Source organism: Neovison vison, chromosome 2, assembly GCF_020171115.1.
Source record: "Neovison vison isolate M4711 chromosome 2, ASM_NN_V1, whole genome shotgun sequence".
Taxonomy (NCBI): Eukaryota; Metazoa; Chordata; class Mammalia; order Carnivora; family Mustelidae; genus Neogale; species Neogale vison.
Genome location: NC_058092.1, coordinates 227,927,059 through 227,995,519, shown reverse-complemented (window position 1 = coordinate 227,995,519; position 68,461 = coordinate 227,927,059). Strand labels below are relative to the sequence as shown.

The 68,461-nt window shown below is 39.9% G+C and overlaps 1 protein-coding gene across 2 annotated transcripts; it reads left to right on the top strand.

Moving 5' to 3' along the window:
- Positions 1-16,187: 16,187 nt before the first annotated feature.
- Positions 16,188-48,374, top strand: FAM204A (family with sequence similarity 204 member A). 2 transcript variants are annotated; one of them, XM_044240612.1, is made up of 8 exons: positions 16,188-16,423; positions 21,526-21,767; positions 22,282-22,369; positions 22,503-22,533; positions 22,719-22,818; positions 33,767-33,856; positions 47,756-47,862; positions 48,142-48,374. In XM_044240612.1, the coding sequence occupies exons 1-8, from the start codon at positions 16,351-16,353 to the stop codon at positions 48,191-48,193; spliced, it is 783 nt and encodes a 260-aa protein (XP_044096547.1). In that variant the 5' UTR covers positions 16,188-16,350; the 3' UTR covers positions 48,194-48,374. The 2 variants fall into 2 exon arrangements, with proteins under 2 accessions (XP_044096547.1, XP_044096548.1); XM_044240613.1 differs by lacking the exon at positions 16,188-16,423 and adding an exon at positions 16,446-16,943.
- Positions 48,375-68,461: the final 20,087 nt, after the last annotated feature.

The following is a 68,461-nucleotide window of genomic DNA, read 5'->3' as shown; positions in this document are numbered from 1 at the left end:
TATTATGGAAGAATTAGAAAGTGTAAACCAAAAGAATAAAAATCGCCCATGCACCTACCCATGGTCCCACCACTCGGTGCCAACCACAGCTAGCGTCCATGTCTATTTTTATAGATGAATTTAATATTTATGTACCCTCAAGTTGGCAACAAAACCACTAGTCTCTTCGCGTTTTCTCTTCAACCCATTCCAATCAGAGGTTCTAGGCCATTTGCCTCTGTCTCTGACTTAACCCATTTTAAGAATGTTATTTGCTGTCTTCCTGTGAAGTTAAGTGGTTCCTAGAGTTTCAGGTGCTGAACCCTCTGCCTCCTCCACCCCTTTTCCCTCAAAAAACCTTCAAGCAAGTTCTCATCCGCCTTTAGCTCTCAGGTGCGGTTGGTGATTACCACCTTCCAAAAGAGCCATCCATGAGCAGTACAACAAGGCACAGGGTGTCAGGCACCGTCTGAAGTTGGTTCTTGTGCCAGATGGCGCCATATTTTGTAGGCATGAGTGTCCTATTGGTATGGGTACGGTCCCTCAGTCATGGCTGCCTTTGCGCTTGAGCCTCATGGCGGTTGAGGAAACTGGTACTGTTATTCCTGTTTCACAGATGAGAGTATCTAAGGTCCAAGAGGTGAAGCAATCTGCCTGTGAGAAAACAATTAGTGCCCAGGTCTATGTGACTTCAGAGCAAAGTGAGCTGCCTTTCCATTCTTACCCTTAATTGTCCCCAGTGGCCCTGGGACTTAGGGTGCCTGGTGTGTTTTCAGTATCTCTCCTTAAAGACAGAGTATTTCCAAAGGTAAGTCTTTGGAAGTCTTTTTGGTTAGAAATTCAGAGCTTCATACATTACTTTATTTTGAGCTTCCTTAATTATTGATTACCTCGAGAGGACTATTTACATAAAGCAAATAGAGTGTTTTGCTTCAGGGGAGTTTATGAGTCTCCCTTTTATGGTATCCTCTGCTTAAAAGTCAAAACAACTGCCTGAGGATGAGATATTTTTAGTCCATGGTCAAGAAAATACTCACAGGTTAACTTAATTCAATATCACACCTGGATATAGCATAGTTAGATCTGAACCTTCCTCATTCTGTTTGCTCTTCTCTTTTTGCCACTGGGTCACTCACAGCATCATGCACCCAAGCAGTTAAGATGGCGAATCACATATGACGTTCGGTGTGGGAGGAGCATCCACCTAGAAGAACGATGTGACGTGTCACTTAAAATTGTGAAACCATCTCATGAATGCTAGATTGGGCAGCCTGCCCCTGACCTGAGTTAGTGTTTGGCCGAACCAGATGGACTGATCCTAACATCTCATCTCACACTAAGCGTCATATGTTCTTTAGTTAATAAAACACAAATGCACTAAAAAACAAAACAAAACAAAAACCCAAAAAACAAAAAACTAAAAAAAAAACCCCAAACCCCAAATGCACTTTAACTCAGCATCTTCTTTGGAACAGTGTATTCACCTGATTGTCTCATCCCATTTGTGAATCACAAAGGTGAGTCTGGCTTTAGCAAGACCAAGCCCGGGAAAACGTGAAGTAGGCAAAGTTGGTGTCCTGTGCCTCCACCTTCCCCAAGAGCGTCTCCTCCCACTCCCGTCCCCCTGGCCCTATCCTTTTCTCCTGTGGCCTGCTGGTCTCCTTTTCCCTACCGAAGCCACCTGTCCTGATACCAGCTCGTCCTTCAGTCACAAAGCAGTGCGGTTAATTAATAAAACTTCCTGTATTTTCACTTCCAAGATTATCTTCATCTTGAGGGGGACAAATCCTGGCAAAAATATTCAGAGACCAGGTAAACATTCCCAAGGACCATCAAATAATGTGACTTAGATCAAAGTTCTTGGTGATTAGGGATATTTTACTCATAGACTTGTTGAATGCCACATGGAAGATCTGCTTCCTTTCCGGGTCCAAGTGACAACTTACTCTCTTTTGGGGAATAGTGTACTCATACACAAAACCAGGGTAACAAATCTCTCTCATACGATCGCTGTGATGACTTAATTAGTTGGTATGAGTAAAAGTGGTTGGCATGGCGCCGGCATTTAGGAAGTACTCTATTCATTTTGTGGATACTCTTCACCCCTTTCTCTTCCTCCTCCTCATCTTCCTGGTGGAGGCAGTGTGGCAGAAAAGAAAACACAGAGAAGAGGTTGGAAATGAGACGATCCTGGGCTCAGATCTGGATTCTGCTATGTGATAGTGGGCCCATTACATTTCAGAAGCTAAATTTCCTTTCGTATAAAATAGGGATTATACAAGTATCTCATCTTGTTATATTAAGTGAGAGAATGCATATGCGGTGCTTAACAAGGTGTTCTGTTGACACACGTTAATGAATTATTGTTGTTGATGCTAATAAAGGCAAAAGACATCCCTATATATGAAGTCAACAGCACAGTTTTCTAAGTATTAAATTGCCTCTTATAGTCTCTTCAGTAAATATGGTGGCAGCTTGTTTGCACTTAAATAGTAAGAGTTTCCAGGTTTATGAACCATAAATACCATCTCCGTTATGTGAATATTTTCCCACTATCCAAAACAAATAAACAACAGCAAAAAAACAAAACAAAACAAAACAAAACACCAAAACAACCTCACTAGTATTATCTGGAGAAAGTATTCCAATGAAATACTAAGCAGGTGCTAAGTGAGTAGGTTGTTATTATGAAGAAAGCTTTAATATATTGGAAAGTATGAAGTCTATGTTAACAAGACTTCAACAAACAAAAAAGTAGAAAAAAGAAAATATAGAAATTTTGTTTGAAGCAAAATTGTGGAGAAAGTTCCTTGAGTTACTTCTTAACTAAAACATTGAAAACTTTGCATCCAATGTCATTTCTAAGCAGCTGATACCACTTGCTGAAACTCCTGCCAAAGAAAGCCCCACTACTTTCCCTGTGAGGGAATTCCTGCCTCCTATAACTTGTTATGCCAGTTTTTCTATGCCTCTCAGGACACATTCTTCAAACAATCAAAGGGATACTGAAACAGCTATATTCAAAGGAAAATCAATTTAAATTTTATATGACAAATTTTCACAATGCTACATATAATTGCAGTGCGAGGATAAAAATATAAAAGTAGTGACAGGTTCAGAATAAAACAATTAGAAGGAACAGAGAGAGGGCTTCTCTCTTGAGCATCTAGTACAAGTGTAAAGAGGAAAAGGTCCCAGGTTGAAATTGACCAGTTTATAACTGCTTGCTTTCATATAAAAATCTAAAAAACCCCACTCAACCAATTCCCACATATATAAGAATAATAGTAGATAAATAAATAAATAAATAAATAAATAAATTTAAAAGATTATTTTATTTCCCCCTGTTGGGGGAAAAATTAGTTCAAAAATTATTTTTTGTCTGGGCATCTTTAAAGTTCTATTATCACTTATAATTATGTTAAAATATAATATGTCAGATAATTGCTTTTATATAAGCAACAAGGAACCCAAAGCATGTACCGTACTGACATAATAACCGTCATCTACAATCTGGTTCTGGCTGTTTCCATTAAACTCCCTGAGTTTCACTTCTTTCTTGCATAAAATCTGTTGCCAAATCCTATATGCTTGTAATGTCTTTTTCATATTTTTCCTAAAACAGAAAACATGGTTTTTTGTTTCCAGGTTCAGCTGTTGTCAGTACTTGTCACCTAGGTCATTGTGCGGCCTGGTCACTGGCTTCCCCATGACAGCCTGAACACCTCCACCAGCCCATCTCCACGGTTTGATCTTTACTCAACTTTCCCATTTTTTTTCCAGTGATGATGAAACAGGCTGAGGTTTAAGAACTTTAAGACATTGAAACTAGTCACTTGTATCTTTGTGACTGCAAAATCCCAAGTCTTACTCTTAAATCATGTTACTCTTCCCTGAGCATAACCCACATTTCCCTAAAGTTAATTTCCCTATGAGATACACCTATTAAATTCTATACACCCTCCTAAGATGAGCTGGTGGTATCCTTCCTTTACCAAGAAACTCACCTGCCATACCTATCTGATTTCAATGTCTCCTACTTATTGCAATAGAACACTTTGTTCTAATCTCAAAATAGCACTTACCATTGTCTGCTTTATATTAAGGTTATTTAACATCTGTCTGTCTCCCCACTAGCTTTTGGATTCTTGGATGGCAGGGACCATGTCTTATCTGTCTTATGCAATTATCCTTCCCTTTTATCCTAAAACAGTCAGTATTTCCCACATTGCTTTGCATCTAATAGATATTAAATCAGTGTTGGATAAATTAAATTAAAACTCCATTTTAAAATAGAAGAAAGTTGGGTTCTGTGTTTTTGAAAGAAATTTCAATGTTTTCTTTCAGTTCCAATGGCAATTTTTATGAAAAAATAGCTATTATTAACTAAGTGTTCCTCTATAGAAGAATTTTTCTCAATAAGAATATATTTTGTATACGTTTTGAATGTATTCTGTATAGGTAGGGAAAAACTTACACTACGTTTACTCATTATTCATCTTCTAAATATTTACCAAGGACCCAGGGTATAAAACTGTAAGGCATGCAATAGTTGAGTGGTGACAGGTATATAGTATTAGTCCTTGATCTTAAAGACTATAACCTGAAATGAATAAACTTTAACAACAACAGGAAGAGTCCATGAAAAAGGCAAGGATGTTTAAGAACACTTGCACTTATCTGAATCAGAAATGCTTCCACATCCAGTCATGGCCAAGTAAGCTCTGTCAGACCAATCTATCCACTGATAATAACTTGAGACTCTGGAAGAAGCAAGGTAACTTCTTGAAGACATAGAGAGTGAATGAAAGCAGTCATACTGCAGAGATTGATTACTTGGAAGAAAAAGATTTCAGGAGAAGTTTAAGTTTGTTTTACAACTCTTATCCTGAGGGCAAGCCATAGTCAACACTGTGTAGAAAGTTTAGATATTGAACAGAAATCTGATCTTATTGAGGAAAGGATTTGGGCTGATGACAGCTACTAGAAAGTAAAAGGGAATCTTGAAAAGAGATAGAGAAGGTGAGCCTAAATTCTACTTATAAGCTATACCAAAATCTCTGGATGACCTTGAACTATGCAAGTGAAAGTTCAGACTCTAAGCAGCCCAGCTAACCTAAAATAAGTGAGTTTGTATTTGGGCTTCCACCTAGCACGGGGAGACAGAGCTTTTACTCTGAGCTCAGCCAGGAAACTCCCTGTTTAAAAAAAAATGGTGTTCTTTGGAGACACATAATATAATCTAGAGTTCCTACAAAGTTTCTATCATTCATAATTTCCACAATGAAATCTGAAATTCCTTATTATAAAAAGAAACAGGAAAACATGAGCCATTTCAAGAGAAAAGAAAATCAGTGCAAACTAATCCTGGGATGACCCATGTTTGAATAAAGATAGAAGAATTTTAAAATAGTTATGCTGAAGGTTGAAAAGGAAAATATAGTGAATGAAAACATGGGAAGCATCAGTCAAGAAATAAATAAGAATTTTGGAACTCAAAAATAAAATACACAAAATGAAAAATGTGCTGTGTCTTAACAACAGCATGGATACGACTTACAAGAGAATCAAATGACCTGAAGATACACCATTACAAATGATATAATCTGAAGAACAAGAAAAAAAATTGTAATAAGTGATCAGAGACTCAGTGCCCTGTAATAAAAAAAGGAGGAGTGGAATGAGAGAATGGATGAGAAAAGACTATTTGAAGAAATAATGGCTCAAAACTCCCCAAATTTGGTTAAAGATATAAATTTTCTGGTTCAAGAAGTTCAGACAGCTCCAAGCAAAATATGCAAACTATAAACTGCAGGTCTGGAAATATTATAGTCAAACTGTTGAAAACCAAAGATAAAGAGACAATCTTGCAAGCAGCTGAGAAGAGTGACACATTTCATATGGGGTAAGTTGATGGATGTCTAATCTCTCATCAGAAACAACAGAAACTAGGGCACCTGGGTGGCTCAGTGGGCTAAGCCTCTGCCTTTGGCTCAGGTCATGATCTCAGGGTCCTGGGATTGAGCCCCACATTGGGCTGTCTGCTCAGTGAGGAGTCTGCTTCTTCCTCTCTCTCTGCCTATTTGTGATCTCTCTTTGTGTGTCAAATAAGATCTTTAAAAAAAAGAAGCTAAAAGCAGTTAAACTTTTTTTTAAATAATGAAAAAAAATCAGCAAAAAGTATCCTTTAAAACTGAAAATGAATTCTACATCCACCTAGCATGTATAAAACTTTGGAAAGAGCATCATTCATACCATAAAAAAAAAGAAAGTGCTAAGGAGACTAAGTTTTCAGGGCAAACAAATAGCTGGAGATCCAAGGAATGACAGAACCCATTAAGGAGAGGTGAGCACAAGCTCACTTGAATAAGGAACAGAGAAAAGCACTGATGTAAGGGACAAAGGAAATGTGGAACAAATAGAACATAACTAAAAAGATAGTAGATTTTAATGTGACCATGTGGATAATTACATTAAATATAAATACTCCAATTGCAGTGAAAAGAAAGATTGTAGGATAAATATGAAAGACCCAAGTATATATTGTCTACAAGAAGCAGACTTTAAATGTAAATGCCTCAATGTTTTAAGAATAAAATAATAGTAAAGGATGCCATGAAAATACTACTAAAAAAAAGAGGGGCTGTATAAATAACAAAGTAGTCTTCATAATGAAGAATTTTGCCAAGAATAAGGATAGCTGTTACATAATGACAAAGAGATCAAGTGACAAAGAAGTCAGAAAAACTTAAATATATATACACCTAAAACTAGCTTCAAATACTATAAGCAAATTGATATAAATGAAAGGAGATACAGACATATGCAAATTAATAGCTGGAGAAGTCAGCATTCCTCTTTGATAATCAATTGAACAAGTAGACAGAAAATCAGTAAAGAAGCAGAAAACCTAAATATCACTATCTACTAACTTGATCTAATTAACATTTATGGAACAGCCCACACAATGGTAAAATCCACATTCTTTTCAAGTGTATGATCAAAATTTAAAATTGCATTTCTATTTAATAGAAATTAACAGTTGGAAATTGCAATTAGAAACAGCACCATGTACAATATAGCACAAACACTGTGAAATACTTGGGCAAAATCAGAAATATGTACATGACTTACAGGCTGAAAATAACAAAATATGAGAGAAATTTAAGAAAACGTAAAGAAGTCGGAGATAAATTGCTCATGGGTTTGAAAACTCAGTAATGTTAGGATGTCAGTTCTCTCAAAATTGATCTAGAAATTCACTGCATTCCTGATCAAAACCTCAGCAGTATATATATATTTTTAATAGCAACTGAAAAACTAATTCTAAGATGTGTATGAAAAAGCAAGGGACTAGAATAGCCAAAACAATTTTGGGGAAAAAAAAGAATATGGTTGGAAGACTCATATTACCCAACTTCAAAACTCGCTGTAAAACTACTGTTATTAAGAGAGTATGTTATTAGAAAAAGTATATACACATAGACCAAAGGGACAGAATTGAGGGTCCAGAACATAGATGTACATAAAGGTGATCAATTTGGTTTTCAAAAAAAGTGAAAAGAGAATTCAGTGGATGAAGTAGTTTCAGCAAATTGCCCCCACATCAACCTTGATTTATAATTTGGACCATACACATAATTAACTGAAAATTAATTAACTTAAAATACACAGGTCTAAAATCTAAAACTACAAGTCCATAGAATAAAACAGAGGGAAAGTATCTTTGTGATCTTGGGTAAGGCAAATATTTCTTAGACATAACACAAAAAGCATAAACCATGAAAGAACATATCAACAAAATGAACTATATTAAAATTGAAAACTTTTGCTCTTTAAAAGACACTATTAGGAAAATAAAAAGTCACAGACATCACTATTATTAGGAAAATTAAAATTAATACCACAATGAGAATCCACTATACACCTATTAGAGTGGCTAAATTCTGTTCACTGTCCCTGATAAGAATGTGGAAGAGCTGGAACTTCTATATGTCACTGATGGGAATGAGCAATGGTACAACCACTATGGAAAACAACTGGCCATTTCTTATACAGTTAAACTTAATCTTACCGTACAACCCAGCAATCCCACTCCCAGGTATTGACTCATGAGAAACAAAAAACTTTGTTGGGGCACCTGGGTGGCTCAATGGGTTAAAGCCTCTGCTTAGGTTAGGTCATGATCCCAGGGTCCTGGGATCAAGCCCCAAATCAGGCTCTCTGCTTCCTCCTCTCTCTCTCTGCCTGCCTCTCTGCCTACTTGTGATCTCTGTCTGTCAAATAAATAAATAAATCTTTAAAAAAGCTTTGTTCACACAAGAACCTATATGTGAATGTTTTAGCATCTTTGTTTATACCTCATAATTGCTAAGGAGGAAAAACAATCCAAATATCCCTCACCTGGTGAATGGATTTTAAAAAATACATTATAGCTACAGAATGGAACACTACTCAGCAGTACAAAGGACCAACGTGCTGATGCATTCAAGATGAATGATCCTCACATTCATAATGGTACATGAAATAGAAGAGACAAAATTCTACATGCTATTTGGTTTCATGTACATGACTTCATTCTAGAAAAGGCAAAACTAGGAGGACAGAAAACATCTCAGTGGTTCCAGGAGCGAGGGTGGAAGGGTGGTTTCCTGCTAAAGGGCGTAAGAGAACTTGGAGTGATGGTAGTATTCTCCATATTGTTTGTGGCAGTGGTTACATGATTATATGTAGTCTCACAGATCATGCACTATCAGGGGTGAATATTATTGTATGTAAATTCTACCTTCATGAATCGGACTTAAAAAAAAAAAAAGGAATGGACAGGGCACCTGGGTTCCACAGTCAATTAAGCATTCAGCTCTTGGTTTTGGCTTGACTTTGGTCTCAAGAGTCATGAGATAGAGCCCCGAGTACTGCTCCGTGCTCAGTGGGGAGTCTGCTTGAGATTCTCTCTCTTCCTCCCCACTGAGGGCAATCTTTCTCTAAAATAAATAAATCTTAAAATATAATGGAGGTGAAATAAAGATATTCTCAGAAAAAAGAAAACTAAGACAATCCAGGGCCAGCAAAACTACAGTATAAGATATACTGAAAGAAATTCTTTAGAATAAAGGTAAAGGAAAGCAGATTAAACTCAGGACCACAGGATGAGATTAGGAACATTGGAAATAGTAAATATGTGGGGAAATGTAAATGACTATTTTTTTGCTCTTTATTCTTTTATTTTTTAATTAAAAAAAATTTTTTTAAAGATTTTATTTATTTATTTAACAGACCGAGATCGCAAGTAGGCAGAGAGGCAGGCGGGGTCGGTGGGGAGGGGGAAGCAGACTCCCTGCTGAGCAGAGAGCCCGATTTGGGCCTCGATCCCAGGACCCTGGGATCATGACCTGAGCCGAAGGCAGAGGCTTAACTCACTGAGCCACCCAGGCACCCCTGCTTTTATTCTTTTAAAACACATATGTTGTTCAAAGCAAAACAAAACACTGTATTGCGGGATTTTCAATACATGTAGATTTAATGAATGTGACAACATTAAAGATATGTCAAGAACAGTAAATGAGCGTCCAGTTTCAAGGTTCCTCCAATTTACATGAACTGTTAAAATATTAACCTTAACTAATCTGTGAAATGTTAAAGGTAAATACTGTAACTCTTATAGTAGCCACTAAAATATAAGACAAAGAGGTAAACATAAAAAGCCAATATATAAATGAAAGTGAAATTCTGGAAAGGATGTAGGAAGTGAGCTGGAGAGAGGGAAGATGGTCCTCTAGGGATGCACAATGCAAGGTCTGTGGGGCTGAGTACCAGATTTGGTTGGATCACTGAGAGCATGCCTATTATTCGAGACTATGGAGTGGAATGTGCTTTTTCTAACTGGAATAAGATAGGTACACTCAAATTTTAAATCAAAGTTTAAAAATCGAAAACACTTCAAAACAATTTCCAAGATAGAACCTTGCAAGATTGTATGAGGCAGATCATTCAGGATGACCTCAGTTTAGCAAATACATAGTTGCAAGTAGTTATTTCTAAAGAATTATAGGAAACTCAGAATCGTTATTTCATTGGAGACAGTATCCTAAATGCCAATTAGATTCCCAGGCCTTAGTAATGCCACATTGCAATAAAATCAGACAAAATATTTAAATTATAATGCTAAATAAGAAATGACTCTTCCTTACTCTGGTGGAAACTTTGTAAGGCATTCTAAAGAGTTCTTTTAAACACATTCAGGTGAGATGCTAGTTCTTTATTTAGTGATTTCACTTTAAACTTACAGCTTTCTTTTTCTTTGCAAGCACAGCATCATCTCGTGCTTGGCAGCTGGGATTGGTGTGGTGGGAAGTGGTGTTTAATAGGTCACAAAAAAGATGATGGAGAGCAAGACACCAACGTTACTGGGCTAAAACTGGAAAGAGATTTCTAGGTGGTGTACCTGTATCTGTGAAGAGGAGATTAGTTGACATGGGATATCCAGACTCTGAACTGTAAGGATCAAAGGAGAAGCAGAAATCACTTTTTACATTCTCTCTGCGCCAAGCAGAAAATGTGTTGGGTTGCTCTGGAAGCAGACCACTAGGAGGCCACCTAAACGACCATTATGTTCCTGGAACAGCTTTGTATTCTTTCTTTTTTTAAGATTTTATTTTTTTATGTTTAGAGTTACTCTTAAGAATGAGTCGAGGATGTGAGGCTGTAGGTGGAAAAGAAACAAAGTGGCATACAACAGGTTGTTTGTGGGGGTTATTTGAAAGACTGATTTAATTAAAATTGTTTGTGGGAGTTCATAGTTCACAGTAAAGGAGGGGTCCCTGAAGGTTGGGTTAAATTTATAAAACTGAATGCAGAATATAAATTTTGGAAAGCAGGGAGCCAAAATAAGGTCAAAAGCACACAAGTAAGAATGAAAGGAAATGAACGAATGAATGAATGAATGAATGAGGAAGATACTAGACTTGATGCTCGATATGCCCCCAGCCTCTATGACCATTGCCTTTGTCCAGACTCTGACCACTTATTCCATCATTGTCTTCCAACTGCGTGCCTTTCATGTTGGCTCAACTACCTCCAAAATCATCTTTCCTATTCACAAGACTGTCATATTAATTTCCCTGGGGAATCTGCATCATCATATCCTTGGCCCGAATTCTCTAATTCCCTCACTGTATTCAGGCAGAACCTGTCTGTTTGCATGACAGAACGCTCCCAGAACACCAACCGGGTGTTATGTTTTACCTAAACCACAGCTTTCTTGCCCCTCTGCATTGGTTCACGTGATTTTCCTATGTCACCTTCCCCATCTCTCTTCATTGCATGTATTGACATTTTCGTTTCTGTCATCCACCCATCCTCTCCACAAACATTTACTGACCACTTACTACTTGACAAGGATTGTGCCTTCAACAGAACTCACAATCTATCTGTATAGACTGACCTATGACAACTAATTGTATCTTGATGGAATAAAGCCCTAGTTGTGCTATGTATCAAGTATTATGAAGACATAGAGAAGAAAAGCATGAACTTCACGAGTCAGGGAAGGTTTAACTTAAGAGGTAACATTTGATCTTTTTTTGAAGGATCAGAAGATGTTCCACATGTATGAAAGAGAAACAGTGGCATGTGAGTGGCACAGTTGGTTAAGCGTCCAACTCTTGGTTTTGGCTCAGGTCTTGATCCCAGGGTCATGAGATCAAGCCCCACGTCAGGTTCCATGCTTAGCACAGAGTCTGATTAAGACTCTTTCCCTCTCCCTCTCCCCCTCCCCACTATGGTCTTGGTCTCTCTCTCTCTCTCTCTGTCTGTCTCAAACAAACAAACAAATAAATAAATCTTTAAAAAGAAAGCTATCCCAGTCAGAGGAAATAGCCTGTGTTGAATCCCACTTAGCTTATGTTTCCATTCTATAGGATTTCTATAGTTTCTACTTATATCATGCACCTCACAATTTTAGTACTTATGGTGTAAAATGTATAATTTATAATCACATTAGCTGTCTCAGACTACAAACTTCTTGACCAGCAAGTTCGTGTACTTCATTTGCATTCTCCTTGAACCCTAGCAGGATTCAAGGTTATCATTGGGCACGTAATATGGCCCACAAAGATGGTGTCAGATTAATCTGGTAATCTGTCAACGCTTATGGATTCCTTACATTTTTTTGTGCATATGTTCTAACAGAACTTTATTAAGACACTAAAATTTGGATTTCATGTGTTTTTCATCAGTAATGGACTATTTTTCTTTTGATTTTTAAAAGACTTATTTTTTTTTTTAGAGCAGTTTTAGGTTCACAGCAAAACTGAGGGAAGGTACAGAGATTCTTTCACATGTTCATTGTCCCCACACCTGCACAGCCTTCCCCGTGATCCATTTCGAGTGGTACATTTGTCACAGCTGATAAACCTACATTGACACTTCATCATCCCCTGAAGTCGATACTTTACATTATAATTCACTCTTGGTGTTGCATACTCCAAGAGTTTGCACAAATGCATAGTGATATGTACCTATTATTATGGCATCAGACAGTAAATTTTCATTGCCCTAAAAATCCTCTGTGCTCTGCCCGTTCAGTCCTCCTCCCCCAAACACACACACACACACACACACACACACACACACACAGACACACTCACTCCTTAGTTTTTATGTGTAAGGGAAGGAAACTAGTATTTATTGCAGCAAACTGCTGACTGCATGCTAGATTCTGTGTTAAAAGCTTTATACATATACCTTCATTTACATTAATCATGCAGTGGGCTGTTTTTGGAAGATGAAGGTGTTCTGGAAAGGTAGATGAACATAGACCTCAATGTAACAAACCGGATGTGATTGAAGAGGATTCCTCTAATGGGATTTGATCACTTGCTATGTACTAAGGGGGATGAAAAGTGGAGATACATTTTGCTCCTGAAGCCTCTCTTTTCATAAACTCTCACCAAGTACGCATCCTACTTGGTAGCAACAATATCTGTACTTTTCTGACTGTGCTAAGCTGGGCTTCATTGGGAACTTCACCTTAAAAGGAGCAGTGTTGACCATGAAAAGAGCATGAGCTTCAGAGTCTGGTGAAACTTCCCACCTGGTTTTCCATGTTATGAGCTGTGTCACACTAGGTAAGTTTCTTAAATTCTTGAAGACTTAATTTCCTTGTCTGTAAAATGGATACAATAGTAACTACCTCATGAAATGATACGATATCTGTTGCAAAATACACAGCATACAGAAGTGCTCTAAAAGCCTCTCTTCCTATGTACAATCTATTGGAACTGAAGAAGTTGAAAGTGCCAGACGTGACAATAGGATGTAATAAAGGATGTTTGGCAACATCCTTTATTACAGAAATTTTGTTTCCTCAAATGTCAACTCTTGCTGATGTCATAGTGTTAGTTGTTCAACTTACCCTTGGAAGGCCAGCACTGTTTATAGATGGTTCAGTTTGTAAACTTAGAAAGCAAATCCAGGGGGAGAAATTGTCACACATTTCCAGAAATTCAAAACTCCCTTTTTTCTATCCTTTTGCATTGTCACTAGACTACTTTTTCTACAATGCAGAACATGATGCATTTTGTACAGGCGGAAATTAATTATTCTCTTTCTCAGTTTCAGCAAGAAGGACATTTATTATATGTTCCACGAAGTCATAGTCAGTTTTCCAAACTGAGAAATATTTAAGGGATTTCATTATATTTGGGGAAGTTTTCATCAATCAGAGACTTAACAGCTACCAAGAAAGACCTCCAAAATTAATCTTTTATAACATGAGTGTGACTTGTAATCTCCACACTAAGAAAAAACATTACTGAATATAGGGGGAAACTCTTCATAAACTATAACATTTCTTGGCAAAGAAAAACTGCTTTATGATTTTTAAGATATGTTTGAGAATTTAAATGAAATGTACATGTTTGAAATTAGTGCCAGATGCAACAATTCAAGCCCAATTCACTAGCTGCATCACATTTACTGTGATTTAGTAAAAAGGATTCAATAATTCTATGTTTCATAGAAATCTCACAAATACAAGTATTTCATTCACAAAATGCATGGTTTGGCAGGTTTCCAGGGCAGGAATTTGCTGGAGGAGAGGTAAATTTATTGATTAAAATAAATCAAATGACTGACATTTCCCCAGAAAACTGGCAAAACAATGGTATTCAGAGACTGGAGGTCTTACAACCAGAACCAGAAGAAAAGTTTGAGCTATTTACGTTTATTTACATTTATTACAGGAATCCAATAATATGATAGAATAAACAATCAGATATTTGAGAATTCTCAAATTTTAAAATACATATTTTTGGAGTAGGACTTTCCAAACTTTTTTTAAAAAAGATTTTTTTATTTATTTGACAGAGATCACAAGTAGTCAGAGAGGCAGGCAGAGAGGGATGGAGAAGCAGGCTCCCTGCCAAGCAGAGAGCCTGATGCGGGACTAGATCTCAGGACCCTGGGATCATGACCTGAGCTGAAGGCAGAGGCTTTAACCCACTAAGCCACCCAGGCGCCCTTTCCAAAACTTTTAATATGAAACCTGGTGTTTATGGGTCTTGGGATTAATTATATTTCTCCTCTGTCCTTTGTACATTTGTATGTGCTGAATAATGAGTACTCTGACAGACTATGTGCAGAAACAGTTCTTAAACAGGTCAACATCCCTTCCCTTCTACCCTGTGTCTCAATTCTTCCCCCTCTGTGCTCTCTTCCTCCGCTCTGGTCACACTTCCACCAATAGCATTTGTTATGAACCAAATGTTTATTGTACCCCCAAATTGCTTTGTTAAAACTCTAACTCCCCATTGTGGCTACATTTGGACACGGGCCCTATGAGGAATTAATTAAAGTTATATGAGGTCATCAGGGTGGGGCCCTGATCCTCTAGGATTAGTGTCCTTATAAGACGAGGCACCACATAGCTTTCTCCTATGCACATGTTCTTTCTCTGCAAACACAACAGGAAGGGATCCTGTGAGCACACAGCAGGATTGCTGCCTACAAGCCAAGAGAACAGGGTCCTGAATGAAACTTGTCAGCACCTTGATCTTAGAGTTTCCAATCTTTAGAACTGTGTGAAATTAATTTCTATTGTTTAAGCCACCCAGTATTTTGTTATGGTAGCATGAGCAGATTAAGACAGTAATGAAGAGGCCCAAATGCATTAACCATAGCAGCACTTTTACTCACATCCTTTCTTTAACTGCCTGACTTGTTAAAGATTTGGATTGGGGAAAAATGCTATTTGAGACCTGGACACAGTTGGCCAGGAGACTTTCACACAGATCCTGAAGTCACTCAATCTGCTTCTATTGTAGAATCAGAGAAGGTCAGCAGGAGAAGGACTTGTGTGACCTGATCTTGTCAGTTCGGGTTTTATTATGATTCTGAGATTACAGAAATCTATGCCATAAACCTGGCATATCCCTCTGGGAGACCCTGGGGGTGAGGTAATGGATAGTTACCTAATAAGCTTAAACATCTGTTTACACTAAATCATGATATATTAGAGTGCAGTGCAAAAATTCTTACACATTTTCAGAACGCTTCAAAGAAAGGCTTTATAATGTTAACAACAGTAACAAGTAGCTAAGACTAAAATTACTATAGGCAAGATGATGTGTTAAGGACTCTATGTGTATTTTCTTTTATCATCCTCACGAGGATAGGAAAGTGGTGTTATCATTATTACAGAGCACTATTTCGGAAAGTGGAAACATTTCTAAAATCGCCCACACTCTTATCACTATTACATTATTCTGCTTTGTATTCTTCATAGCACTTTTTTTCTCTTTTGTTCCCTTATTCCCTATGCTCCCCCAAACCCCTCCTCGGGGCCCGAACCAGTGGCTGTCACGGAAAAGGGGCTCAATAAGCTTTTAGTCAAGGCCACACATCTGATCAGTGTAGCAGATGGTAAGCACCAGGAGAGCAGGAGTCGGGACTGTTCTCCGCTAAGCAGAGGCTGGCAGGGTGCCTGCTCCATAAATATGTACAGAAGGAAAAGAGGAAGGAAGGAAAGGAGGGAGGGAGGGAGGGAAGAGGGAGGGAGGGGTATAAGGCTGAAGGAATGGAAATATTCCCTTAAGAGCCTAAAGAGCATCTACAGCGAACCTCCCGCCTAGGAGGAATGAACTCAGTTCAAGGTCTAAGCCAGCAGTTTCCTCATTCCCAAAACCAGCGAGAAGCGGGGAATGGGGAAAAGAACAAAGCCTTTAAAAACGTCCAGAAGAAAGGGGGAAACAGTGAGAGAAAAGAAGCAGAAAGAACGAATCCGGCGCTACAAACAGATCTGAAAGCGGAGCTAAGCGCGGTCGGTTGCCATGACGACCCTGGGGCCAGAACGGCCCCCGTCTATTGGCTGAGATGCCGGAGCCAATGGGAAGGCGCGGTGTTGGCGGGGTCTTAAGATGGCGGCCGAGCGGCCGGCTCCTGACGGGTGAGTACCGCTGATAGCCGGGCTGCTTCCCGGCCGCCCCGACCTCCGACTTGGCGGGTTCGGGAGGGCCGGGTGCGGGGAGCCAGTGAGCAGGTGTGGGCGGCCTCACGGCCGAGCCGGCAGAACCCCCGGCTAGGCCCACGGAAGCATTCATAGGGCTGGTCTCTCTCTGCTTCGCTTGGAAGGGACGTAGAGCCTTCCCGAAGCCTGTTGGTGGGAGAGGGGTTCTCCGTCCCACCCCGGCCAGAGAGAGAGGGTGAAGAGGCTTTCGACTGGGGAAACAGCCTCCGGTTTACAAGTGCTGTAGCCCGGGGAAGAGCTGCAGTTACGGGGAGTGTCAGCGGGCAAGACGTCCTGCACCCGAATCTGCGGCGCTTAGTTCTGTGCCCGGGACGGGATGCTTCCCGCTGGGGGATCGGAGTGTGGCCCTGCGGCCGGCGAGCCTGCCGAGTTCCGGGTCGTGCCGCAGGCGGGAAGCGGTGTACCTTTCTAGAGCCACCCTCTTGCAGTCTTGAACCCTGTAAGTATTCTCGCGGCGGCATCCGCCTTAAAGTGAGCCTCGAAATGTTATTGGTTAAGCGGAAATCTTTCCGTGCAGGGCCTTGGGACGTGTTTTCGAGGCCCTGACCGAACACTGTCTTTTATCGGAACGTATGCATACATACAAACTCCTGCCAAGTAAATCGTTTGGGTAATCAGACTGGGAGCTTAATTCGAAGTCAGGCCTCTGATTCAGTTTATCTTTTTGAGAAAAGACAACATTTCATGAATGGGACTTTTACATGAAGGTTGATACATGCTTAAAAGTATTTTAGTTAGGTAATTCCGAGTCATGGAAACTGATTATTGTGTGAATTATTTAACATGATGGTGGGTGGGTGGTGGTTTATGGTTATTATACAGGTTGGGATTAAATTCAGATCAGACAAAATTCAGGTTTCTGTGATTATTCTAATTGAATACAAAATATGAGAAGACAGCTTCGTATGGTGAAAATGGAGTTGAAATTCTGGAATAGTAGTGACAGGAGGCATTTACCCATTAAACTGCTCAGATTGGGTTTTGGTTGTAAGCAGTCGCCTGATCTTCCAGAAAATGGTACATTATTACCCAATGTCATTTTTATGTATACATTTAGTATAGGATCTTACGTAAGTTTCTGCTTTTAAAGAGTAAGACAGTTTTTTTTCTGAAGCAAAATTTTAACAAAATTAGAGGCTAGAGTCATTCTTTAGACCCACTCTCAAGTCTTTGTCTCCAAGAATATATTACTACTTAAATTGCATCCTCTAAAAGTTAATAAGTTGATGCCCTAGAGTTCTGTTTTTGTAAAATAAGTGGATCACAATGCCTTAGGCAAGTCAGTTTCCTCACCTGTATAAGGGGTTTAGATAATAATTTCTAGTGGAAGGGTGGTTGTAGGGATTAACGGTAAAAGAAGTCCTGTCATCTTGTTTATATGTGACATTGTGTATATGCCAGATACATCATTGACTTGCTTTGTTTTTCTTTCTGGTTCTGTTTCTGTGTAACTGGGGTCTCCTTGGCTTTCTCTAGAGCATCTTTCAGGTGTTTTGTCTGACATGCAGTCTGACTGAAAACTAGAAATCTTGGCTGTGGTAGCGGGGTTGAGGAGAGAACCTTATCCTCTGGGGTTTTGGGGTTTAACCAGTATTGAATCTGACTGGTACATCACATCTCTTGAGAATGGCTGAATAATTTTCACATTTAAAGGGTAATTTGGAATGATTTGCTTTAGAATAAAGGCATAGGGTAAGAGACATTTCAGAGAATTAGAGAATCATCTTTAAGAGCAGCCAAAACAAGTGAACACGAGGCCTAACCTAGTACCAGTTGGTACCATAGTACAGTTGGAAATGTAAGAGTGACATGTATATACTGTGAATTCAAAGTGTTTTCAAACGTGAGCCCAAAGCAAGTCACAAAGCAGCCTCTCCATATTGGCTGATTTACAGTTGAGCTGCTGCTCACGTGGGCAGCTCCACTTTGCAGTCTTCTCGGTGAGTTATCTGTGTTTATCGGTGACCATGGGGTTGCCCTCGTGTGTATATGTGTGTGTGTGTGTGTGTGTGTGTGTGTTTGCAGTCACAGGAGAATGGCACGCCACTTGAATGATGTTCAGGGATTGAGTTCAGACGTGTTATTTGAATTTTGCCTTACTTTATGGATTTGGATGTAGAATCTACTTTCTAAAATTTATTTTAGTTCTTCATTTTTCCATGGGCACACACAAGAAATTATCATATTAGCCAGTGTCATATTGAAAACAGTACTTCATGCCACAGCAACAAGAGCTAAAAATAGATGATTTTGAGAAGGTCCAAAATGTGATAAAAAATGCTTGAAAGCTGATGGGGACAGGTGACTCCAGGGCACCCGAGAGTGTTCCTCAGGGTGAGACTCATGTGGGTGCCCAGAGCACAGACACACCCTGTAGGGATGCTGGAGCAGTGTGGAGCAGCAGAACTGTGCGCATCAGAGAGGCACATGCCTTTCACTAGCAGCCACAACGGAAGTCTGGGCCAAGTGGTACTTGGCTGCTGATGGACAGATACTTGCCATGTGTGTAGAATGCCGGTTCCCTTAGATATTTTTGCCTGTCTTCATGTCTTAAAGAGAACCTGGCACACAGTGGCCATTCACAGGCTGCTATGGACAGGGAAAAGAAACTGGTTTCAAACATAGAACCCCAATTTTGCTAAGAATGCTGAATCTGAAATGTGTTACTATCCTTAAGTTCTAAAATGGATAATGAGCCTAAAGATTTATTATTTGTCAGTGGCAAAGTCATGTTGAAGCTTATTATCATTCCCCCCTCCATCTACTCCTCAGAACAGTAAAAATATTTTTATTGATGGCATAACATTCGTTTTTGAATATTGGCATATTTCACATGATGTCTTTTGTGCTAACAAAGTATCTGAAGTTTACCCATTCCAACTATTAAAATCCTCAGTCTAGGTTTAGGCATGGATCCAGGTTTTATGGGGCTTGAAGCTTATATTATTTTGGGTCTCCTCTTTAAGAAAAGGAATACAGATGCTAAATAGAAATTGGGTATAATGCTTTGGAAAGACCTGTGCAAAAGAGGAGCCTTGACACTTCGACTCCATTGTCTTCCTGAATCTGGTTTTATTGCTCCATTCAGAAAACCAGACTCCAATATTTTTTTATAGAAACTTATGTTAGACTTTGGAAATCAGGGAGGTAAATGATTTGCATCAATTGCTAAGTGAATGCACCTCAACCTTAGAAACTTCAAAACTACCTTGTGAATGCTGCCACCCAAAACAGAAATTATAAAAATATGATACATGGCCACAGAAATACTAATAGCAAAAAGAGCTTGGCATTGATCAAGCCCCTAGAACCTTCTAAACATTGTGGTGAGTGTTTTCATAGCTTATCTCATTTAATTCTCAGAATAGCCCTGTACGCAATATAATTATCCTTGTATTACAGCAGAAAAAACCTGAGGGTCAGAGGTGGTAAAAATGATTTCCGCATACTGCTAGTATATGATAGGGTCAGGATTACAACTGAAGCAGGTAGATGTCAGAGCCCTTCTTAAAAAGCCAAAAGAGTATTTTGATGAGGTGGTTTTAGAGGGCTAACAACTCAGGAGGCTGGGATCCATACTGCCAAAAGTAAGATCTGATTCTTCGGACCTGGGAGGAGATCCTTAACCGGTATCTGGAATCCATTATTCAGATTAATGGAAAATCCCGTGATGCCTTTGTCTCAGAGACAATGGTGGTGGTTTTCTCATTAGGTTAACCACAATAGGGAGCAGAAAAGTCGGCAAAAATTTCCATCCTTGCATTTTGTTCCTTCAGGTAAATCATGAGCAGGCAGTATAACTGACTTCTCTTATTTACGCATCTTTTGAATGAAGCAATACATATGCCATGTGATTAATATTGAAAATGTACTCCGTTATTATTTTAGCAAATGATTATAACTCCCAATTTTAAAGGTCATTTTTGACAAACTTAACAGTAGTTAATATTCCCTCTACCAATGGGCCAGATAGCTAATGATAAATATTATCCTGAACTTGAACTTTAGTTTCCTAAACACGATATTGTTACTCAAAAAAGCTGTATGTTTTTGTTAAATTGTTAGGATTAACATTTAATTCTCCATTTGGTATTTTAGCAGTCACTTGTAAAATTTAAAACTAGGACATTCTTTTTACCACCATGCTTTCCTCAAACTACTTACATAGCCTAAAAATTTTCCTTTGCATAATTGTTTTCGTACTCCTTTGGCAGTAAGTCCCCTGAAAGTTCATTTCAATACCAGTGAAACATCTGACTTTGTTTTCTTTTTTGATTACGATAGCCTGAAATATAATATTATAAATCTTGAATTGTGTGACGTATATATTGTTAGGTTCTTAAAGCAATGAATGCTTTTACCAAATTTACTTTTTTTAGACAAAATTATCTATATATATTAGAGAATCCAGGTCCTATTTTCTTTAAGTCATTCATCTGTAAGTTTGTCTTGTAACAAATTAACTACTTTGTACTCTTTAAAACATCTTATACAAGCAAATTTTTTTATTTAATTATTTTTATTGACATATATTATTTGCCCCCAGGGGTACAAGTCTGTGAATCATCAGGCTTACACATTTCCCACTCACCATAACACATTCCCTCCCCAATGTCCATAACCCCACCACCCTCTCTCTACCCGCCCCAGCCCCCAGCAACCCTCAGTTTGTTTTGTGAGATTAAGAGTCTCTTATGGTTTGTCTCCCTCCTGATCCCATCTTTTTCATTTTTTCCTTCCCTGTCCCCCAGGAACAGGGGACAAATTCTTCCTATCAGAAAGCCTCTCAAATTCTTCATATCAGAAAGATCATATGATAATTGTCTTTCTCTGATTGACTTATTTCGTACAAGCAAATATTTTAATTCTTTTAATATGGAGGGTACATGTGATTTTAGATTAAAAGAAAAAAGTCTAGATGGACTGTTCCCGAACCGTTGGGATAATTACTACACTCTTGGGGTTTTAAATTCCTTTCCATGTCCACTTTGTATGTCTAAATTCATCTTTTTTCTCTTCAGAAGAAAAGATGTGGAGTGGGCTGCTACCTCCTGGCCTAAATGAAAGTGATGTTGAGTTGAATTCTGAAGATGAAGCCCCATTAGAGAACTCTGGACTTAACTTGCAGGAAGATAAAGAAGATGGGACCATTACAAAAACAGAGATCTCAGATTTCCAAACTGATGGACCAAAACCTGGGGCAGAGGCAAATGTAAATGCGTACAAAGAGTGCCCCTCTGGAATTCCCTTAAATATGTGGCATGTAGGTTTTCTCTGATGTGTTCTTATTAAAGCCTGTGCATGTGTGTTTGTGCATGCTCCTGTCTCTGCCAGGGTCAGAGTGCTGCCTGTACTTGGGAGGTAGGGAAGATTGACTCAGAATACTCTGGGTTTGTGGGCACTCAGATACTTACTCTCATCTTGGTGGTGTGTTTTATAAAAAAAGGAAGTAAAACATTTAATACGATTAGCTACTTTGCTCAACATAATACATGAGCTTCTGTTTTAATTTGATCTCTTTGTCATCTGTATGAATCATTGAAATTTACTCTCAGCTAATCAGATTGACTTATGTCAAAATAAATGAAGATAAAAGGTCAGGTTGTCAAAGAATCTTGGAAAATAGGTTATCAAGAAGAACTGAACTACTTTTGTTAAATTTGTATTTTTATAAATGCTAGAATATATTTTTATCACATGTTTGTAATTTTTGAATATATGCTTTGCTTCAAAATATATTTACTACTTTTTCGCTTTTTTTTTTAACTTTTATATAGAAATTTCAAGAATTGCATAAAAAACATGCTGAACAGAAAACCTCAACTTCAGGATTCAGAAGGAAGAAAAGGAAACGCTCCAGGAAAGGTGTTTTGTTTTCATTTAATTTTCAGTATTGATAATGTTAAATTGTGAATGATTGAGCTCAACAGTTTTTAATAAACATTAATTTTGAAATAAATGAATATTCAGGTATTGACACTTTGTGAATTCTTTTCAGGTAAATTGAAGAATGAGGAAGAGACTCATAGGTAGGTTCTATGAATGAATAGGTAAAATATCTACTTATTCTATTATTATCTATTCTAGATAATATTGTAAAACTTGTACCAGTAGTTGAACTTCTTACCTCTTAAACATAAGAACTAGTTTTTGTGATTTAGAATTGTAGTAACCAATTAAAAACACTAAAAATAAGTTATTGTCTGTCTTGCAGTGAACAGACCTCAAGTGAAACCCAGTGGAAGGAGCTTACTCAGTATTTTGGAATCAATGATAGGTTTGACCCCCCTGTTAAAAAGAAAAAAGTTGACAAGGTAAGCTCTTTTTTTATTGCATCTTATATTAGCCAGTAGAAAATGGTTGTGGTTAGCCTTGCCTAAGGTATTTTCCTCATTAATTAATTCAGTGAAAAAGTTAAAATGCCTACTGTACACGAAACAAGATATTAAGTAATAAAGTAAATATAAAGTTACAAATCATTAAAAAAAAATGGTGTTAAGGATTTAAACAGGATGTTGCGAAGACATTTAAATGGAGGTTCCGCTTTAGTTTAGGTGGTCAGGGAGGACCTTTCTTGGAAGATGCCACTTCAGTGAGACCTGAAGGATGGGAAGGAAGCATCTATATACATATGCTTCCTCCTATACGCTCGTGTAGAGGTACTAACCTGGGTAAATAAAGGTCCTGGGGAAAATGAGTCATCACGGAACATTTGAGTAACTGTAAGAATATCAGCTTGGCTGGATGGGGTCAATGAGGAGAGTGGCCCAGCACGGGTTCGGAGAGGCAGGCAGCCAGGGACCAAACTGTGAAAGCCCTGAAGGGGAAGAATAAGGAACTGGGTTTTAGTTACAATGTAGCTGAGAGTCTGAGGTTTAAGTAGCTGAGGTTTTAAGTTAAGGGAGTGATATGATCGAAGTTATGTTTGTAAAGATTGCTCTTGTGTAGAGAAAGGGCCAAAAAACAGAGGCAGCAAAAGTAGACAAGAAGAGACTCTTCTAGGCACGAGAGGATGGTGGCTTGAGCAGGAATGGTGCTCCTGAAGATGGAGAAAAGTGGGTGGATTTGGGGTCTCCTCTAGAAGGAGCATGGACAAGGGGCACCTGGGTGGCTCAGTGGGTTAAGCCTCTGCCTTCAGCTCGGGTCATGATCTCGGGGTTCTGAGATCGAGTCCCGCATCGGGCTCTCTGCTCGGCAGGGAGCCTGCTTCCTCTCTCTCTTTCTCTGCTTGCCTCTCTGCCTACTTGTGATCTCTGTCAAATAAATAAAATCTTTAAAAAAAAAAAATAGAAGGAGCATGGACAGTATTTACCTCTGATGCTTTGTGAAGTGGTGGAGAGGAAGTGGGGCGTAAGGAGAGGAAGAGAACCATTCCAGTTTTACCTTCAGCAGTGCTGTGAATAGTGATGCTAGGTACAAAATAGGAAGGCTGGGTGGGGAGAGGGGTGGATAGGGCCTGTCCCAAGTTCACTGGGGCTTGAATGATATCAGTGGGCAGGAGTAGAGAGATGGTTGGTAAAAATGAGACAGGAACTCAGGAGAATCTGAGCTGGAGATCCACATTTGGACGTCATCAGTCTATTGATGATGTGAACACTTAGTAGAGTCTTGAATGCATGAGTGACTTACATATTCACATCAGGGAGTGTGGACTCCAGGAGCATGAAAATTGAGCACTGAATGATAGGGCTAGAGATTCAGGGGCCTGCCTTATTGAAGCCCAAGTATATTGTATCCTGCCTGTGTAGACAGATTCCTTCTTCATGGATCATTTCTGTAGATTTGTAGACTACTGTGGATACATAGAGACCATTCTGATCAATATTTCTTATGAAACAAACCTCAGATATTAAACCCATCATCGGGTGGTACTGCATCATTGAGGGTGTATGCATGAAGGAACTGACAGTAGAATTTTGCATGTGAACCTTTTGATTCCAGTTTTGCTAAGAATTTTTGTCATTTAGTCCCCAGAACCCTGGGGAATTGGAACCAACACCACTTCCTTTTCTTCCTTTCTTTCTTTCTTCTTTTTTTTTCTTTTTAAAGATTTCTTTATTCATTAGAGAGAAAGAGAGTGCATGCATGCATGTGAGGGGAGGGGTAGAGGGAGAGAATCTCAAGCAGACTCCCCCTGAGTCAGGAGCCCGATGTGGGGTTCAATCTCAGGACCCTGAGATCATGACCCGAGTTGGAAATCAAGACAAACCCTTAACTGACTGAGCAATGTCTGTTTTACAAATGTTCAAGCAGGTGCAAAAACGCTTACATTCTTACAAAGAAAGATCGCTGGTAGAGGTGACAGTAAAACCCGGGCTTTATGACCTCATGCTCCGTTCTCTAGCTTCACTGCAGAAGAACTGGTCCGTGCTTCAAAATGCAGTTACTCTGCTCTTGACCCCTGTGAGTCTGGTGGGTGGGGAGGAGGGATCTTGTGAGAAGGATACTCTGGACTGCGTAAGCCTGTTCTAACGCATGAGGGAGGAGGCCATGGCTGATGCGAGTGGGCTGGTCTCCAGCCGTCCTGCTGTACAGTCCCCACTGCTGACTACGTCGTTGTTTTGAAGGAAGGAATGCTAAGTATTGGTTCTAATAGGAAAGTATTTTTAAGTTTACTCATGAATTAGGTGGTTTTTGATCTTCCCTTATTTATAGTATTTGTTATATTTTCTCAGAAGTCTTGACTTCAGAATGTCTAAACTATTCCTTAGTGAAGCTGTAAACCATTCCAAAAAGTAAAAAATTAATGATTTTTTTACAGTTTCTCGAAATTAGAATTTTATTGTTATCCTACATATAGGAAATTGTACCTTCTTGATCCTGCCTAGGTATGGCTAACTCTTACTCATTGTCTAGAATTTGAGATTTGCATAGAGTTATCTTAATAAAGGCTAGGATGACTTGGGTGAATTCTTTTAAGCAACTCGGTTTTATGAACTAATGTTCTGTTTCACATTATATGTTAGATGGACTCTAGGAAAAGAAATTTAAGTCAAACATCATCTTAAAAAACAAGATTTCTGTTTAAGGGAAGTCCCCTCTAAATCCTTTTGTGATCACTCATTAATCTATTTGATGAGTTTGGATTTTCTTAATGACTGAGCCACCCCGAGTTGGATTTTCTGAACAGTAGACATTCCTCTGTATGAATGACAGCTAAGAAAGTCACAGCATTTTTCTAGACAAGGAAACTGGCATTGGCCAGGCTTGCCTCTGCCCAAGATTTTGCCAGCACGAACCATTCTATTAAAAAATGCAAGCATGAAAGGAAGAGAAGGATTTAATGGGCCAAATGATGTCCTATTCTCTTGATAGTTCAGCATGAGTGTGCGCCCGCAGGTTTGTGCCCCTCCTTTGGATTGGGATCACTGTCTCCCTGTTTTACTTGCGCCCCTTTTGCTGTCATGTTAAAATCTACTGTGAATCCAACAGAGTAAATAGACATTAAGGAATGTCCACATTGGAGGCACCAAGATAAAAGCTAAGAATAAATGTAAGTCTAGCCGATAATAGCTGCTGCTGAAGAAGTACAGAGAGGATCATGAAAATCTGTGGTGCAGTTTGGACAAAGCCCACATGGATTTCTAGCCCATTATTTTATTTCACAGGAGCAGAGGCTCGTCTCCTACCATATCTGAAAGAGCCCTTTTATTCTGTATCTCACTCAGTCCTCAAGAATGGAAAAACAAAACTTCTTCGTCTTGTGTCTATTGTGCAGTCCTCCCCCACCATGTTTTCTTTCTTGCTTGCTTTGCTTGCTTCCTTTCTTCCTTTCTTTGGAACCCTGCCAAGCTGAAACTTGCTCATCCAAGGATGTGTATTTACAACAGTGCTGTCACCTGCTTTCCTCACAATACAGAGAGGATTGTTTGTTTTTTTAAAATGTAATTTCTTAATATGCAAAGCTGTTCTAAAGTGTTCTTTGTATTAATTACAGCTTTAATACTGTTTCTATAGTACTGGGACTTAATAATAATTCTGTAATAATAATAATTATTATGAATCTATGTAGGAATATCTTATCTTATCTTACAAATTTAACTCATTAATTTCATCAAAAATATCTCAAGTATTCTTTAGTTGAATCAGTTTGATTCGTCAGCAGTCACTATTGAAGTAGTTTTATATATACTTAATGTATACTTTTTGGCATGAAAAACCGGACTTAAATTTTAATAATTTTAAGAGTGATTGTGCAATATCTCTGATAATTTTTTTAGTTGTTTATGAGAAGAAACTTGAATTGTATAGTGTAGCTTTTTTCAAATTTTTTTTTTTTTTTGTAGGATGCTTTTTCTAACCAAAATTTTACTTGAAACTCCAAAACACAGATGAGATAAAAGGCTGACTGCCCGTGTAGGGGTTGGTGGGGGAGGGATGTAGGGTAGTGGTCTGGAGGAGGCAGAAGTGGTGGTGTGAAGGGGAGGGTTGGAGTGGTTCCATGACCATTCCCCTGGTGTCAGTTACACAATTACAAAGCATTATCTTTTTTTTTTTAATATTTTATTTATTTATTTGACAGAGAGAGAGATCACAAGTAGGCAGAGTGTCAGGTAGAGAGAGAGAGGGAAGCAGGCTCCCCGCTGAGCAGAGAGCCCTATGTGGGACTCGATCCTAGGACCCTGAGATCATGACCTGAGCTGAAGGCAGAGGCTTAACTCACTGAGCCACCCAGGTGCCCCCAAAGCATTATCTTAAATGATTCAGATCATTTAAGTAGGTATGATTTATACATAAAGGTAACACCACTAATTCTTAGTTCTTTATTTTCCTTCCTTCTTTATGGAGAGATTGCCTAATTTTTTTTCTCCCTTAGATATTAGTTTTAATTAGACACAGCAAACTTCAGTGGATAGTTCATTTGTATTAAGCTTTAAACATTGAATATATTATCCAAATATTTAGTAGCAACATTTCTCTAGAAATATATCATACAGTTTGTCCGGAGGTGTTCTAATCGTATGTTGAAACAGATCCCGCATGTGCACATATGGGTGGTTGGTCCTTCATGTTAAACCTCATACCCATACATTTCTTTGATATTTGTCTTCCTGAGATCTGCAACAAAACTGTTAATTAGAGGTTATTTATGGCCTTGTGGGAACCTGTTAGATACTGGCCTAGGATGTTTTTCCACCTGTGGCCGAAATGCTGTCTCTAAATTTGTTTGCCTGTATTGAAGTGCATGTATCTTAAGCTAAGTTCTGATGCCTGACAAGAGGCACCTGAGAAGCATACCGAGGCCCCGCAGAGTATCATCAGTCCCACTTCTGTGCTATGAGAGACATCAGAGATAATTCCAGTAAAGGTACTCTTGGGTACCACTTAATATTTTTTAAGACTTAATAATCGGACCTTACTTCATGAGACTACTTTCTGACTCAGAGTTGAATTCTTGGTTCTTACGCTTGGGGCTGAGGCCTTGATGAGTAATGAGGAGATCTGTAGCTGTATGGAGCTAGACCGCCTGTTGGTTTTAATGGTATCCTGATATTTAGATAAAATAATATGAACAGCTTATTTATCGAATGATTCTATATTCTAAAGTTTTGCTCAGCATTTTGCATCTGTTTCCTCTGACCCTTACCATAAACTTGCAGAGGATGTGGTATTACTCTCTCTTCGCAGGTGAGGTAACTATAAGCTGTAGAGGTCTAGGAATCACCAAGTTTCTCGGCCATTAAGTAGAGGAGCTGGAATTTGAACCCCTGGGTCTGACCTTACCAGCCATATTCTTTGTAAACCGTTGTTATGGTCTTAAGATGATGGAAATGTTTTACCTTAAGATATTTTTTTTACTAATGTTAGTATTTTGAGTGTATTTACAATGTTAGTATCTTTTTAGATGGAACCAGAAATTTTTCAGAGCCAAAAGGAAGTATTATATTTACTTAAATATATTGTCCAAAAAAAAAAAAGAAAGAAAAAGGGGAAAAGGGAGAGAAAAATGAAGTTTTATCTATTGAAATTTTGTTGAATTAAAAAAAAAAAACTTTTGGGGCGCCTGGGTGGCTCAGTGGGTTAAGCCGCTGCCTTCGGCTCAGGTCATGATCTCAGAGTCCTGGGATCGAGTCCCACATCGGGCTCTCTGCTCAGCAGGGAGCCTGCTTCCTCCTCTCTCTGTGCCTGTCTCTCTGCCTGCTTCTGATCTCTCTCTGTCAAGTAAATAAATTAAAAAAAAAAAAAAAAACTTTTAAAAGAGCTGAAAACAAAATTGAACATGTAAGTGCAATTTTATTTCTAGGAGAGAATTTTGGTTATCATGCCTGTCGTGTCATTTTTTTTTTGAAGGAAACCGAGGCTTTGCTCTTCCTTCGAGGAAATCTCATTGGCCGGGAGCCATGACCACCACTCCTGACCACCGCTTCTGTTCCAGTGCTCTTTCTGCTATATCATGCCAGGGCTCTGAATGGCTGGGGGAATGGGAGTTGGTTGATGGTGAAGAGATAGATGTGTAATTTTAGCTGACTTCTTTTTAAGTGAAAATTTATACTTCTAAGCTCAGCAGTTCATATAAGTTTCTAGAAGAGGGGAGTATTTTTGGTTTCTACCTTTGTGACATTAACTATAAGCAGTGGCTCCATGATAACCAAAGGGAACTTAGCAAGTTGATGCAGCAAAATGACTTGATAAGCAGACCCCTGGTTTATTCAGGGTATTGGTGGTAAAAATAGAGTGGGTTCCTTTTTACTCACTCATCTGATTACTCTAGGTCCTAGACTAAAGGAGTACAGCACCCAGGTCTAACTAATCTTAGGAAACCTACATAATTGGAGGGAAACATACAAAGCTATTATGTGGAATCAGCTGGACAGGCTCAAGAATGGATGACATTAGGGACCAGGTTGCTGAAATGAGAGGTTGGGATAGATGAAGTCTGGGTTGATTTAACTGGCTCGTCCAGAATTTGTGGTGCAGGGAAAATTGAAGTTTGCTGTTAGTATTTTATTTTCATATATATTTGAGGAGATAACTAATATTCTGTGCATGAAGGAGAGCCATTTATTCTCATTTCTTAAATAAGATATTTTATTTCTATTGTAAACACAAATAATAAAATTCTAGAGACAGGGACTGTGCTAGGGCTCTGGGAGTCCAAGACGAAGAAGATATTCTCCATGCCCTCAAAGAAATGCATATGCCAGTAGTGGGAAAGATTTATACATCAAGAAGTTTAAGAAAATGTGGCTCTTGTTTAGTCATAGGGGTACTATTACCCCAATATTACTGTTGTAGAATTCTCCTGAGAACTTGTCAAAACAGTGGCTAGGTCACGAATGGTTCTCATTTGGGTGGGATCCTTTCAGTATTAATGCCATGGATTACTGCACTGTGACCGTTAACTCAGTAACAGAAGCTGACTGAGTGCCTCTCAGTCAGGTTAGGTGCTTGAACAGGTCTGTGCTTGGTGAGCCTCGAACCTGGGAGGGGAGAGAGACCCATGGGTGCTAATGAGAGTCATGGAGTGCAGTGACAGACAGCATGGGGAGAGCCGTGCTCGTGGCACTTAGGTACTGGGCATGGGGCAGAATAAAGCAGGGTCTGTGGGTGTGTACTGGTGAGTGAACCTACAGAGGTAGGAAGGTAACATTTGACATGGGACGTACAAGGATGGTTAAGATTTTTCCAGTAGAAACAAATCAGATGCATAGGGGACAGTAAGAGAATGGTAGATGTGACCAGAGATTGGCAAGTAGAGCATTACCCAAGATGGGACTGAGAAAGCATTATGGGAACCTATTGTGAAGGCATTTTGGTGCAATTCAAAAGGAATAAAGAAGTGATCTTGTTTTCAAGCTGGCTAGTGACATGGTATCTCTACTTTAGAAAGACAGAAAACTAATTTGGAGAAGACTGTCATCTTCCCTACAGGAGATGATGAGACCTTGAACAAGCCCAGGAAGGAAACACGAGACATCCTACAAAAAGAGTTAAAATAGGAGCAAAGGATTGGAGGCATTGAAGACCACTAAGGATTCTGTCTGGGGTGACTAAATGGGTTGTCAGCTCTGAAGGGGAAGCAGGGCAGTAAGTGATGAGCTTGTTTTAGGCATAACAAGAAGTTAGAGACCCTGTCTTTGCAAGCCTTCAATATGAAGATAACTAGCAAGTAGCTGGCGATATAGATCTTGGAATAGCTGAGATATTTTGAATTAGAGATCTGTAAAGCAGCTTATAAGAAGTAATTGAAGCCCTAGGACTACGTACATTACTGAGAAGAAGGAAGAGGAAGATGTTAAAGTAGTAGAAACAAGTGGTTGGGAGTAGCCAAAACAAGGTAACATGTGGAAGGAAGTTAAAGGTATTGCTTAGGTCAGTGGTTCTCAAACTTTGGCCTGGTTAGCGTCAGTGAGTTGCTGGACCCCAGCCCCAGTTTCTGATTCAGAGCATTTGTATTTCTGACAAGTGCCCAGTAGTGCTGATGCTGCTGGTCCAGACTTCAACTTGGAGAACTCCTGGCTTAGAGTTAGAAAAGATTAATCATGGGCGGCAGGCCAGAGAAGGTTAGGAGAATCCAGGGAGGGACTGAAGGACTCTGAGAATGAATACAGTGGTCCCAGGGCAGGGTTACAAATGAAGACAATGAAGGTTCTCTGGCTATGAAACTTGGGATAAGTCAAAGGACAGAACCTTGAGTTCAGAGAGAATTCCAGATTGTAAAGCTTTGGAATTAGAGCTTTCAGGTGATGTCTATTGCCTGGCCCAGAGCAAGCCTTTTCAAAGAATTGGTCCTTCAAGAGATACAGAGCTTGTATCTGAATATAGCTCAGTGTACTACTTCCTGATTTGAGAAAGACTTGTTGTCCTTCTCCCTTTAAAAAAAAAAAAAAAAAAATCAAAGCTGAGTATAGTCGTGTAGTTGATTTGCATTCTGGCACAAGCTCAGTTCATAGACCGACACCATTCACAGACCTGAAGAGGTACACAGACCCACCACACTTGGAGTGTCACTGGCCTGGAGTATGGACTGTGGGGTGGGGTATTAGTTCGAGGTCCCTGAGGATGAAGGATGTTGGAAAAGTGAGTCCAGGATGTTTTTTGGATGGTGAGAAGAGTTCTTCAGAAATACAAAAAAGAATTTCTGTGTTTTGTTTTTTTTTTAAAGATTTTATTTATTTGAGAGAGAGTGAGCAGGAGAGAAAGCACAAACTGGGGGTAGGGCAGTGGGAGAGGGAGAAGCAGACTCCCTGCTTAGTGGGGAGCCTAATCTGGGGCTCGATCCCAGGACCCTGGGATCATGACCTGACCAGAGGGCCGATGCTTAACTGGCTGAGCCACACGTGTGCCCCCAAAAAGGAATTTCTGGACACTGGTGATCATAGGGCCAGAATGGGAAAAGGACAGGAGAGCCACCTGGCCTAGGATCAGAGACTAAGGCCTACTGAGTGATGGTCTTAAGCTACAGCTGGGAGCAAGGATTATAAATTTGTCATCCTATCAACACCTTAGGTAGGGTGAGGGATTGTGAGAAGGGATGATCTTCATTCAACTAGTGATAACCTTACTGGTCTGTGTTCTATCTTTTTAAGCAGATTATGTGTGGGCATTTTTTTTTCTTTTCAAATTTTCTTTTAAATTCTAATTAGTTAACATAGTGTGTAATATTGATTTCCGGAGTAGAATTTAGTGATCCATCACTTACGTATAACACCCAGTGCTCATCATAACAAGTGCCCTCCTTAAGACCCATCCCCCATCTAGCCCCTCCCCCACCTACCTCCCCTCCATCAACCCTCAGTTGGTTCTCTACCTTTAAGAGTCTTTTATTGTTTGTTTCCCTCTTTCTCCCCACCCCCTGCCTCATTTGTTCATCTGGTTTGTTTTTTAAAGATTTATTTACTTGAGGAGGGGGAGAGTGTGAGTGAGCAGGGGGTGGTGGGAGAGAATCCTAAGCAAATTCCCTGCCCGGTGAGAAGCCTGTTGTGGGGCTTGATCTTAAGACCCCCAAGATCATGACCTGAGTGGAAATCCAGAGTTGGATGCTCAACTGACTGCACTACCCAGGTGCTCCTCGTGTGTTTTGTTTCTTAAATTCCACATACGAATGAAATCTTATGGTATTTGTCTTTCTCTGATTTATTTTCCTCAACATAGTACACTGTAGCTCCATCCACATCATTGCAAATGGCAAAATTTCATTCTTTCTGATGGCTGACTAGTATTCCGTGTGTGTGTGTAAATTGGCATTTTTAAGTCTTGTTTCCACAGAGGCTGCACGGAACAAAATTTCACTTAGTTGATGGGTGTAATCAAGCAGTATACTGACAGGCAGAGGCATTCCTGGCGTCCCTTTTACTAGATGAGAGAGAAATTAGGAACTAAAAACATGAAGGACACACTGGCTAAGCCATTGTTAGGGCAGAATTTTCTTGTGGGAACCATACATTAGACTATTTTAAATATTTTTTTATTTTAAATGGTAACTATTTCCACAAGCTAACCTCAATTATTTAAGTCTAAGCTTCTTTCCATAAATGTATGATGAATCCTACCTGGTGTGTTTGGTAATCACATGAAAATATTAATTATGATTTCCTAAAGCATCTTCACCTAGTAAATAAAAACATTTCCAAAAAAAAAAAAACATTTCCATAAGAAAATAAAACTTGTTCTCTTATGTAGCATTATTCTCCTATTTAATATCTAACTTAATACCCATCGTCAAAGACTAGAGGGGCTTTTGAAGGAAGTCTTCAAGCTACAGGAAGGGGCAGTAGAGAGAAGAGGCAGAGGAAAATGGTGGTCGAGAGCACAGGCTCTGGGCAGACCCATATTCATGCAATGGCCTTACCACTTACAGATTCTGACCTTGGCCACGTTAGTGAGTCTGAGGCCTCAGTCTTCTCATGTTCAAAAACAGGGTAACAGTATTTTGTGAAGTTGTTTGAAAGATAAATGAGCTTTCTTACAGTTACAAGTCGGGGTCTACTACATAATAAGCATGATATCATTTTAACTGTTGTTATCATTAACATTATATTGTTATCAAGGGAAAGCGTAGTCCTTGAAGTCACAGAAGTCTGTATTGGCATCTCCTTTTTCGTAGTTCAGGAAATTATCTGGCCTTGAATAAGCCATTAGGTATCTCTGCGTAGCCTTCTCATCAGTAAATGGAAGTGGTACCAACTACCACAGGGGTCATCATGAACATTAAATGATCTAAGTATGTAACGTGTTCGGTGTAGCCCTGTGACATAGTCTTTGCCAGCAAATATTTGCCTTTTTTCCTGCTTTTAAGCTTTAGATTTCTTTACTTTCTAGTCGGGCCTTGAAAAGAGCATAGACCAGGCTGTGGAAGAGTGGAACATCGAGAAGGCTGAGGAACTCAGCAACCAGCTAGCTACTCGAGAGGTGAGTCAATTGTAGTATTTCCAAATTTTCTAAAATGAATGTACGTTCTTTTTGTGACCATGAGTTTCATATTCAGATATTTTCTTAGCTTTGTTTGCTTGTTTATTTTTTAAGTAGACTCCATGCTTAGTGTGGAGCCCAGTGTGGGGCTTGAACCTCATGACTCTGAGATAAGACCCGAGTTGAGATCAAGAGTCGGATGTTCAACCAACCGAGTCACCTAGGTGCCCCTCAAATATTTGATTTTAGATTTTCCTTTCTGTCCATTTTCTTTCCTCTTATGCTGCCATTTATTTTGAAATGCTGGGTTTTTATTTTTGTCTTTAATGTTTTAAAATTATTCTGGTCTAAAACTTACGGTGGAAATAATCCATGATTGATATTCAGCCCTAGATTTCACCTAGTTCAGAGAGTTTTTGCCAGTTATGATTAAAAGACTAGCTTTTTTTTTTCATTTGCATCTTTAATTCGCTTTAACTCTCCCCAAAGGCAGCTGTGTGTTCTAATGTCATATCTCAAAGTTTTCCTCGCCCTCACTTCCCCAAGTGCCTTCTCGCTGCACATTCTAAACTTTTCCCCAACCCTAAATAATTTTCAGCTTTTTAAAACTTATAGTCTAGAATATAAAACTAATAAATATATTGAATATTCTTTTTCCAAATATAAAGAACCTTCCAGAAGGTTCTCACTTGCACCTTTCATGGGAGATATTTCTACATTCGCTGCTGGATGTCACTAGGCAAAGTCACACATTGAGTAAAGAGCTCATTTCAGCATATGTTGTGTTGTTGTTAATGTGTTTTGTGATTCTTTTTTGTCCTTTTTAGGGAAAGAGTTCTACCATAGCTTTCTTTTTTAGTGTATCCCTATGTTCTTCACCTTGCTCTTAAACTACACTCCCTGGGGTTTAATTACCTGGAGAGCACCATCAGTCACCTGTGCAAATGGCTGGCCACGTGCCCTGTTCTTTCTTACTCACCTCCAGGTGAGCATTTGTTTTAAACCAAGACTAATGACAAACTTAACTATTTTAGTAAATTCTTCTGTGGAAGAACCATTTTGCTGTTCTATCTGCTAGTGACAAAAACCACTGTTGATTGCTGTTTGTTGGTTTGTTTCCTATTTTTGGGTGCTGGCCATAAGTATCTTGTAAGGTATATGTTTTTATGTAGGGAAATAAAGAAGTTCAGAAGTGGGGCTTCAGCATTCAGAAGTCATCTTTTTTCCCACAAACCTTTAAGATTGGGGAGAGTTAAAGCGAATTAAAGATGCAAATGGAAAAAAAAAAGCTAGTCTTTTAATCATACCTGGCAATAACTCTCTTAAACCTTTAAGAAGTTGATACTTCTGTTTGTAACATGTCTATGTATTTGTGCTTATTTATTAAATGGCTAATCTTCAGGAAATTATGAAGCTTGGAGCTTGAGTTTAGGACTTAGGCAAGAAGCAGCATAAATGGCAGTTAGGGGACCTTTCAAAAAGTGACATTTTAAAAAATTATTGTTTACTTTTTCCTTGTAAGAGTCATTCTTCCCTTTCCAGCTTATATTTCTTGTGCTTCGATATTTGCTCTCTTTTAAAGGAGCCATATTTTGATTTTATTGATTATAACATTCATTGGATATAATAGCATTTTATCACTCTGTTTTCAAATGGAATGATTTAGGCATTACATGTTTTTAAAGATTTATTTATTTTAGCAAGAAAGAGCGCACATGTGTTCAGGTGTGCAAACACGGAGTGAGGGAGGGGGCAGAGGAAGAGGGAGAAAGAATCTTAAGCAGACCCTAAGATCATGACCTGAGCCTTAACTGAGTCGGACACTTAATGACTGTGCCATCCATGCACCCCTGTTACATCTTGATCAAATAAAATTTGATAGTATGTTGAATGGTACCACAACCCCCATAGGATTTAAGTGTCATTTGGCAGTTACTGTAGTGGCTTCTTTAGCTTGGTATATACCTGGCACTTACCTCTAAACATCAGCTTTGTGTTAAAGACCATCTTTAAAGTTCTGTTCAACAGTAGAGCACTTAATGTTTGTTGGTACTATTTTGGTACTATTTTGGTTCTATGGAAATTATTTTTCCATAGAACTGTTGTTAGAGGTAGTAGTTAAGTTTCTTGGGTAGCCTGCAAGTATATACAGTATAGCAAATTGTATCATTAGATCTCATCTTCAAATTTTTGGGAGTTGACCCTGAAATGTCAGAGAAGGATGGGGAGGGACATGCTTTGGAGCTTGGAAGAGAGTCCAGTGGGAAGGGTAGATATGGCTGCAGGGATGGGGAGGAGTGGGCACAGTAGGACGTATGATGGAGGGAGTGGCTGAAGGCATTGGTAGGCTTTCAGAATCTGAAAGGCACATAGGGCAGCAACACCAGTCATTAGTCTTGGTCACATCTAAATAGGCAGGTGTGGAAGCTGTTGGCAGCTTTCTCTGGATATCCACCTTATTTGGGTGAGAAGCAAAACTTTCTGGAGAACCGGTCCTTAAAGGCACCACATAGGTCCATGTTGTGCCACATGTTTGAGCAGGTGTCTCTTGAATCCCTTTAAATATTGTGGGTATTTGTGACTGCTCTCCAGCAAATGCTGTACCATTAGCATGTGGCTGATCTTGGGATGACTGTGTAGTTCCAGTAAAGCTAAGGATAGAAGCATAGTAAAACCAGCAAGGTCTTAGGGTTTGGCCTCCTGATTGTTTTCAGAAACACTGTAGACTTCTTCGTCTTCACCTCTCCCTCATGGATCACAGGACTCAACAAACTGATGTCCCCATGTCATTGTTTGTCCATTCTTCCTTTTGGAAGACCTGAGAGTTGTGTATTTTGTAATCTCTACCAAATAACAGGCTGACTGTGACTCAGCCAGAGGCTCGAGGTCTGTAAGTTTTCTCAGATCTTGGCTTAGTAACAAGAAGGAATAAAGCAAAGCCTAGTCTGCAGCATTAAAATGTGGGCTCCACATGACCCAGGCATGGCTGGCTGTTATTCTTTTTGTCTTTTTCTGTTGGTTCTCACCCCCATCTGAGGCAAGGGGAATTCAGAGAGAAGCATTTACTTTACTGCAGGTCCTGTGTGTTTTCTAGGTAAAGTTAGTAATGCTGAAATTTTAAGAGTTGCTTACATTTGACTTTTTTAAAAAAAAGTTTTATATTGAAATAATTTTGGACTTTCAGAAAGTTGCAAAGATTTTCTTTTTACCTTCACCTAGGTACCCAAGATGTTAACATTTAATATTTTCTTTGTCATTCATTCCAACTTATATACCTCATTTAGATTTGCCAAATGTCTCACTGATTTCCTTCATAGAGGAAAGGATAGTTTCTTTTTCCAGATCTAGGACATTTCATTTTGTTGTTACGTCTCTTTATTTTTCTTCAATCTGGAAAGTTCTTCAGTCTGTCTTTACTTCTCAGCACGGTAGCATTTTTGAGCAATAGAGGCTAATTATTTTGTAGAATGCCTTTCAGTTCTGGTTTGTCTGCTATTTCCTCATGCATTTTTGGCAGGAATATCACAGAAATGATGCTGTGTTCTTCTCAATGCAAGATATCAGGAGGCACATGATTTCTGTTTGCCCCATTTATTGATGATGTTACTTTGAGCTTTTGATTAAGGCCAGGTTTCTCCACATTATAATGTTACTGTTTTCCCATATGTAGTTAATAAGTATCTCCTGGAGAGATGGGAGATAATTTGAGACTATATTATACCTTACCTACTAGTTTTAGCATCGACTGCTGATTCTTTTCCTGTTTGGGACAGTTACTGTGGTGGTGGTTGCCAAACTAGATTTTTAAAACATCATTGGATTGTACTTTTCACCTTTACCTGGCAAAGCAGACCTAAAATTTATCTTAAATGAGATATTGAATTATGTAATCTTTTACGTATTTATTAAATCTTGCAGTAAAACCTGGACAGTTGAGAACTGGATATAGTTTTTTTAAATGAGGCACTGGGAGGGGATGGGGTCACCCTGGCCTTGTGCTCAGTAGCAGCTGCATGTAAGTCCCTCCTTAGCTGCTTCGTCAGGGATCACGCGTGAGCTTTCCTTCCTCTGCCGTTGGAAGCTGCATGTCAGAATGTACAGAAGTAGCTCCTGTACCAGCCCTCAGAGATGAGTGTTTTCTTTCAGGATATTAGGTTTCTTTTTTTGTGTTTGGTTTTGTTATACTGCTGTTGTAGAAATGAGAATTGCATAGCACTGACTAGGTATTTTTTATTTTAAGAGTGTTATTTCCTATTACCTTTGTGATAAATGAGGTTGCTTCAGAAATAAAGGATATTTCCATCACTTGCAAGTATAGTAAACCTTTTTCTCAAGTGTTTTGTTTTTTTTTTTTTAACTTCCATACAAATATAATGCCTGATTCTAGTAAAATAAATTAAACTTACTTAGTGTGGGCTTAAAGAATTCTGTTTGGGACAAAAAATAAAATGTATTCTATTCTTTTCCTTATGTAAATGGCAAAACATTTGGAAAGTGTTTGCTGTTCAGACACAGACTTCGGAAAGACACCGATGCTGTGTTCATTAAACACCCGTGAAGAATAACTAAAGTAATCAAGATGGAATTCTTGAATAAAGAGTTTAGTTTGAGATTTAATTTTTTCTATTTATCCCCTTGGTGCCAATCACCGTGGCTATGAGAGATGGGATTTTGAGAAGTAAGTAATTGTGAGTTTGGGGCAGAAACCCTTTATGAATTAACTGTATAAGTGCATGGTAGGTGTCCTTTTGGAAATCAGGTATATTGGTTTTTAATCAGTTCCGTTTTCTTTTTTCAAGAAGCAGTGACTGGGACCTGCTGATAAAGCCTTTGCTCAGAGGCACAGATCCCAGAGTTCTTAAAGCCTTTTCCAACCATAATAAGTGAAACTAATTTTTGATGTTTACCATTTTTAAGCCTGTGAAACCAATAGGGCAGCATCAGTATTGAAAAAAAGGAAGCCAAAAGTAGGACTGTGCCTGCGAATGGGCCTTGAAAATTGTTCCTCAAAAAACAAAAACAAAAACAACGGTATGCCGTTTGTCCATGCGCTAGCATTGTGGCAGAGCAAATACGTATTTTCCAGAATCACATTCCCTTAAATTAACGATCACATCAAGGATGCATATTTTCTGGTTTGAGGGGACAGCTCAAATTTGTATGTTTGAAGCCTAGATTCTGCTGACATCTTTGGTTTTTGTCATGTAGTAATATAGTTGCCTTGGGACTGTCCCTCCTGTTGATTAAAACTTCTTTGTCATTAACAGTCTTGGAGGAGAGATAGTGGAATAATATACTTGGCTTTGTGTCAAAATGATGAAACTGTTCTGGTTTTTAAAAAAAAGTTGTTTTTAAAAAAATATATCAGTTTTACATGCGCACAGAATATCTGAGCATATTTGTGGCTTGTTAACCTAAGGCCTGGATTGGAAGTACATTGCATTCATTGATAGTGATCCTTAAAAATTCCATCCTTTGGTACTGGTCTTTCATGACATATTTTCTTTTTTATAATCCAGATTATACCAGTTAATAGAAGTGAGTAGAAACATATATTTTAAAATTAAGTGCTAAAGCCTAGATTTAATTAAGTAGGCAACACTTAGGTTGAATGTCACATTTTGGGAAGAGAATTTTCTCTGCCTGCTGTAGGTAAATGAGACCCCCTTGGTTTGGCAGCAGTGAGTTTCTGCCATGGAATGGATCCCGTCTCTGCTATCTAGATAGATTGCTTAGGTTGATTTCATTTATAACTGTACAGTGTCAGAGTAGAAATGAATGAGAAAGAGAGGTTGTCTGTGAATTTTGTTTGAACTTTGTATAGCTAAAAGTCCTTAAAAATCACTTTTTCTGTAAATGACTCCAGTAGGATAGTGTTTGGCACCGAAACATAGGTAAAGTTCATAATGTTGAAATATGGGAAGTTTGTTAATATTTAAGTAACAAAGATGGGAATGGCTTTTAAAAAAAGAAAAACACTAATGTTTGAATTGAGTCGTGTTCTTTTTTAGTTAAATAAACAGAATGCTCTCTAATTTGGGGAGATCATTAATTTGTAGCCTGAGCTCTGTTTCTAGAGCAATTTCCTAAAAAAATCTAAAGGCATTCTCATCGAAGAGGGGCAGATATACATTGGAGGAGATCGTTGCTGCATTTTAGGTTCCCGTCTAAGAAGGGGTCCTTTCTCAGAGATGCTGTGAATGCTCCTGCAATCGCTGTCGCGTTCAGAATTTTTCCAGTGCGCTGCATTGTTTGGCTTTAGTTTCTCTGAGAGGACTCTGACTACAGTTCACTCTTTTCATCTTGGTTTTAGTTTTATGTTGATGTACATGTGGTGCTGTCTTAATGGAATAAGAACTTGAATCGCCCCACTCTCCCCAGATAATGCGGTTTTGGCAGATATACCTGTCAGAGTACCTGGAACATTATCATGCGTAGCATTCAGAATTGATGTATTTGTTTAAATTGTTGAAATAAAGATTCTGTCAAACTTGGTAAGTTTAAAGTTACTTTTTGTCAGTGCTATTTTCAAAGCTCTAATTGTTTGCATTACATACAAAAAAAAAAAAAGCTGAATTGAAAAATATATTACAATGAAGCAAATCTTGACATTCTGAGCTCTTTTAGGCTATAATCCAGAGAGCAAAATTATTTTCTTTTCATTTTCGTGAATACTTTTTTTGGGTAGAAATATCTCAACAACCATGTTTCCAAAGGTAAAACAGTTCATTCAGATATGAAACTGAATGTACATTCCAATTAGCTATTGTAAGAATTTATCATTGGAATGTGGGACTCTAAGAAAGATGGTACATACTCTGTTTTCTTAATTATTGTAATCTCTTACCACGAAAGATTGGGTACCAAATATAATGTGTTAAATATTATATATATAGAGAGAGAGACAGACTCTAAAATATCCATTTCAAGGAAGGATATTATTTTTGTTGCTAATACCAGAAGGTGTAGGTGAAAAATACATTATTTCATACAAAATCATCTAAATGTCTGCCAAGTATTTTTTGTGTCTGTCTTTGAAATGTTGCTGCCCTGCCTTCTGTCCTTTACTTTTTCTTTGGGTTTCTTTTTGTTTGTCTCCCATTTCCAGTTAGGAGAGTTTAGGACCATTTTCTTTGTGGTGTGTTTCCCTAATACGCAGCGGAAAGGCATCTAGGACACTGGGGAGAGAAAAGCCCTCTCGGAACGGCCTTCTGCTGGCCGCGGTGTGCTCAGCCACCTGGGGAGGCTGGGCCTTCTCTGCTGTGGGGGGCTGTGTGTCTGGTAAGGATCATCTAGAACTGACTGACTTTCATTAACTTTGGTCATTTCTCAGTGGTTTCTTAATTTAAGTGTTCTTCTGTCTATCATTCCATACTCTGAGCATAGTCTGGGGGGCTTTTTAAATGGTGATTTTAATTCTTTGAAGCCTTGTTCTTCTTAGTTCTTAGAAGTAATTTCAGTAATTTCATATAGATGAACAGTTAGCGGACTATATGGGAAATAAGCTGTGCCTGTCCTGGTAAGGGAAGGTCTAGCTGTTTAAATTCCTTTACATTGAGTTTAAAGATATATTCACTCCCATAAAAAATTGTGTATAGCCTTGAAGTTGGAGCATATTAATATAAGAAAAATAAAAATGGGGCCGAGTGATAGGTTTTCCTCTCAGGTTTTTAGGTGTGCCTGCTTAGATCTCCTTGCGTTGAGGATGTCTTCTTTTAACCTTTTCTGTATGATTGGGTGATCACCTAGAATGATGTTCCTTATGCTCTCTTTTAATTATGTTTATCAGTGCTTTAACAAATCTTAAGAAAAGATTTCAGATGTTACAAGTCTAATTAAAGAGACAGACAAAGCACAGTTTATACTGTAGATTTTTTCTGCAGTTCAATTAATCAGCATGTTTTCTCTTTTAATTAAAACCATTTTAGTAAATTAAAGCCCACAGCAAAACACATATATAATTTGTTTGTAATTAGCTCTTAATTGGTGGTAGTTGAAGCTTAGCACCCTTGGTTTCTTTCTTCATGATTGCCATTTTATTAGCAGCCAGTCATTAATTAATCTTTTTCTAATTAGCTTATAAAACTGTTGATGGCACATTATTGTAAATGTGATTTTAAGTTCAAAGCTTGTTAATAAGCTTTCTTACTTAGAAGAACAGAGATAAAGAAATTGCTGAAAACAGTACTACAGTTCTTTAAAAAAAAAACTGTCTTTCTTATGGGGACTGTGTAAAGCATCTAACAGCTTATGGTTAATTTTTTAATGCTTTTTTTCCCTTATGAATGGGATAAGTTGCTTGAATATAAATGTCTATATCCAGGAGTAATTTCAACAGTATAACATCTTTTCGCCCTCCTTTGGATTACTGTAATCTACATATAATTTGAAGCCTTAATAGTCATCATTAAAACAGGTGTTATATAAACTATTTCACTGTGAAATCAAAGTTGAGTTGAGGAAGCAAAGTATATCTTCTTTACACCTCATGGACCAAACACATACTATTTCTATAAATTGCAGATGAATCATATATGAGTGTATATATGTGTACACACGCACTCACGGTATATATGATATGGCTATATATCAATATCTTTGTGATGTGTTTGAAAAATAGAATTTGATGGGTTATGCTTGGAAGTATAAAAACTACTTGGCTTTAACTCCTAGACAGTTGAGGGTATAAAAATAAGTAATAGGTGTTTCTACAATTGAACACATACAGATAGGTGTAGCACACAAACGTGTAAACCTGTGTGTGCACATTTTAAGATGACAGTGAAATTAGTTTGTTTCTGTAACAGAAGACTACTTGATGTAGAAGGTGACTGGAGAGCGCGTGGCCTGTTTGCAGACATCACAGCTTTGGCATCTCAGGTGTGACCACGGAGAGGACCCAGTCCCAGTGCAGACACCCCAGATTTACTACAGCACATCGCCACATTACATTGTAGTTTGAGTGAAACACATTAGCCACATCATATTGTTTGTTGAAATTTACCACTGATTTCCCAAAATTCCTTAGCTGCGTGGTGTTCTGAGCCATTTATCAATATTCGCGCAGAGTTTTGAAAGTTGTAAAAAACAAGAAGCGTCATCAGTCACTGGAAGAGCTTTTTCTTATTTGCTTTTTGAACTTTCCATGTTATTTCAACTTTGGCGATTTCTGTGCTTGTTTTTATGAAGGCATTTTATGATGCCATGCAAGAGACACTAGAAAGGGATAGCTGACAAGGAAAAAATTAAAAATTGGATAAAAAGTAAATGAATAATGTCATATTACCAAAAAGATGAGAGGCTAATTTGTGCCGACTTTTTGCTAATTTTGTTCAAGCCTCAAAATGAGGAGCTGTCACCCGTTCTGTGTAGCACTGATGACAGTGCCAATGATCCATGAAATAAGCTGCCGCTGGCTTTGTTCTGATAAGAATGAACAAATCTGCACAATGTTCGGCTCCCAGAATCTCATTTTCATACTTGCATGCAGGCTAAAAGAAATAAGCTGTTTGCAGGCTTGATTAATCAGACATTGGAGGGGTTTTTGTCTCTTTGATCTCTTTCGTCTCCTAGGTAACTTGCTTGACATTAATGTTGAGCTTGAGTAAAGACAATCAGGAATTGTCGACCAAACTGATATAAAAATTAAAGACCTTAACACTTTAAGTACTCCAGTAATGGTTCCGCTTTACTTCAGAAAACATCTGTTTTCATTTAATTAAAGAACAAAAGAGAATGGCATAAATATTTTTCATAGAGACCTATTATTCCATAAAAAGTTAAAGTATGATAATTGGTATTTTTAAATAAGTGCCTTGAAAGTGTTCAAAAGGGAAGAAAACTTCATAAATCTGTTACAAGCTAGTAATTTTGAGATGAGTAAAATATTTTATGAAATGGATAAGAAGTTTACAGTTACGCTAGATGAAGCTGTTTGAATCAGATGCCTCAGATGATTATCGGCAAACTTTGGAATGGCACAGGTTTAGCCGGAAAAACCAACTTGATTTTGAAAGTTTGTCTTTTAAAAATCTCTACTATGTTACAAGATGCTCCATTATGTCTGTTTTACAACCCAATATGATTTACACATGCTAAACCTGTAAAATTGAAAGGAATTAAAAAAATGTCGCCGTGCATTTGCTTGAGGTTATGCAGACGCTTTTACAAATCTTCCAAGTGGCTGTAAAGATGAATGCCCCAAGGGTCCAGCCAGGGCCCTGCTTTTCCAACCAGCTAAAGCCCTTATCTTAAATCCAAGCAAAGTACCATTAATCTTTTTGAAAGACCTTTTATGGCTTTTAATATATCCCAAATTAGAACATTTTACACCCTTGGTTCCTGAAATATGGTGATAAAAAGCCTTTAGAGCTTAATTTTCCTTACCGCTTGCTCTGACCAATTTGCAGTTCTTTGTGATAATGTTTAGACACCTTAATTAAAATGCAGCAAAATATTGGATGTTCTATATGGAAAATGCTGATACTTTGGCTACACATACAAGAAATTCTGTATATATTTTTATTCATTTTAAACATTTTCTTTCCACACTGGGTTGCTGTAGTTATCTGATGACCCAAAACATTTTTTTTTTAAATATGAAAACCATTGACCAGGCTTTTATGATGTTTACTTTGGGCATGAAGATGCATTTTTCTTTTTACAGAAGTGAAAGGGGGATTCTTGTTGGCCTATATTATTTGTAATACTGAAACATAGCACTATATTCTTTTATCTTCAGGAACTCGGGTTAGTCATCTTGCCTGGGAAAATGAGTTTCTTCTCAACTGTCTCTTCCATAGAAGATCTTATTATCCTTTCATATTTCCAAATATTTCTGTTCTTTTTCCTTTCACCATAGGAATAAGTGAAACACATTTTAAGCATGTGAAGGACACAAAATTGATAGGACTTTTCATCATCATTACAAGTTAAGAGATTCTTTCTGTAAAATACATGAACGAGGCTTGTTGAATGTTTATCAGTCGAAGAACATTTCATTTAACCTAACCCAAGGCAAAATATAGTTGGAAAATATACCTTTTATACAGACAGGTCTGTTTGAAAGTATTACCTGTATTCCTGGACATTTATTATATCTACTTAGTCCACAGAAATGATGGAGCCCTCTCGTGTAAATATGTGTCTTATACATTTTAATGAGTTATTTTTAATAAATTTATATATGTCTTATGAAATATATGCTCTAAATCCTTACTGTGATGCTGATTGTGCTGGTCTGGCCTAAACGTTGCCAGAAAACTAAAAGCTTTTACCTTCTTAGGGTGTGTGACCATGTTGAGATGATGAGTCCCATTTAAATCAAACACCTTGAGGTATCACTCTTTGGCTTATTGATCCCCAATCCAAAAAACCCGTGTTGGGAAATTTCAGTAAGTCAAAAATACAAGCTACATGTTAATTTACAACAGTTTTAGAAAATAATTTTTTCACATACTTAATGGCACATGGCAGATATGGTTCAGACCATTTTTGCTTTATCCCCCAAGTATATTCTCAATTTAAATATAAGATAAACTTGCCAAATGGGACTTTTGTTGGGAGGTAGACTTGGCAAAACTGTATCATATATCAAATTTGCATTTGATACATAATACATAGGAATATAGCTAAATAGAAAAACACAGAGTTCTACATTTTACCTTTTGGAGGGTGAGGGGCAGGGAAGTTGCTAAATATTTTGCAGGGATGTGGAGAGACATGGCGTGCATCTTCACACAGGTAGCAAGCTGGGTTTTAGGACGGTGGACAGTTTATTGGGTGCATCTGCTGTCCCCTGGGAGCCCACAGCCCCCACATTCCCAGCCGCCTTACTTTAGGTGGAACTGTGTGAATAGTTGTGAGCAGAGGACTGTGGGCAGAAACGATGTGTGTTGCTTCTGGACGAAAGCATTTAAGAACCAACGTGAGACCCTCCACATCCTTCTCTTCTTCCGCACCAAACTGGAAAGTCATGCATTGAGATGCTGGTGTCACAAGGTGGAGGAGTGCCCAGCCATGCCGTGGCTGACCAGAAGGGACAAATGGAGAGTTTTTCTGGTGGAATGCATCTTCGTGATTAATAGCCACAGTGTCTTTCCGGCTGTATTTTCTCCTCAGGTGGTGCTGCTTTTAAGCCCTTTGATTTGTAGTCTTTTCTTAGTTGACTTATCTGAACTTTTCTATGATGAAGAACTGGAAACAAAAGGCAACCAGGGGAAGGAGACCTGTATTGAAAGAGTCAAACAGTTCACATCACTGGCAGCCCCTTCTGCCTAGGCCCCCAGTGTGAAGATCAGCTTTTTTTGTTCCGTGCTGTACCTCTAGCGCCTAGAACAATGCCTGGCCAAACAGTGCCTTTGGGCCCTCATGATAGTTGTTGAATGAATGTTGTCTTGTGAAGAAAAGACGATGAAGGTGGCGGTGCTGGTCATATCGGTGTGAATCTGGGGACTCCGAAGTTAGTCTTTCTCAAGTGCTCTCCTAAGTCGCAGTGGATCCTTCTTTGGTCAGTGGTTTTCCTGTGGGTGTTGACCAGTTCAGCACTGGGGTTTGGTTGTTGGGTTGCTTCCATTCTTCATGTATATTCTTACCTGGACTGGAAAATGAAATCGATGTGTGCTGTCCTTCATCAACCCTAAGCAGTGCTCGATTCCTACTTGTTCGTTTCATCCTAAAGGAAGCTGTTCTCCAGAATAAGCTGAAAGAAGTGTCAAGCGTGTCAAACCTCGCTTTCCTAAATTGGCTTCTCGTACACATGCTCTTAACCCACCCACGATGCCTCCCTGTTGGCCCGCAGGTCCCTAAAGCTCGGGCTTTACCACCTGGGCCTGACAGTGGCTTCTTTCTTGTCTTCCCATCTGTCGTCCGCTCACACGCATTTGAGTGAGTCCAGGGACAAAAAGGGAGATTTTCAGCCTTTGCTGTTCAACCTGGGTGCTTAACAGATATTTTTATTTTTGAGCTATCCATGTAGGCAGGCATTTTGAAAATCAGAGCCACTACAGCAAGAAGATCACCCCGCTTGTCCCGGAGGTACTTGCTGAGCAAGTTCAGCAGCCAGAGAGCTGTGTAGAGTAGAGTATGCAAACTGTGTGTAGGTTATGGCATAGAGGCTAAAGGGCGGGAGAAGTACACAAAGGAAGGCTGTTTCAGGTTGATTTTGAGAAGAATGCAGAGGGGGGGTGGGGGGTGGGGTAGGGTGGGTCGGAGGCTTTGTTTTAATGGGACCTTACAGGACTGGTGCAGATGGGTGTCAGGCGGAGAAGGAACAGAGGGGCCCACAAAGGGAACACTTAGGTGCTCTGGTCCTCAGGCCCGGCCTTCTCGCCTCTTAGCACCCCCTATATTCTGTTTTCTATCAGTGAATTAAAAGCTGTTGCCCATCATACCAAGTGCGTTTATGAAGCAGTAATTAGCTTTCCCATGTTTTATTAATCACATCTATGACTGCCAATCAGAGCTTCTGATCAGCATGAGATAACTGATGTGACCATACTGAGTTGCTATAATTCTAGCCCAGAGCAAGGAAACTTGATGTCTCTGTCAGTCTGCGCAGCCTTATCAGGGGTAAATTCCTGTTTGGCCTACTGAAATGCTGGAATAGCTTGAAGATCTTCATCATATCCTTGTGGACCCTCGAGGGCCCTCGGTTTGGGAAGGATTTCCATCCAGGAAACTGGTATAACCAGGGTATAGGGTCTGTGGGAGGTAAGGGAATACGGGCCTCCTCTGTGCATTCGTTTACTTCGCTTCTTCAAGGGAACCTGAGCATAAAAATTTCTAATTTGTAGCTACAGCTTTCATACCCATAAGTTCTCAGTATTTGTCTGACTGTTATTCTTGTATTAGCTGGAATTTTTTTTTCACTTTTTTTGTTTTCTCCTTTGTAATTCATAGCTTGGTGTAAAAATTGCTAAGGCGGTTGCCTGCCACAACTTTGTAAAAGCCAAAAAGGATGCTGAAAATTCACAGGTTGCCCGAAAAAAGAAGAAACTTGCATGGGGGTGAGTTTGTTTAAGACTTAGTAGAAATTCTAATAACTTCATAGGAATTACAGAAATCCTGGAATACATCATATGAGTCCAGTTTGTGTGTGATTGTTACTCATTTTATTCTTTGTGTCTTTGCTGCATATTTATCATACTGTAAATATGGAGGCATTTCTTTATCCTTTTTGATATTTACTTTGTCGTGGAAATGTTTCATTTTACTGTGGCACTTAGAAAGCATGTTTAAGAAAGTATTTCAAAAATAAATTGAGATTTCTATGTTCTTTATTTTAGGTTTGAAGCAAAGAAGAGATGGGAAACCAAGAGCAACATGGGATATATGTAGCTTGCCACAATTCCTCAAGACGTTTGAGTCTTGACTTGGGTTTATGCTTGAGACTTCAACTTCTCAATTTACTGAAAAGATTTTCCTGCTTATGTTAACTATGTCGGGAAACTGGTAGAAATTGGAAAAATAAGCATAAAATTTGGGAGTTGATTATTAAATCTTTTCAAGTCTTTCTAAAGAGTTGATTCGATTGAAGTAAATGAGATGGAGCATTCTGTTGTTTGTACAAGAAATGTCCGTGTACGTAGCAGGAAAAAGGATAGGACTTTGTTTATTTATTTATTTACTGAACCCTGCAGTATAAAATCAGTTGTACTTTTCATTCATCTGGTGTAGCGTACTCAGTGAGCTCCTTCTTCTTTCTTATCTATATCCAGTGTAACTGCACTTATTCTGGAATCGTGTTTTTAAGATTGGCGTTTGTTTATAATGGATTAGTCATAAGTGCAAGAAAGTCTCAGTTTATACTGTCTTTATAAATGACTTTAATTATATTAATGTTATAAAAGTAATTACTGGTTCTTTATTGGAAGTAGTAGAATTGATATTTCATAGTCAAATAATGAAAGCAACTGATTAATTTTTATATACCTTCAGATAAAATATTAATAATTTTTAAAAGGTCAGAATGTAGTATTTGGACAATGATTTAAATTCAGCTTTGCCTGGAAATGCCTTCCTAAATATCTCTTTCAGCCTTATCATTCCTTAAATTATGAGATGGTTCTTAGAAGAGAAGAGGGTATAATTGTACTAGGCAGTTACAACTCCAGGCGATACAACTTGGAACCTTCTAAGAACAGTTTGATTGTTTTTCCTCTTTCCCATTACTTTTTTTTTTTTAAGACTTTATTTGAGAGAGAGTAAGAGCATGACCCGGGGGAAGAGCAGAGGGAGAGGGAGAGAGATTGCAAGCAGACTCCATGCTGAGTGTGGAGCCTGACCTGGGGCTCCATCCCAGGACCCTGAGATCATGACCTCAGTCTAAATCAGGAGTCTGATGTTAAACTGACTGAGCCACCTAGGCGCCCATCCCGTTACTTCCTAAAAGATTGAATGAATTAATGAGTATAAAGTGGATTGGTGCCACAGGAAGTAGTTTTCATTAGATGTGTGTTTCATAGACCTAACTAGAAGGGTCTTTGAGAAATCATATAAGAAGTAGGCAAATAAGACTGGATGTTCAGTGGTTTGACATCTTCGTGTCCAGCAAGTGCTCAGCAAAGGTAGAGAACTGCTTACTGCTGCTTTGCTCAGTTTACCTCCCTTCCTCAGCGGTTTGGTAGCTTCTTTTTATTTTTTTATTTTTTTTAAGCATTTTATTTATTTATTTGACAGACAGAGATCTCAAGCAGGCAGAGAGGCAGACAGAGAGAGTGGGGGGGAAGCAGGCTCCCTTCTGAGCAGAGAGCCTGATGCAGGGCTTGATCCCAAGACTCCGGGATCATGACCTGAGCAGAAGGCAGAGGCTTTAACCCACTGAGCCACCCAGGTGCCCCAGAGCTTTGGTTGCTGGTTGGTATGAACTTTCTCTGGGTTGATGATATAAATTTGGGAACATTAGAAAATAAGTTTTGATTATTGTTTTATTATTAGCAAAATTCTACTAATTTATGGTAGCATATTTAATGTTCTTCCTGTGTTCTGGAATAAGGAAATAACTAGCTGCTATTTAAGAGAACAAATATCATATCTTGCTTCCATTTCAGTGAGAAGAACCATTATAGAAAAAGCAAGATTTTAGGAGATTAGGTATCTACTTACAGAATTCATCATAAAAAGGCGTCCAGACCAAATATGAGAAAATCTTTTATTTTATGATTTAATATCCCCTGTTTTGTTTACCTACAGCATTTCATTTCAGACTCCTCATAAGGGAATACAAACTTCCAGTATGGAAACCTTTTCCCTAAAAATCCCATTGTGGGGTATCTCTCTACTGTGCAGTCCGGTGGTTTTGCTGAAGCATTAATACGTCACCGTGGCACAGGCGGGCAGGGTATGTACTCGCACGCCCAGGGCCCGCACACCGCTGGTTCCCTGCAAGTTCTCTCCGTTTTTCCTTTCCCGTATCCACTTCCTTCACTTAGTGACCCCCGCAGGCATGTTTCGCCTCTCTGCTAGTGCTGACGCCTTGCCAGCGAGGCCTCTTGAGGGGCTGATTTGGGAGCCCGTGAGCAGAAGTCCAGCCGTAGAAGCCCTTCTTCAGCCTGTCCAGTGCCGGCGGTTGTCTTGCCCTCCTCGGGGCCCTAATGCAGACGGGAGCGTTTGAAGCCCGTGGAAGGCATCCCAGTGGGATTGAATGTAGCTGCGGACTCATTTGATGAGGGGGCCGCATCTCCTAGGTTTTCATTTTGGGGGGGCCTGGGTTGCGAAAACCTCCAAAATACGGTATAGCAGGAAAGCAGGGTCAAGGGAGGGAATTGAGGGAGAGGAAGGGACGGTTGTCTGCGATGAACCCGGCCGGTATGTCGGCAGGACTGGGTTTATTTTACCAGCTTTCATTTGAAGTAGACATTTTGCTCAGTAAAGCAGTAAAATGGGAACATTATTCTTAGAGCACCCATGTTGCCCAAAAAGTGTAGTCATTTGTCTTCTCCATCTGCTCACAGCAAAATGAGGATTCTTTTTGGATCAGTCATAACTTCAGTTCCTGAAGCTTCAGAGTGTGCATTTACTACTGCTTGAATGCCTGAAGTAGACGAGGGATGTAAACGTCAGTTACTGTTAACTGAGATTAATACATTTCAGGCCGTTGGTGTAGCATTAACGTAACTGTGATTTACTGTTTCAGTCCTTCAGGCTAAAACAACTTACTAAGGAACAGTAATTTTGAGCTTTATAGTGCTGGTTCTGAGAAGGAAGGCTGGTCGTGTGTTCTTGTTGGGAGCCCTCAGGTTGTTTCTGATTTTCAGCAGAACATTCTATTTCTTTCACCAAAAGGAGAGTTTGAATGTATAATCTCAGGTTTGCTATAATTAGTTCTGATGACAGAGTTAAATACCTTGGCCAAAACTATAAATCAGTAGTTAAACAGGTTTCTGCAACTGATCATAAATCTCAGACTCTGTATTTTAAGCCCATTTGTTTTTTCAGAGAGACAGCTAAGGGAGGGGCAGGCCAAGGATGGGAATAAAATGTTATCTGAACTTTGAGTAACAGCCTAGAACTTCACCTTTAAAATCTACTGATTTCCCTGCTACCTTTGGTCGAAGATGTTCTCTTTTCGGTATTTTAGTAACCTCACTTATTGTTTACTCTAAGCCAAGTTTGAATTTAATTCTTAAACTATGAAGGTTAACTTCCAAAATGTCCAGATTTTTATTTGCTAGGTAAAGATACTGCTGCAGTCCGGCTACCCTATTAAAAAAAATATTGTATGAGGTCGATATTTAAATAAGATGCAATTCATGTGGTTTTTTATGAGATAAGGTTTTGGGGAAACAAGGTAATATTATGTCAGACCTCATTTTGGAAAATTAACTTAGTGTGAAACCCAGTAGTCAAATTCAGAACCAACTGAAACAATTCAAGTTTTTCCATGTTGGCAGAAGTTGCTTTTATTTTTAGTATCTGGCAGAGCAACAAATGCTTTGCATGTCAATTTAATATTTTTTCAAGCCAACTGTTTATTCATTGGCTTAAAATTTACACTCTACTAAAGTCTTAGTCCTGACTTTCATGAAACAAATAGTAATATTTGGACAAAATATGTACATGGAAATCTTTTTCCAAAACCAAATGTAGATTGGTATTTGTGGTATCAGTGCCTTTTAACATGGTAATGGATCTAAAAGTACTTTGCAAGTCTAAGGCATTTAGAAACCCAGGGCAATGAATTTCAAGGAATTAATTTTTATTATGAAGAAATCAGAGGATCTTTCTAGGTTTTCAGGTTTAAATTAGTGAGAGGCTTTCTGCTAGGAAGTGGAATATATGTAAGAGTAAATTTCAATGAACTATCAAAAGATTATTTTATCAGTGTCTATCTATTCATGACCTCCATAGCATACTGAGACAATGAGACCCATTTTCCGTTTTGAGGTTGGGGTGCTCTCTGTAGCTTTTGATAAAATGAGCAGAACTGCCTTTTTTAGTCTCTATAATCTTATCCTCCTTCCACACTGCTCACCTTGAAAGAAACACACACACACTTACACACTCTCAGTGTTGGAGTTGTCATCAGCCCCAAGACTTCGTGGGAAAGCGATCTGTGACTCCAGTCAAGAACATGGTAGTATGTAGCCAGTCAAGATGGCCACAGAGAGACTGAGAAAGGAGCCTCCAAACCATTGTGCTCTAGTGTTAAAATGAAGTGTGTTGCTTCTTCAACAGTATCTCCTCCTTCTCCCTTTTGAGTATTCTAGAAATAAGCGTTCACTTTGCTAGACTTTCTTCAATAAAGTGGTGCCGTCAGAGTAGCTTCCTGCAGCATCGGCTTTTGTGATCTGGATCCCTGGAACATAAGGACAGGCTTTGGGTTGGGGGGATACTCCATTAAATGCCACGCAGTGTCCTATATTTTTACATGGGCTTGTAAAATCAAGTAACTGAGGGATATTTCTCTTTTTTTATTAGTACTAGTAACAAATTTTAGATTTAAGTAGAAAAGGCATAAAAAGATTCCTAATGAGATGGCATTTCTTTAAAAATTTTATTTATTTATTTGACAGAGAACAAGCAGGGAGAGCAGCAGAGGGAGAGGGAGAGGGAGACGCAGCCCCCCTGCTGAGCAAGGAGCCTGATGCAGGGCTAGATCCCAGGACCCTGGGACCATGACCCAGGCCGAGCCAACTGAGCCACCCAGGTGGTGCCCTGTGCAATGGCATTTTTAAGACATTGAATTTGGGTACCTGCCTTTTATGTCCAGAACAAGTTTCTTAAGGAGGCACAGAATTAAAGGGAATGGAAGGAGAGAAGAGGATAGTGCCCAAGAGAGAAGCCTTAGCTCCTGGGTGCTCCTCTGCCAGGTTTCCATTTGTGCCTAGTCCCTGGCATTGTTCTAGAAGCCTCGGCCCTTACCTCCTCTGGGGCCCATGGAATGTCTCTTGCTGAATTGCTGCAGGGGGCCTGCTATGTGATAGGTATGGAATGAGGTCATCTTTTCCCACCTCTAATTTCTGAAGGGTGTGTCTGTCCAGTTATTACTTGTTCATTGAACTTAAAGGTTTAGAAACCAACAGCTCCAGTACAAGCTGTAATTATTGATGTCTGTTTCATATTCATCTCTACGTTCTGGCATTTGATCAAGAAGTTAATATATCACTTCATCTTCAGGCTGAATGTGCCTCAGCTATAAACATTTTATTGTTTGATGGATAATGTATAATTATGACTGCCCAGAATAAAAAGTTCTCATTTGTAATGTGGTGATACTAGAAGAAGTAATTAAGAATGTCACAAGGAGGAGTGAAACAATGCAGCCTTGGATTGCTATGAATTCCTCCCTACATAACATCTGAGAAACATTTACTGAGCACCTAACTCTTGTGGTTGCACAGTTGAGTCAGCACCGTCGGTTGGGAGATGGGGGTAATGCATGTTTGGACAACTTGATTTTTAGGTGGGATATTAGAAAATCAGTGACTTTTTTCTTTGCCAAATACAAAGGAGCCATGTACATGTAATAAATTAAGTAACTTTTAAAAATTGAGTCACGTGGATGGGTAGGACTTCTTCCAGGATGGAGTTTCCTAGCCGGCCAGCTAGCCACAGCCTCTCACTAGCTTAGTGACTGACACACACATACACACCTCACCGTGAGTGGGCTTGATCCTGATTTTCTCTTTATTTCCCGGACTTGCTACAGGGGTGAGGGTCATTGATGGAGTCGGATTCAGGAACGGATGCAGCTCTTTTTGCACAATACTTGGTAATTTTAGGCTTTATGTTTTTCTTAGACTGACTTAGACTAACACAGACTGTCCTCCTTGTTAGAATGGCTGTGTCATAGTGTCTGTCCATGTGAGGGTGACGTTAACTACTGCAGCAAATAGGCCCCCCAAATAGGATGGCTCAACACAGAAGAAGTGTACTTCTTGGTCACGGAACAAAAGAAGCTCTGTCAGTATGGCCTCTGCTCCATATAGTCACACAGAGACCCAGGCCGATGGCAACTCTCATCTTCTTTCCCTAGGAACGCTGGTGTCACCATCTCTGGGAACCGGAAGGGAAAAGAGCATGGGAGGGCACTCACAGGAAGTTTGGGGCCTGGCCTGGAAGTGGAACCTATTACTTGTCCCTCTGCACTGGCTCTGGCTGGAACTTCGTTAGTTCCCCCAGCTAACTGCAACGGAGGCTGTAAAGTGTAGGTTGGCTGTTCCCCAAGAAGAGGAAATATATTTTAGCAAATCCCTAGCCGTGCTTGGCACCTTGCCTCAGTCGCATAGGACCTTGACTTGGAGGCGTAGCTAAGCTCTGCGGAGGCATGATGTTGAGTGGCGGCGACTGCTGTTTGTGACGTGCTGTGGGCATTCTCACTCGCACGTGCTGACAGAGCTGATCAAAACTGCCCCCCAGTTACCAGGCAATGTGCGTGGTAGGGTCGCGAGGATCTAGGATGGTGTGTTAAGTGCTGAAGTCGAGCTGCACGCTCAGCGAGGCCGCCAGTGAGAATGTAGTTGCGACCTGCGGAAGGTCGATCGAGGCTTCGCGGCAGAGGCGATGCTAAGTAGAGGTCAGAAAGGATAATCGGGACTTCAGCCCGGAGACACAGTTGAAGCATGAGGATCCCAGGCAGGAGCAGCGTGGCACAGTGGGAGCCCAGCAAGGGGTTCGGCAGCGGGGCAGGATGCGACTTTGGAGGTCAGTCAGCTGAGTGATGACACTGGAACCCACTTGTACAGCTTGTGAGACACGCCAGGAAGGTTGGAGTGAGTGCAGGGAGTAAGGGGACCCTGACAGTACGTGAGAAATGTGCAAACTCGTGTATGAGGAATGGGGGTTGGCAGAACCAGAGAGGCCGGTTAGGTTGTTCAGTAGCCCGGGGACGAAGTGAAGAGAACCTAAACCAGAGCGGTGGGCCTCGAGAGCAGGACTCCGGAGGTGTCCGGGCAGCAGACCGGGCAAGACGCGGGGACTGCACGGGGTGGGAGGGGCGCGGGCGGGACCGCCGCCTCTGGAGGCCCCTACGGCGTGGGGGAGGCAGTTGGAGAGCTGGTCATGTGGGTCATATTTAGCAACTGAGTCCCATTTAGTCATGCCAAGCCCGACATTTTGTAGTAAGTCGTCTTTGGTGACGTAGACCCGGAATCCCAGTGTGTGGAGGTACCTGCGAACATTGCTGAGCCACCAGGCAAGATAACCGTGCGGGGACAGCCCTTAGAGACAGCATCAGATCGCCCTGGGGATCCAGGCCAAATCCAGGATCAAGGCATGATCACAACAGATGGTGACTTTGTTCCAGTTTCTTAGAAGGGATGTCTCATATGCCTTGTGGAAGTTATTTTTAAAGGTGTGTGCTTCTGGAAAAACCTGTAAGGGAGGGAGGGAAGCTGATGTGGAAAGGAAAGAGCCAGTAGAGTCTAAGATCTGTGAAACCCCGCCCCCAAAACCCTTGCAGCAGAAGAGTCTGCCTCTCCTGCCCTCACCCGGGTCAATCAGGGGCTGTGGGCTGCCCTTGGGGCGGAGGGTCATGGCTTCCCTGGGCAAGGTGGCCTCCCTCTGTGGTGAGCAATCCTCTGGGAAGGGGGACCTGCCAGCAGCCTAAATAGCAGCTGCGGGTGGGGGATGGGTACACCAACTCAGTCAAGGGGAGAAACTGGGAGTGTGAATTCATACGGGTATGTGCACAGACAGTCCCAGTTGTGGCTTGGGCCCAGGTCTCCCCGAGCAGCGTGGGGTGGTGGACCAGAAGCCTGGAGCATGTAAATAATCCACAGCTCGCTTCATGTCCTGAGTAAATGTGAATTGATGTGACCCGTGGTGCTACATGGACGCCTGCTGGATTTGAAATCCGAAGTGTTGGGAGTATTGATTCCAAGAATAAATTAAACCTTATTTGAGATAGTATGAAAACTAGTGAGGTGTTTAAAGAATTAAACTCATGATTAACCTATAACTGTGTATACAGCAGGTGCTGTTCAGACAGTGGAAAAGGAGTAAAAAATAAACCTACTACAACAGGGTATGTGCTTATATATGTAGATAAATAACTATCTACAGACACATACATAAATACAGATACAAACAGAGAGTAACTTCTGGAATAAGTTCCATGGAATCTTGTCCCATAAGGGGAAACAGATTTCTAGGACCAGTTCCGGGAAATATCACATGCTGTTGTCCCAGGGCATGTCATCAGCACATGAAGGGCTCTAGAGCTCAGGACACCTCTGCTGATATTCATCACGATGCTTATCAGTTTTTGTTTAAAAATATGTTTTTGTTTTGTCACATAACCATTTATTAACAGTCCACATACTTAGTTGCAGCACCCCGAGAAATCCAAATCTAACGTATAATACTGATGGAATGGTAACCTTCTAGACTAACAGCTCTCTTGCTCTGGGAGCTTCCGGAAGAGCCCCTGTGCGTTCTCTACTCTGTGTTTGTGCTGAACTCCTCCCATTCCCATTGAATGGAACCCATTCTTTATTTGCGGCTCACCTCAAATTCTTATATTCCCAGGTTTTCCTTGACGTCTTCCTCCAAGGCATGGAAATCACATCTTGGTACTCCTCTATTATGTAGGTTTCCAAGTCCGACCCAGACCTACTGAATGACTATGTGGCTTGGAACTTTTGTTTTAAACCTCTCGGGTGATTCTCATGCCCAGTAGCTAGCTGGGCACAGAATCTCAGGCCAACATTTTATGTGGATGAGAGGATGGATGGATGGATAGATGGATGGATGGATGGTTGGTTGGATGGGTAGATGGGTAGATGGGTAAATTCATACATACTTGGTCCTTCCTGTTAAACCATTTAAAATCCTGTCTTGATGTTCTCACTAAATACTCATGACTGATTGAGAACAGAAACCTTGGGACTATTTTTCCAAGGAACTGTTCTACTGAATATTTTTTAAAACTCAGAATTCAGTGTTATCTGTGCTTCTGCCTTAAAGAAATGCCTGAATTCCTCATAAATCACAGAAATGTCTATCAGGTTGAGAAGCTAATATGTTCTCATTTACTCTTTCCATATGATGCTCTTGGAAGCCAAACACATATCGCACCTGTTTTATAGATGAGGAAACTGAGCTGCTGGGACCTTTAAGAGAGAACTCGAAAGCCATACATGTAGCATAAACCATCAGGATTAGACCCGGGCTGGGCCTTTCCTCTTTCTCCCCACCCATTCCAGTGATTCTCAAAGTGGGAGCCAGGCACTACCTATAAGCAGAAGAATCACTTGTTAAATGTGTAAATTACAGAGGGTGGACCCTGGAATTCTGCATTTTAATAAGCTCTCTGTGGTTAATGCATGCTAACATTGAAGAATCATTGTCCTGGAGTAACACCTCTTTGCTCCAGGGGGGAAGCTAGAATGGGAAAGAAAAACAAGCCATTGAAACTTGCACATGTCTTATCACAAACCGTAGGGAGGGAGGTGTACCATGTAGTATAAATTCTGAGTCTAATTCATTAACGTAAATGGTCAAATCCCCCAACTGGCCGGCTCTACTCAACAAACCACTTTCATTTAAAAAAAAAAAAAAACAAAAACAAAAATAAGAACTGGAAAAAAAGGTTCCGTGTCAAAGAACTCAATTGGAATCCTTGCTTGGTACTTGCATCCTTGCCAAAAGTGCTCAAAAATGAAAAAGAAAAAGAAAATCCAAAGTCCCTGTACATAAAAGTTCCGTTCCCCATGGTGGAGGGCTTAATTAAAGTCCTCAGATGTTTCTCTGCACCTTGGAAGGCATTTTTATGAAATCCACAAATTACCAGAAGTGGCTCCAACAATTCTTGAGGTCAGAAACTGTAAATTGGGGGGCTCCATCAGGAACAAGCCGCCTTCCATCAGGATTCAGTGTCCTGGTTCCTTTACCTCTAGCCTCCTAGCAATAAGGACCACTCAGGGTTGGTGGCACTAGAACATTCTCCAAAGTTGAGGGCACATAACAATTTGGAAGACATGAATATTTCTCCCATTTTCTTTCCTGATTCTTTCAATAAATGTGTATCGAAGGCCTGGAATGTGCCAGGCACTACTCTAAGCTCTGAGGATGTGGCAGTATGGGGTGGGGAGTGGGGGGAGGAAATTCTGAACCTTATGGCTTTTCTGTTCTGGTGGGGAAGACAGATAATAAGTTAATTATATGGCATCATGGTGGTCCCCAGCATGGGGTGCTGGACCAGGAGCACTTGGGAAATGTAGAAATTGCACGTACTCAAGTCCCAGGCCAGACCCAAACAAACCCTCCAGGTGACTGATGCACACTCACATTTGAGAACCGCTGGGCTCTGTAATGGTGAGAAGCTATGGAGAAAAAGAGAGGGTCCAGGGGGGTGTTGCTGCAAATGTTCAAATAGTGAAGTGGTTACACACAGACTCTGGAGAAACCCAGATTCAAATTCCAGCTCTGTCGCTATGAATCACGTAACCTCAAGCAGGTTACTTAATCTCCTTCTGCAAACTGGGAGATCATAATAGTACCCAACCGATAGGGCTGTGGGGTGCTGAGATCCTGACACACAGCAAATAATATCCTTGTGGGGAGACAGTTCTCCGGGGTCTCTTGCATTTCTGCACATCTTGCAAGCAAGCAGTAACTACCCTTTGTTTCCAAACTATCTTTTCAAGGATGTTTGTATATGAATCTTTGGAAGATTGAGATAGTGCCTCCCTCTGGAGCTCAGGCAGCCATGCCTAATTCCCATTATAAAAGATTCAGTTTTCTAAACTCAGACTTTCTGTCCTTTAATGAGAGCCATGTGGCTTGCAGGGGGCACCTGGCCCTCTTCATATCACACTGCAGGAACTGGCGTGAACAATGCCAGGACGGTGGCTTACTGCTCATGAGATAGAAACTGTCCCTTTGTCTCTGAATCTAAAGCCTTTCACCACGAAACCATGGCAGGCTCACTTCCTAACTCAAAGTAGGGTGTCTCAGCTTGTTCTCCGCTCTTTGTGATACCATGTAAGTGTTTCTGTGTGTGTCAGTATCACTGTTATTACTCCCCACGGTGTACCGATTTTCTGGAAGAAACAGAAATGTAACTGGTAGCTCCAGCCTTCAGAGAGTTTCCCAGTGACCCAAAGAGGTTAAATATTTATGTAAAGCCGACATGAAAGACAGTGAAGCTTGGGTTTGAATCTAGGCTCTGGACCCTAGCTATGGGAACTGCCGAAGTCTCAGTATCTTATTTAGAAAGTGGTGTTAATGCTTACCTTGTAAAGTTGCGAACATTAAGATCATGCATGCAGAGAATTTACCAGAAGACCTGACATGCAGTAAACAGTTACCATTAGCTGGTTTTACTGCATTAATTTTGTGGCTAGAACAGAGCATTTTCTGTTTTCTCCCTGGATCTTTAGGGAAATAAGACCCAGTCCTGTGCTAGAACACAGGTCGAAGCTGTTTTATGTGGAACTACCCAAACCTCAACTCAGTATATCCCTGGATTCTGTCCAGAGAATTCCCCAAAGCTGAGTTCCCATAGGTGAAGTGGATAAGGAACAGGACATAGAGTCAAAGGCTCTCAGTTCATACATAATTTGAGGTTTAGTACGATAATATAAAATTTGAGGTTTATATGGCTGTTGGTGAAAAATTATCTTAGTGTTTGTAAAACTCTTAGGATACAGTATGTATTCAACTAATATTATTCAGTCCCTTAGGCCTGAGCATGGTGATTTAAGGAACTGTCCCCTGTTCATGACCGTATCTGTAGGACCTTTCACACTGACAGGTACAGAGTAGATGCTCGGTAAATATTTGTTGAGAATTATATTCAAAAGTACCTACTAACTACTAACTAGTTAACAAATTCTTACTTTCTTTTGTCTCTTTTTTAGAACATTTCTTCTTTAAAGCATTATCACTGTATTTGTCTGAACACACACACAAAAATCTTGACAAAGCCTCGTTTCCTCATCTTCTCTGCCACTGGTTTTTAACCTCCTGGAGGCTACAGACAGACCCTGCCTATGAAAGGAGACACGTGTAAACATACACACTGCATTTTGACGTGATTCCAGTTGTCCCCAGCCCTCTTGAGAACCCTGCTTAAACACTCCTGTTCTAGGAGACCAAGCCCACTGAGGTGGGTACAAAATCACATCCTGTCTATCAAAATCAGCAAGCTGTCATAGAAAATCTACAACACAGTACCTTTTCCTGTCTCTCTTCAAGGCTACACAAAACCTACTTCCAATCTATTTATGATTTAGGGGTAGCAAAGCGTTAAAGCAATTCAGGTATTTTGGGTTCCTTACAATAGACTTGTGGTTTTTGAGATAAGCTAATGGAAATGTTATTTGTAAAAATAAGTAATTCAGTCTTACTGATCATGCTTATAACCCTGAAAATTCTAAAATACTTTCTATAACCATATTTCTCTTCCCCCTCCATGCCCTAGTTGTGAGAAAACCCAATGGCCAGAGAATTACCAAGTTTCTCATGGCCCTAGGGAACTGAGCAGTCAAGACCCTTCTGGAAGTAGAAAAGAGGATAAGGCAAGGGAAGACTTTCTAAAACTAAATCATGTCAAATGCCTTGCTTGACCTCAGAAAAATACTTAGCCAGGGTTGGTAATTGATTGACAGGGGAACTCAAGGGGGAAAATGGGGAATGTATGAAAACACTTATGTAGAACTGCCCAAAGGAAGAACCTATAAAGTTCAGCCATAGATTTTCTGAGAAGATGAAAGTGTAGGCATTAGTGTATTCAAGAATTAGGCAGTGAGTTTTCCCCATTTAGAAGCTAAAAAAGGAATGATCTGCTGCCCAAGACAAAGAAGAAAATGATTTGGGCCCAGAGGGAACTGTCACTCACATATACACTGTCCAGGGGGCTATAGAAGGATTATAGTCGCCATTTTGGCTTCTCTAGAGTGAAGCAGCAAAACAATGTCTAGTGGTTGCTAGGCAACCATTAGCCCATTGCTGCCCTTTTCCATTAAACATTATCTGCCTTCTTAGATTGTTTTAATTTATTTTTTTGAACAGGAAAGGTAACGCAACAGAGAATTACCGGTACGACCTAACAATAAAAATGCATTTGAGGTGAAGGCTTTGCACATGTTAGATCACTCTTGGGTGGGATGTTAAAGATAGTGACAGTTCAGTGAAACCTCTTCCCCTCCAAAATTTCACCCTTTGACCTCATGCTTCCTCATGCCAAGAATAATAACACTGGAGATATGATAATCTCTGAACATTGTGAAACTTAAGGCCAGAAATATTTGTACTGATCCAGTTTGAATGATCTTTGAGCTCTGCTATGACCTGCCCCAAGCTAGTTCTTGTCCTAAAGCAAGTCTATCAGCGTAGAATGGTGGTCAGAGGTGCTGAAATGAAGTTCTAGCTCTGATCAGCTTTGCAGACAGCTAAAATCCTATTATTCACAGTCCTCAAGCATGGACACATGGGAATAACACCTGTTTATGAAAGGAACACTTTCTGGGACATAAAAATGAAGAGCACCTGGAAGGAGAAAACAAGAGTCTTTACTTAAAACCCATTTGCGTTCAAGTTTTAGAGCTACATTTAGGACTTTCCCAAGAGGATGAGGAAGTGCCCAGCAAAAGGATGTAAAGTCAGGATTAGGAAAGAGTTACTGCTAGCCTGTCGTGCACCATGCCCAAACGTGATTTTAAATTCTGCTGGGTTCACTGTCTGCCTCAGAGGACCTGTCTGGGAAAGGATTCAGGGAAGAAAGACACGTTGATTCCATGCACTGGGCTCAAACCCTTACAGCCACACATACCAAGTTAGCTCTCTCACTCCCACGGACAGCCAAGATAAAGAGATGGGAGAGGGTGGATGGCCAGGGAGAAAGGAATATGTGAACACCTAGGTTCCAAGCCTGATTCTCCTGCTCAGCAGTTGTGAAGACCCTGGGCAACTTCTCTGTGTTTTTTTTTTTTTTTAATCTGTGGGTGAAGGTAGTATAACCAGTTATCAGGGCTGTTATGAGAACTAAATGTGGAGGATGGTAAATGGCAGCTACCATTGTGATTATTACTTTACTGTTGCTATTACCATCACCTCCACTACTAGTACTGTTACTCTAGAGCAGAGAAACACTGTTTCGGGTTGGCCATTTCAGACGTCTTCTCTTCCTCCAGGCTGCTTATGGTGTTCCAAAGGCAGCTTCATCTGGATAGCAAGAATGTATAAATACATAAATATATCTACATGATATTGCTCAGATACCTGGCCTGTAGAGTAATTGACACCTTTGGGCAAAGGTGGCCCCAGAATGTGATGACTGCCAAGCTGTGGGGCCCTGGCTTGACAGGTGTTGGTCTGACTATCAGTGTATATGCTCACCTGTGCTGAGATATAGCCACCATAGTTTGACATGGTTCTAGGCACTTTATAGGCAATATCATTTAATTGTGCAACTCTGTGAAAGAGATACTATTATCCTTATTTTATACATATGGAAGCTTAAGTGCAGAGAAGTTCTAGAACTTGCCAAGACCAAGCCATGGTGAAGGGCAAAGCCAAAGTTCAAAGCCCTGCTAGTGCTGTATGGACATAATGGCCAGGTCTTGACAAGGTCTTGATGAGGTGGGACATCTGGCAACGAGAGAAAAGAAGGCCTTGTGCAAATCACACATCATCACAGAAGTTTTAAACCTCTCTGTTGTCTTCTGATAGGTCTAGGAGGTACAGGACCACAGAGGACCCAACCAGTGCAAATAATGGCAGCTGTCAGCAGAATCATAAGTATAACCTGAATTCCCATACAGCCAACAGGAATGTCCTTGTTCAGGGTATTAGCTCAAAAAGAACAGCTGACAGGAGACATTTATATGAGATGTGCATTTAAGCTCTGTGATTGGCTGGGGATAGAAATGAGTAGTGACTAGGAGAAAAAGGAAAACTGGAATCAGAGGAATTTGGTGTCTAGATTCAGCAAAATGAAAATAAATTCATTCATTTACTCCATAAGTATTTACTATTATGTGCCAGTAGATGCCAGGCACTGTAATAATCCTAGCAAGTTATTTACGGATATGGACACACGGACTCTCAAGTTCATATGGAGAGGTAAAAGACACAGCGTAAGCAACACAACATTGAAGGAGAAGAACAAAGTTGAAGGACTGACTCTACCCGACTTCAAGACTTCACTATAAAGCTACAGCTCTCAGGAGAGTGTGGTACTGGTGAGAGAACAGATAGATCAGTGGAATAGAATGGAGAGTCCAGAAACAGACCCATAGAAATAGAGTCAACCGATACTGGCAAAAGGAGCAAAAAGCAATACAACGGAGCAAGGGTAGTCTCTTCAACAAGTGGTGCTAGAAGAACTGGATGTCCACACAAAATAAAAAAGCGAATCTGGGCACAGACCTTACACCCTTCACAAAAATGAACTCAAAGTGGATCATAGATTTAAATGTAAAATCCAAAACTATAAAATTTCCAGGTGGTGCCATTTTAAATACAACACCAGGCATGAACCATGAAAGAAATAATCGATAAGATGGACTTCACTAAAATGAAAAACCTCTGCTCTGAGAAAGACGGTATCAAGAAAATTAGAAGACAAGCCACAAGTTGGTGGAAAATATTTGTAAAAGACAATCTGATGTAGGAAATTATCCAAAATGTACAAAGAAGTCCTAAAATTCAATAACAAAACAAATGACCTGATTAAAAAACAGACCAAAGTTGTCATTTTTGTTGTTGTTGTTTTTAAGATTTTATTTATTTATTTGAAGGAGACACAGCTAGAGAGGGAACACAAGCAGGGGGATTGGAGAGGGAGAAGCAGGCTTCCTGCTGAGCAGGGAGTCCGATGCAGGGCTTGATCTCAGGACTATGCAATCATGACCTGAGCCAAAGGCAGACACTTCATGACTCAGCCATCCAGACGCCCTAAGTAGGCCAAAGTTCTTAACAGATGCTTTATCGAAGGAGATACATAGATGGCCAATAAGCATAGGAAAAGATGCTTCACATTATATGTCCTCAGGGAAATGCAAATTAAAACAACAATGAGGCACTACTACGTATCTATTAGAATGGCCAAAATCCAGAACATAGACACCACCAAATGCTGGTGAGGGTATGGAGCAACAGAAACTTATTCTTTGCTGGTAGAAATACAAAATGGTATAGCACTTTGGAAGACAGTTTGGTGGTTTCTTACGAACTAACCATACTCTTTTCATATGATGTAGCAATTGTGCTCCTTGATTGTTACCCAAAGGTGGCGAAAACTTAGGTCTACTAAAACCTACACATGGATATTTATTCATAATTGTCCAAACCTGGAAGCAACCAAGATGTCCTTTAGTAGGTTAATGGACAAATAAACTCTGGTACATGAAGACAATGGAATATTATGAATTATGAATATGAAGAAATGAGTTATCAAACCATAAAAGGATGTGGAAGAAACTGACATGCATATTACTAAATGAAAGAAGGCTATGTACGATTCTAATGCCTATTTGAAATTGTGGAAAAGGCAAAACTATAGTGACAGTAAAATGATCAGGTTAACCAGGGTGTGGTGGAGGGAGGGTAGGAGAGAGAAATAGAGCACAGAGGACATTCAGAATAGCAAAACTATTCTCTAGGATGAAATAATGGTGGGTACATGCCATTACACATGTGTCTCAACCCATAGACCACCAGGAGTGAACCCGAATGTAACCTATGGACGCAGGGCAATGATGATGTGTCAATGTAGGTCCATTAATCATAACAAACATCCCATTCTGGTGGCGGGTGTTGGTAATGGGGGAGGCTGTGCATGTGTGGGGGCAGGAAAATCTTTATGGGAAGAGATTTTGGGAAATCTCTGCTCCTTCCTCTCAGTTTTGTTGTAAACCTAAAACTGCTCTAAAAAAGTATTAAAGAAAAAAAAAATTAAAGGATGCAGCCTTTCTTGTCGCAGACATACAACTCCCTCTTGTACCTTACAGTCCAGGGCAGGGGAAAGACAAAGAGGCATCTAACCAGATATAACTGGATAAGTGGTCTAAAGGATTTTGAAATTCCAGAAGGGAATCTGATAAGGAGATGTGACCTGATCGAGAAGGACTAAGGACGCTTCCCTGAGGACATGAGAATAGAGCTCAGCTCTAAGGGTGAGGGAAGCAGAACAGGTGGGCATGGAGGGAAACTCTGCCCAGAGGGAAGAGCCTACGCTATGCTCACTTAGAGGCATGAGAGGGGGTTGTGAGTGCAGGAGAAAAAGGAGGGATGAGGTCTGAGATGAGCCTAGGGGGGCGGGTAGAATAAGTAAGGCTCAACTGCACAGCAGGATAGAGACCCAAGCCCTTCCCTAATCACTAACATCTGTCAAGCCTGTCGGTTCGCAGGCTCTGAGACTGCCTGGTTGCTAACTGCAGTGGGCTGGCATCTGGACCTCCCTGTCCTGGCTCCCTTCAGCCGTGAGCTCAGCCTTGTCCTGAGCTTCTTCGGGCTTTGCCGGTGGCCCACCATTCTGCACACCTGCCACCTACTCTTAGCTGCATCGTTTAGTTACAGCCTGTGTTTTCCTCTGTGGTTGAAGAGGCTTTACCTGGGAGCTCTTATATCTGCTATGATCCCCTACTGTCCCAAAGGGGACTGTGGTTCTGGAAGTGGCTACATCAGGTAGGAAAACAATCCTCAGGAATGCAACAATGTGACTGCTGGCCATCCAAAGAACTTGCCCTTCAAATCTCAGAAGGACTAGGCTCCCTATCGCCTCCCCTGCATTCTGGGAGGGTGGTAGTTCACTGATCTTTGGTGTCAGGCAGACATGTGATATCGTAAGAGAACAGCAAAACCGGTTCTCTGGTTTACATCAATCAGGCTCTTATAAGTTTAGTCAACACAAGTCAACTTCCCCACCTAGGAATACTTTTGAGACTTTGGCAAGGCCAGATAACTGCAATCTCAGAGCCCGGACAGTTAGTAGACTCGAAAGATGTTAGCAATTACAGAAGTGCTTGGGTCTCCATCCTGCCGTACGGTTGGGCCTGAATTTTTCTACCCCTGCCCCTCACTAGGCTCATATAGCATGATAAAACCCTATGCTGGAACATCACCCCCATCGCCATCATGTAGATGTTTTTATCATCAGTTATGTAGGTATGTATGTATGTATCTATTTATTTATTTAAATTCAATTTAGTTAACATATACTGTATCATCAATTATTTAAAAGGATTTACTTGAAGAACTCCAGGGTTATTTCATAAGCCGGATTCAGTTGACATTTCATTAGCAAAATTAACAAATACTTGTTTGCAAATACAAAAACTATCAATTTGGTCACTATTGTGAACCACCCAGCTTATGGATATCAAGCCATTACATTAGAGCAGGGTTTTTCTTCCAGTTTCAATTTTTAATCAAAAAGTCATTGTTATAGAAAATGTCTAAACACAAATCCCCTTCATTTTTTGGTTTATTAGAACTTTGAAATTGGCCCGTTGTCCTAAGTATCTCATTAAATAATATTTTGTTAGGAAAGGATGAAGCTTTTCTGATTGGACAGCTTTAGGGGAACTTCAGTCCAGATTTTAAATTGCAATAAGTCCATTTGAAGCCAGAGAATTTGGCATTGAAGATCAATATTTAAGGGTTTCCTGGTAATGGCACATGATTGGAGCTGCCGGCAGCCAGCCTCCTTCACAGAGCATCCCCGCTTATGTACTGTTTGCAGAGTCAAAGCTCTCAGCAACTGCTTGGCTCATAATCACACTCAGAAGGAGCCCACACTCCTCTGTCTGATTGCACAACCTAGGACCGCTGCCTGGGCCAGGTCCATGGTGCATGCTGCTGCAGGCTGAGGCTACCCCGAAGACGGCCCAGGCCACCGAGACTTTCCCTGCAAAGCCAGGCTTTGCGTCAGTCTCACTGTGCAGATCCATTGGTCTCAGAATTATTCTTAGGTGGGGCAGTTAACTCATGTTGACTAAACTTATAAGAGCCTGATTTATGCAAATTAGATGTTAATTTATTACTTTACATCAAGAAACAAAACTACCCAGGGAACTGGACTCTGGTACTTCTTACCAGAGTCTCTTCTGGTAAGAAAATAACACAGGGAACCAAAATCACCTGCCATCTTTAGCCTTGATGACATCCTTCTCCATACTTCTACAGCTGGCCCCTGCTATCCACCCACCACCCTTCTGATGGGCGCCATTTTCCTTTTGCTATGTCAGTATCTTCTGTCAGGTTCCTGTCCTCTAGGTCTTTTTGAAGTGACTTCTATGTTACAACCATTTAAGTATGGAGTTAATTCTCTGAAACTAACCTATTTTTGGGTTCTTAGGGGTGGTGGTGAGGTAGGTACTCACTGATGTCCTATTGTACCTCTTCCGTTTTACAAATTGCAGTAAAATGTCTGGTCTTTAAAGAAAAACAAAACTAATTTGGGTCTCTTTAGCCAAAGAGTCTGTGACTTAAGAGGGAAAGGAAATTAGTTATCATCAGACTTTTTCAGACAATGCTTTAGGTCATAAGAAAATGGGATAACAGAGGAATATGTTTAAGATACTCAAGTTAAGAAAATGTGAGCCAAGGATTTTAATCCACCAAAACTGATCTTTAAGTATAAAGGTCATGAATGAACTAAATTGTCAGGCAGAAACTCCAGGAATATTGTTCTCATGAGCTCTTCCTAAGGAATCTTTAGAGTGGAGAGACAATGATGTAAGGACTGGTGGTGAGCATTCTTAACACCAGCAACTTGTAGAGTTGAAAGTTTATAATATGAAAGTTTATAATATGTGATGGCTGTAGGCTCTGACAATGCACATATGAGACAAACAGAAATTGAGAGGAAAGGAACAAGAATTACATAAACAAGAGCAAATCCTAGCAAGGCATTAGGGAAATTCAAATCCCTAATCCCAAATTCACACCCACTAGGATGACTATGATAAAAAATTTTTAAAAAAAAGGGAAAATAAGTGTTAGTGAGTATGTGAAGATATTGGAACCCTCATGCATCTCTGAATTTCTGAGGAGGAGCATAAAATGGTGCAGCCACCGTGGAGGACAGTTTTGTGGTTTCCCTGAAGAGTTAAACAGGGTACTGGCATATGACCCTATGTGATTCTACCCCTATGTGGATATGCAAGAGAATTGAAAACAGGTGTTCACACAATAATTCGTGAATGTTCATTGCAG

What these genes read in the sequence shown, in the direction of transcription:
- FAM204A (XM_044240612.1), top strand. Translation starts at nt 16,351, where the DNA reads ATGCCGGAGCCAATGGGAAGGCGCGGTGTTGGCGGGGTCTTAAGATGG. An exon ending in AATGAGGAAGAGACTCATAG is followed by an intron (nt 22,534 to 22,718) that starts GTAGGTTCTATG and finishes TCTGTCTTGCAG; the next exon opens with TGAACAGACCTCAAGTGAAA. An exon ending in AAGAAGAAACTTGCATGGGG is followed by an intron (nt 47,863 to 48,141) that starts GTGAGTTTGTTT and finishes TCTTTATTTTAG; the next exon opens with GTTTGAAGCAAAGAAGAGAT.